Source organism: Leptopilina boulardi, unplaced genomic scaffold (assembly GCF_019393585.1).
Source record: "Leptopilina boulardi isolate dan_hultmark-lab unplaced genomic scaffold, ZJU_Lbou_2.1 LbouV2_362, whole genome shotgun sequence".
Taxonomy (NCBI): domain Eukaryota; kingdom Metazoa; phylum Arthropoda; class Insecta; order Hymenoptera; family Figitidae; genus Leptopilina; species Leptopilina boulardi.
The window spans coordinates 3,070,827-3,142,915 of record NW_026137932.1 but is presented as its reverse complement, the minus strand read 5'-3'; the positions used below and the strand labels follow the sequence as shown (position 1 = coordinate 3,142,915).

Below are 72,089 nucleotides of genomic sequence, written 5' to 3'. Positions count from 1 at the left end.
TTGCTTCGTGTGAAAAAAATAAATCCACTGCTCTATTGTATAAACTCTATCACAATGAATATAATTTTTTCACAACCTCTTTGATAATACCTTCTGGTTGTAAAGACTACGTCAATACATTTGCCTTTGAAAATGAAAATCTTCGTTACCTAATGCTTGTACCCATTACGAGATCATCAAATAAACTTCTTTCAGTAACGTCTCTTATTATGGGATCATTAACATTATGTCTGATAATTTTCATTTGGTTAACTGTTCGTTCTCTACGACTAGATAGAAAATTTTGGCAAAATTTCAACATTTTTCAAATGCTATTGGGAATTTCTGTCTCACAAGATTTGACTACCAATGCTGATCGAATATTTGCGCCATTTATTCTTTTTGGCTTTATGCTCCTATCATCCGAGGTTTATTCACTTTTAACCGATGTTGAAATAATGGTACAAAAAGAAAATGTACTCTCAACACTAGTCGATGTAAATAAATCAAATCTTGCAATAATGTTCAGTCGAAATGGTATTGATCTTTCAGTTGCACTCGATAATGATATGATTATTAAGGATTTATTAAAAAAAACACATGTTTTCTCCAATGAACAAAATTGTATTAAAACACTTGTTAATTATCGTAATGTCACTTGTATATTAAAGGAATTAATTGCACAACTTGCTGTTGCAAAATATGTGACAAAAGATGGTTATCCAATGGTGAAAATTATACCGGAATTATTTATGGAAACACCAAAGACAATAATGATGGAACCAAATTTTTCAAGTGCTTTTTATTTTGAAAAAAATATGAATCGTATAACACAATATGGTCTTAAAATAAAATGGATGAGAGATTTATTTTTCTCTGGTACAACGAAAACATCAGAAATCAGTCTTATGCAAGATCAATCAACATTGTTGGAGATTTTAATATGGATTCTTTGTTTAGGCAATGCTACTGCAATTATTGTATTTTTCATAGAGCTGTGCATTAAATTTTTTAAATATTGAAATTTGAAAATAATTTATTTGTTTTCAGGATGTCTAACAACTGCTAGGGAAAAAGTTCCCTGGGGGTCAATTGCGTAACTTTTTTAGGATCCGATATTCCGTATTCCACTGGTATTTCACATTTCGGATTCCATATTCCGGTTTCTACATTCCGGATTCCACTTTCAAAATTCCACATTCCGCTTGTTCCCGATCCTACATTCAAAATTCCGTTTTTCAGATTTCACATTCCGGATCTCATTTTCGGAAACCAGAATATGGAATCCGAAATGTGAAATCTGGAATACGGAATGTGAAAAGTGTCCCTAATAATACAAGATATCTTGGGATATATTGATAATATCCCGCAGATATCCTATAGGGATGTCCTATGGATATCAAAAGGATCTCTTAAGGATATCAAAAAAATCGTCGGTTTGGGTATCCCATGGATATCTGAGGATATCCACAGGATATCTTTTGGATATCTCTATAGACTGTCATAAATGTCCTCCAGATATCCCATAGATATCGTCAGGATATCCCACAGATATTTTCACGATATTCTCAGTATATCTTCTGGATGTTAAGAAGATATTCTCAGGATACTGTTTTTAAAGTCATTATATGAGACTACGAGTGAGAATATTCTGTGAATTAAATTTTATATAAATAAAATAAAATGCAACTTGTTTTTCGAGAAAGTTGTTTAATTTGAAAAATTATAAATTAGAAAATTTTGAAGAATCTTGATAATTTTTTATTATCATGACTAGAATTTTATAATATTTAAAACCATTAGTAACGAGAATTATGATTTTAAAATATTTTCGAATATTTGGTCCTTTTATAGGCTTATGTATTGCAAATTTGAATTCTCTATCGGATAGAATTGCTTATTTTTTTATTTAATGTTGTTTTTACCTTTTTTTTAAAAAAACTGCCAAATTCTCATTCGTCTGGCATTTTTGAAACAGATATACATTAAGCACTAAAAACAGCGTAAAACTAATAATTTTTTAACAATTTTCGATTTTCTTGACTTAAAATAATCCTCACTAAATTTTCAAGATATTGCTAAACCACAATCTTTAATATTCATTTTGTATATATAATTATATTAATATAAATAAATAAATAAATAAAAAGTACCTTCTTCCTGTGAATCGTATGAATATCACAACAAAATCGAAATATTTTTTATTATTAGACACTTAAAGTACTCCTACAGATTCGTGATTTGTAAAATTATGTTCCAGTAGAACACACGTAATTTGTTATAAACAAATTATTTAAACAAATTACTAATTAAAGCGATACCATTTATTGATCCTTGTAAAATTCGTTACTCGGGGGGTTTTCGGGGTCGCTGATTACGAATCCGACGTCAATTTTTCAAAATTCAAAATGGCGGATCCAAGATGGCGGACGACTTTTGAAAAAACTTAATATATTTGTCTGGAAATAATTACTCGGGGGTTTTTGGGATCGCTGATTAAGAATCCGACGTCAATTTTTCAAAATTCAATATGGCGGATCCAATATGGCGGACGACTTTTGAAAAAACTTATTAATTTAAATTAACCTATTTATCAAAATTATACGTGCAAAAAATGTTTCATTCCATACTTTTTCTTTTTAGAATTACCAGATTACGAGTTTGAAGCCAGATTTTCAAAATTTGACTACTTTAAAGAAATAGGTATCTTAAAAATTGTGGAATTTTAAAAATTTGACTTTAGATTAGTTTTCAATAATTCAAAAACTTCTGGATTTAAAATTTAATAAAAATCGAACAATTTTTTAAAAATTCGTTTATTAGATTAGATTCGCACATTTTAAATATGAAAAACTGACGTCGGAATCGTTATCAGCGACCCTACAAAGTTACCAAGTAAGAAGTTTCCAGTGATTTTAAATATTTGTCCGCCATATTGGATTCGCAATTTTGAATTTTGAAAAACTGACCTCTGATTCGTAATCAGCGACCCCGAAAACCCCCGAGTTCAAGCAAATCCAAACGATTTTTTAAAAAAAGTGCGCCATATTGGATCCGCCATTTTGAATTTTGAAAAACTGACCTCTGATTCGTAATCAGCGACCCCAAAAACCCCCGAGTAGAGAGTTTCAAGCAAATCCGAACGATTTTTTAAAAAAAGTGCGCCATATTGGATCCGCCATTTTGAATTTTGAAAAACTGACCTCTGATTCGTAATCAGCGACTCCGAAAACCCCCGAGTAATAAATTTTGTATAAATTCATCCATTATTTTTGTGTTTTAATGTGAATTTTCTATACACGATCTTAATTTCCTGGATAAATTGTTTATAAACAACCATAACTTTTGTAATTTTTAATATTTTGTCTGGCCACTTTCCGATATCTTTTTTAGTGTAATTAACTTGAAGTTAAAGTATTTTTCAGACTTTAAATGAGAAAAAAAAATATATATATATATATATTTTCTTCATTTTCGTCCTTCGTTTGTAGAATCACCCATATATGCGTATATTACCATCAGCGGCAGCTGTGATACGCGCGTTAAACACTAGATGGCGTTAAGGATGACATTGTGAATGAATTTCTAAAATTAAACCCTTGAGTGTCAAATGTGTAAGTGAATATATAAGTTTTAAAAAAATAGATCAATATTATTAAAACAACTTTTTTAATTTGTACAAATATAAAAAAAAAAAATTTTATAACGAACAAAAATTTCATTAATGAGAAAAAGTTTTTTTTGTGTCAAAATTAATCTTTCTTATTTCATTGAGAAAAAAAATTTTTTTATTCAGAAAAAAAAAATTTTTTAAGGAAAAAAAGTTTTTTTATGTCAAAATTAATGTTTCTCATTTCAATGAGGAAAAAAATTTTTTTTAAGAATAAAAAATTTTTTTGGAAAAAAGTTTTTTTTAAAATTAATCTTTCTCATTTTATTGATGAAAAAAAAATTTTTTAAGAAAAAAAATGTTTATTTTTGTTGTTTGTTTAATTATTATTATTATTATTATTATATTATTTAATCAATTAAATATACTAAATTATTCATTATAAGAATCTATTTTTATCGTCGGTACACAAGCATACAGTTGTTGAGTAACCAACCATATATATGTATTACCATTAGCGCACTGCTTTACCATATCTTGTCGTCGAGCTTTAAAAAATATTTGTATATGAAGAGTCTCTTCAGAGAGATTAATTATGAAAAAAAATTTTTTCCTCAATGAAATGAGAAACATTAATTTTGACATAAAAAAACTTTTTTTCCCTAAAAAATTTTTTTTTCTCAATAAAATAAGAAAGATTAATTTTGACACAAAAAAAACTTTTTTTCATTAAAAAAATTTTTGTTCGTTATAAAATTTTTTTTTATATTTGTACAAATCAAAAAAGTTGTTTTAATAAATTGATCTATTTTTTTAAAACTTATATATTCACTTACACATTTGACACTCAAGGGCTTAATTTTAGAAATTCATTCACAAAGTCATCCTTATAACGCCATCTAGTGTTTAACGCACGTATCACAGCTGTCGCTGATGGTAATATACATATATATGGTAATTCAACAACTCTATGCACTGTACACTTAAAACACTTATTATTAATTAATTATATCTTAATTTATTATTATTATTATTATTTCATAAATAAGCACTCTAAATGTATATTAACCATTCCTAATAGTTATTTACTACATATTTCGTCGATTAACGATAATATTTCACAATGAACCGAAACGTAACCGAATCGTAACCCAATTCGGTTACAACTCGGTTTTTCCAATCAGTATTTTGGTATTTTCATTGTATCAGTACTGTTGCAGTACCACCCTCCCAGTACTGGCAAACCAGTACTGAGCCGATATTAAGCCAGTACTGGCTCAAATAGATTTTCTTTTTGATTAGTACTAGTTTAAAAAAAATTCTAGAGTGAACCTGATGAATCTTTCTGTTTAAATATTTTGTTTATAAAAATTTTTTCACCTTGATTTTATTTTTCAAAATTAAAATGTATTTTATTTTGCTTTTCTGTGGGTAAAATTATTTAAACAAAAAGTTTCCTGAGACCAATTTCGTAAACATTTTCCAAGATTTTCTTATTGTTCTCAGATATGCAATAAACCAAAAAAAAAAAATTTTAAACGATCAAACTAAAAATAAATAAATTTGTTTATAAAAAATTTATATTTTTTTAAATTAAAATTTAAAACAATTTTCTTGACTACACTTGTTGAAAATCAAGAAACAACTTTTATTTTCTTAAAAAAGTTTTTCAAAAATTCATTTTGATGCAAATATATATATGTGATTAAAAATAGATTGAAAAAAACTTAAATTTAAAAATTTTTATCCAAAAATTTATAAACTTACAAAAAATTACGTATATATACTATTTTTTTCTCAGAACTTTGGTTTTATAATAAACATATTTTTATATTTATTTTTTTGATTTTTTAAAATAATAATTTGCAATATATATTATAAGAAGGAATGAAAATTCTTTGTGTTTTCGATTTTATATAATAAAATATTAATTAGTTAGTTGACTAATTTAATTAATATTTAATTTGTGTTGGGTTACTAAAAATTTCAGACACTTTTCCCTAAGTATACCAAAAAAGTATTACCTGGAGCAGAGATTTCACTATTTCAGTGAAACTTATCTCTGTTACAGTCAAAGCTGTCTTTTCGTATACAAGAAATTACAAAACTGCCAGTACTGAACCAGCAGCAGCAATACTGGTAAAATGTTATCATCTTAAAGTTACGCCAATATTGGGTGCCAGTACTGCGCCATTACTTGTCAGTACTGCGCCAGTAGTAAATTTTTGATTGGGAATTTGTTAATTTGTTTTGAAAAATTGACATGCCATGATTTTGCACTGCGCAAACTCATATCGAGTGCGTACTCAAGTAATGTTGGGAGTCCCCTTCGTATGTCATGTTGGCGCGAAATTATCCATTTTCAAAAAAGAATACTCAGTAGTTTATAATTTATTGAATATATTTTGCACATAAAATTTCTAACAATCCAGTTAGTGAAGTACAATAAACTTGGAAAAAATATGAAATATTTAATTAATCATTAATAACTATTTGTTATTACAAGAAATGAGCGCTTTTAAAAATGTCGAAAAATATAATTGAATCTCTTAGATAATATAAATAATATATAAAGACATTGTTCATACGACAATATGTAGTTGCCTGTCGCATTCGCATCGATGTGAGTACGCGAATATTTCTTGGAAACCCGAAATACGAACCACGAGCCCTCGTCCCACGACCAAACGACGCGACTAGGCGGCTCGTGTGACATTGGAGATTACCGCCATTTCTCGGTGGCCCAGGACTTCTCTTTTTGCCTCCCTTTCCCTCCTATTCTTCTTTCTCACTCGCGCACCATTTTCGATCATTTTCTGCGTATGTTGTGTGCAATTTTTACATTTATCCACTTAATTACTTCAACATTATTTTTACCTTCTTATCGCATTTATAAGAAAGTATTTTTAAAGTTATTATTATTACAGTTTGTTAAGTTATTTGGAAATCTTTATTGTGAAATATGGAATATGCAAATTGTTAAATATCAATTTCTTTGGTAACTTCATTTTTTTGAAATTCAAAACTTGAAGTTAAAATCTTTCTCTTTCATATGTGTAAAAGAAGAGTCCAGAGTTTGGAAACACGAGATTTTAAAAGATTTCAGATATGCTTTGATGTCTTAATCGGTTTGACGAACATATATGTATAAAATTAGAATTAAGTTGTTTTACACAAAAGGTAAAAATATCTGTTATGAAACGTTAATATTCATTTCAAGAGAAGTAAAATAATTTTTTTATTAGGACACGTATTTTTCAAAATGACTTATTTATCGAAAATAATTTTGAAACGTCACAAATTTATTAATCGACTGAGCGCGCGGACTCTCAAATGTTTATATTATTCTGGTAGGGTCGTCTCTCTCTCTCTTACTAGAGTTACGAACGGTTTCAAGTCGCGAAATTCCAAAGTGTGCGCGCCAGACAGGTCTGCCTCCCGCATCGAGAGATCCCAGATAAATCCTTCACGAGGCCCAAACTATATCCTCGTCCTTCGGCACTTCACAAGGGATCGTCCAGTTATCGCCAGGTAATCCCGCCGTGTGCCCTTTAACCGCAATCCTCTTGGTCGAAATTACGGTGGTTAAAACCGATCTTCACTCTCAGATCAAATGGTAACATCTTCCGCGCCCATATCGAATCAGTGTGTTCGCCATTTTTTTTCGCGCCTCCACCTCTCTCGCGGGGCCGCCATACACCCCAAAGTCTAATATCAGTAATTCAAGTCGATTCACCTTCACTTTCAAAAACCATCGCGCCAACCATATATATATAATGTTGTTTAACCAACTGATGGTAAATCTACCTTACTAACAATCGGTCAAACAGTTTTTATTATAATTTTTCGTTCATTTACATGAAAATTTTTTTCAATTCTTCCTCTCTTTTTAAAGAAGAAATAAACGATTTATTATTTTAGTTTAGGATACCTTTTTTAGGACGAAGGTTTTCTCTAATTCTGAGAGTATTCTCTTCAATTGATAAAGAAATAAATTTTAATATTCTATTGATATATAAAGAAATGAAGAATTCTTTTTCTCGGTGATTATCAAGTATCGCTAAGAACAAAAAACTTAATAATAATAGTGAGTGTGATAACAATTTCATATTGATTTACGAAGCAGGTGGCCTCGAGTTGGCAAATAATTTAACCAGCCGATCAAATAAAGCTTTAGCGGGTGGCAGGAGACTTCCCACGAGTACGCGTGAAGGGCAACTTCACTAAACTCTAAAGTACACTAACAAGAGTCTTCTGACTGGAATTATGTTGTGTATACTCATTGCAAACGTCGTTAAAGCCACGTCTCTTGACTATAATTAAAAGTCCTTTACATAATGTGAACCGACAAAGCATCACAAGTGCCACGCGTGCTAGAAGCAGTGTACTTTTTCCATGGTAAAAATAGAGATGTTTTTGAATAACAATTTTGACATTGAAGGAGTTTGCGCAAATAACTTGCTGGAAAAAAGTATATATAGGTAAACTTTCCAAAGGATAAGAATTATATGCCGCTTTAAGTTTTAATGTAGAAATTATTACCACGCAATTTATATGACTCGCGAATCCCTTAATATGTCCGCTCCTGGCTTTTGATATGACTGCGTAATATGTTTTTTTTTGCGAAGTCAACGATTTTTATCATAATATATGCCAAATTTTACATAAAAATGATCATTGGGTATCACAGAAAAAAACTGAATTCAAATTAAGTATAGATTCTATACTCAATTTGATTCGCAACAAAAATGAAACTGGTTGTCTCATTTCGAGTTCTAAGGTAAAAGTATCAAAATGAAACAGGCAAGTTTCATTTTGAGAAAAAGAAAAATGGAAAAATATTGTGAAATAACGAATAATTTTGCACAAAAACATGAAATATAATAATTACAAAGAAGTAAATAACACGCTAGACTTAATATATTTGATTAAAAATTGCTTGTAATCGCGTAATAAAATAATAAAGGAAATATGTTTTTAGGTTAGAAAAATGAAAACATGTGTTTTGACAACAGGAACGGTACTGCCAACTTAAATAATAGCGGTAAATTTAAAAACTTATGAAATTAATTATTATCTACGTAAATAATAATAAATAATTTTTATTTAAAAACTTTTAAATATTCGTACTGGTCAAAATAATCTTTCTGGTGTTGTTGAAATATTAGAAACAATAATTGAAATACAAAATTACTCTGCTTATGATGCCAACTTAGAAATCTGAAATTCCAGCCAATATCATTTTGAATAACATGAAGTTTGTCCTATACTCATTTCGATACCCAAAAGAAAATGAGTTGCAACAAAAATGAGTCCAAGTTTTTTCTGTGATTACAATTTTATGGAAACTTATATTTACAATACTGGATCAAAAGGTAATGCTTCAGTCGCTTCGTTACATATAAACTTGTCAAATTTAAAACTTTAAGAAAAAATTCTTATAATATTTTTTGTAACTTATATTTCAAACGTTTGTATTCTTAATTCTTAATAAACATAAAAAGGTTTAATTTGTAAAAAATGACTTATTTTTTATACAAAATTAAAAGAAAATCACATACAGTTTCTCACTATAATGAAACCAGCGAATAGTCACTGATTCAATCAGCGAAATCAGGATTTCACTGATTTAATTAGTGACTATTCGCTAATTCCCAGCTGCATACTCTGGGCTGATTAAAATAGCGACTATTCGCTGATAATTAGCGAATTTTCACTGATTCAAATTTAGAGAGTATAAAACTTATATTGATTCAAAAGCATTATGCTATATAGAATCTATAAAATATTTTACAAATTTTATAGCATATACTTTTGAATCAATAACTTTTATACCTTTGGCAGAAATGCTGTTGATTCAATAGCATACTTTTATCAGTGAGAACCTATAGAAGTAAATAAATATTAGCATAGAAATGAATTTTTAAAAATATAAAAAAATTTTTCATTTTAAAAAATATATTTGAAAATGATTCAGAAAGATTTTTAGACTGCTATTTAGCTTTCTATATATCATATTCAAATATGAGAAGATGATCAGGCAACAATACTTTCATATTCACTGCGAAAAAAAATTGTTTCTTTTTTTAAAGATCCCTGTTAAGCGTTAGTTTCCGCAACACGCTCATCACTAATGTAGTACCATTATAAAGACCGCTGGTTCATTAATACTCTCGCTTTCTTTCTTTCTCCCTCCATCTTTCTCTTCCAACTGATTCCCCCCTACTCTTTCTTTCTCAGTTCATTGAGAACGTCTGGTATGCGAGGCCGGATTACATCAAGTGGTCCATCTTTGCTGAAACCAAACTTCTACAGTATTATATCACATTAAAATAACATTTTCAATTATTTTTTTTAAATAACATTGATATTTATCTGTTTTTTTTTTATTCAATGTTTTGAAGACAACAAATTTTCTAAAATGATTTCTTTTGCAAAATTTCGTCTAGTTTCGACAGATGGCGCGCTGCGTCTCGACATTCTCACAAGTGAAGTACTTTTTATTTCAAAAATTTCACAAAATATCGAGAAAAACATCAATTCAATTCACGATTTTCTGGTTGGAAGTTTTTTTTTTTATCAAAAAATAAATAATTATTGAAAATAAAAAAGATAAAACATTACCTCTTTTTGATGAAAATAAGAAAACAAAAAACCAATATGAATGTGCTGATATCAAGAAAGAATGAATTTTAATTATCACAAAAATCGTATTGAGAAGAATCTGTCCAGTGTAAAGTGGCCTTACGCGAACGAATGTGGCCTTCAACTTCCAGCCAAGGTTTTGAAGCTTGCGAACCGACTGGACCCTCATATCAACAGGATGCACGCCGCGGAGGAAGCATTTTACCAGATTGGCATACAATAAACATCACCGATAAAAGGATCTCGAATAATGGGTTTCTACGCAACTCGACAAGAGGGTCCTGCGGGTAGGATTATTTGTTCAGATCTTCGATGTTCTTGTATAATTCACGACATAAAATGTTTTCCCGCTCAAAAATTTTAATAAACATTCTTAACCAATTGCATTGTTTTAGAGTTCATTTTTTTTTGGGAAAAATGTGGTTAGGTTGGACTTAATATAATTTGAAAAGCTTCCCTCACAACAAAAGGATATCCTCAGGATATCCTGAAAACGTCCATAGGATATCCTCAGAACATCCAAACCGCCGTTACGTAGGATATTTTTGGGATATCCTGAGGATATTCTAGGGATATCCTATCTTGGAAATACATTATAAATACATCCAAAAAATATGTTTTCCATTTTTATTTAATTAATAATTTGTATGTTAGGATCGTTTTATGGATATCTTAGGGACATTTTTAGAACGACTCAAGGATATTCTAACCCTTAAGATAATATAGACATACTGTGGATATCCTTAGGACGTCCTAAGGACATCTCTAATTATTTCAGGGATATCCTTGGGATATCCTTAGGACGTCCTGAGGATATCCTAATAATATCCGGGGAAATAATTAGGATATCCCTGGGACGTCCTAGGGACATCCTTAGATATCCCTGGGATATCCTAACCGCCGCTACTTGGGATATCCTTAAAGTATCTTTAGGATATCCCTGGGGTATCCCTAGGATATCCAAGGGATGTTTTTAGAATATCCTAGGATATCTGGTGCTGTGAGGGTTTATTCTTTTAAATATAACATATATATGATATTTATAAATTATTATTGTTATGAATAATGCAAAACAAAATTGAAAAATATATCCTGTGCCTAATCAGTGAGGCGGCATAACATCAGAAGAATATTTGCTTATCTTGATAATATATATATATTATCCTTTTCCAAAACTCTCTAAATCTGAATCAGTAACAAACAACGAAATATTCCTCTGAATTATATGTGATTCATTTTCACAGACTTTTTTATTGATTCAGATTTCGAGAGTAGTTCCAAGGTGGTGTCGAAGTAGAGACTATTTGTCTTTAGTTTTTTTATATAGCAGCACAAATTCCTTCGACGTAAACGCTCAACGCATACTTCTCGTATATTGCGTAGATATTTTTTATACTCAATGTAAATAAAAGAAAAACGCTGTTAACATTTTCATCCCTATACATGGCCTCAAAGTAAAATCTTAAATTTAGATGCTAGCTAGTTGCTGATAAATTATTGTTGAATCTCTTAAGGCTTGCTTGAGAGGCATATATACGTTTTTCCTTTAAAGATTTATGCACATTGTGGTTATATGTTTAAAAAAAAGAATTTTTAAATTATTTTGTTGTTTTTTTATTAAATAAATTTGAATAATTATACAGAATTTCTAAAAATAAATTTTTAATCTAAAATATTAAATTAAAAAAATTAGGCAGGTAAACTGAAATAATTGTATTTTAATTATATACATTATCAAAGTGATGTGACTTAGAGAACGACATGGACGAATCCAATTTAATTTTATTTTAAGTAGTTTTTTACGAGGCATTTAACGGATTCGTTAAAGTCCTCGTAAAAGTTTTTATAATTTTCTCTTTTATCAATAATAATGGGTAACAACTTCTTTATTATCACGCAAATTCGGATCAATTTTATTTAAGATATGCAAATAATTGAATTAAACAAATTAACTTGAGTCATAACTAAAGCTTTTGTAATTAATTATTTCCTTGTTATCGACAATAAAGTTTTGTTTGTATTTAACTAAAAAATTTGATTTACGAATCAAATTGTTATTCCTTTGATCAAAAAATCTTGAAAGTTTTACCAAACATTTACAACAGAAAAAAACTGAACTCAGAATGAGTCGTGTAGGCGGCTCATTTTGATGTGCAACAAAAATGAGTTAGGGTTGGTGGCTCCACTTTCTATGTCGTTAAGACTCATTTTGAGTTGCAACGAAAATGAGATTAGATTTTTTTGTATTTGAAGCGCAATACTTATAAAAAAGTATCATATGTAATTGACACAAATAAATAATTATATTTGTCAAGTAACTGATTATTTAAAAGAAATAATTTTTTTCAAAGTAGGATTAAACTAATGTCTTGATTATATGATTTAATTACTTAATAAAAATATAAATATTTCTTTTCTTAATATAAAAGAAAAGTCCTTATTGTCTTTAATCTCTTTTTAAACTTAAGTTTTAAGGGTAAAGTATATTGAATTATGTTATAATTGAGATGTAGGGAATTGAAACTCAAAACAGGTGCAGTGCTTTCGTATATATATCATCGTTGCTTGTCGAAATTAACAGGCAACAAAGCACGCTTCCTATGTGACAGCACTTCCCAACGAAGTTAAAATTAGTAATATCAGGATGGACGAAAAATAGGGCTAACCGCAAGATGGTAAGGAAGTCGTCTTAAATCAAAAGAACAAGACATGGTCACTCTGGTGTAACCCCTTCCTCAATCCCACATAAAAGACCAAGTTATAATCAAATTATCTATATCTACTTCCTTACAAAAAGAAACGAGTAGCGAAAGTAGCCGACTTGAGTGATTTAGCCGAATTATACTTTTCCTGTTTTATTTCTTAGACATGAAGGAAACAATATGCAGAAGAAATTCCTCAAGTGAAACCATATCTTGAAACATTTTTATTACATTTGCACAAAAATTACCTATACCTACATCTCAAAAATCGTTTCTTTAAATTTTTTTTATTTTTTTTTCATGAAACTGAGTAAGTGGAAAAAATTTCAACCTGATGGTATTTCATTTTGAAAAAGTGCCAACTCCGTTAGTTGCGTCTAAATTGTCCACCTTTCATATAGTTATTGTATAAAACTTCTGTTTTGCCGTTTTTTCATTTAACGAGACGACCGTAGTATAGATAAGAAACAAAGATTTACAAAACCGAACGTTTTGAAACGATGTTTATATGTTTTTCTTAGTCACGTATTTTCCATTAGTAGAGACAAAGTCTTTTTCAAACCAATGGAAGTCGCAAAATTTAAATAAATGACAATTGCATTGAAAATAATTCTTATAGAAAATGTTTTTTAAAAAAATTATTGTACTCTATGGATTTTTTTTTGCAAGAAAAATAAGCGTTCTTTAATAATATTATATTTTCTATTTTTAAAATTTGTGACCTCTATACATTATTTATTATTAAATTATAATTTATTGCATAATTATAACAATTTTTAGTGAAAAATAATGTTTTTGAATATACAATAATAACTATATATATCATATTTAAATAATGTATGTAATCAAGTTATTCTTTTTAGTAAAAACATAATTTTATGTGGGCGCCATATGGTTGTTTTTGTTCCAGAGAGAAAGAGGAAATGCTCAAGGGTGGCACAACTTATTATATGCTACATCAAGTAACTTGAAAATCATTATCTAGTGGAAGTCACTATCATGCTTTCCATCTAAGTATAACTGACTTTAAAAGTTACCCCAAAAACAACTTAAAGGTATTTTATTCCATCATTTTTTTTTTTATTTGAAATAAGATCTAAATTAAATAATTATCCTTTGAACTTCTTTTCTTTATGTATATATACGGAAAAGAATGTAGAGTAACTTTTACTATACTTATACTAAATAAAATCTAAATCGTCCGAAACTTCTGTGCATCCTCTGTCAATACTTTTGATTCAGAAAAATTACTCCTGAGATGGTAAAGTTACTTCGGAGGAAAAGTTTCCAGAAATTTCAAACAATTTCACAGAAAATTAAAAGGCATTAAAATAAGCTGCAACGCTTTTTATTTTAATCTAATTTTACTTATTTTAATCCATTTTGGTATTAAAATAAGCAAAATTAGATTAAAATAAGAAGCGTTGCAGCTTATTTTAATGCCTTTTAATTTTCTGTGTTAGGATTTACTTTGGAAGTAGTAAAAATTATTTTATTTTTTCCATTTTTCATCTGTGTATGAATAAAGATATGAAATAAATTTTTAGTATTTAAAATAAAAAAGGTTCCAATATAAAATTATCTGAAAAGAAATGTCACGCTATTATATATATTGTACAAGTTTTCCGTTATATTCGGCGAAAAATCCTAATCTTTGACATATTGAGTTTCTCCTGAGAATCGCCTTTTCACGCGTAGCTGTGTGACAAAAATGCGGGATATACCATATGTCGCGCAAATACGAAATTCCCACACTATATAAGAGCTCGCATATACTTTAAAAGTCTTCTCTCGATAAAATTCAAATGAATATATGCGATTATTTAGTAAGGGTGATTCCCAGGTAATACGGATTCCAGGATAACCCTTTTACAAAAACTTGATGATTCAGTTATATGACCTACTAGTTAAGGTGTTGGTACATATATATAACCAAACTACGAGTGCGTGGGAGAATCCTTGAAGAATGTGTGTGTAAAGGCCATTGAAAGTTCTTCCGGTTTCCATTGCAACAGGTAACACCCCGTAAAAGGATCATCGCGTCTTTATCGGGATTCATTTTGCTCTCATCGCGCTAAGAAATTAGTCTAACGTTACAGTGATTTTAATTTTTAAGGTTTTCTTCTTTGGGAATATCAATAAGGCAATGATTGCATTATGTAAACAAATTATTGTATTGCTGAAAATTTTCAAATTTTTATTTTACCATTTATTAGGAATTATAAATCGCTCTCTCATTTAATAAGTATAGTAAAATATGTGAAATTATACTATTACTCAGATTTAGAAAGTATATACAATCCTACTTTTGTAAATCAGTTGTAAAGTGCGAATATATTCACAAAAGGAAGTTTCATGCAATCTTTTGTTTGAAATAAAAATAAATATACTTATATATACTTATAAGAAAGGAAGAATTTTTGAATTAGTTCGCCACATGACAAGTTGTATTTGTAATATTATAATAATAGGAGGGTGCTGATTAGACCGGATGTGGCGATTCAAAGGATTCACACGGATTATAAATTGTATAATGTACGAGAATTTTCATTCACGAACGATCACGCATTTCTCAGACAACTGAGAAGTCTTCAATCAGTGGTTTATTAAGAAAGTGAAAAGGAGAGACTGAAATAATGATAATATAGGTATATATCGATTTTAGTCAGACCACAAAGTCTCTTCCTAAATATATTTTTATTTTCTTTCAATATTCCCTTAGAAGAGTATTTTTTTATAAGCATAACATTAAAATAATTATATTTTCTAAATACTGCAAATATTTTTATACAATATCTAATATTATTATTATTTTTTTTTTTTTGAAACTCTGGCATAGGACTATTTTTGAAAGGTTAAATAAAATTTTGGTGCCTTGCCGTTTGCCTAATTTAAAATTGTATGAGTTTTCAATGCTAAATTTTTTTTTATTTTTAAATTATCTCAGCAGGCTGCCAATGCAGATTGAATATTCTTTATTGGATCTGATTTTAAAATTAAATATGTAGAGGAATCATTCAAGAGGTCATTGATCTTTTTATATTCTAATCATCTTCTATAAACGACTGTGTGTTACATTTCCTTTTGTCCACGTTATTTACTGTAAATTTGTGAAAAATTTCTTTGTATTCCGCTATACAGATATATATAAAGAAAATTTCAAACTTTGAAACCAAAATAAGAATCATTTTTGGGTAATTATTATTCTCTCAGTGGTGGGAACTTATTGAATTTTTTTTAATTATATATTTTCATTCAACTGCAGCTTTGTAAAAAATGGTTTTTGTCGAGTTGAACTATCATTTAATCGGGGTCTTGTTGATCCGGTGTTTACTATAACTCTGAAGAGATTCTGGAGGCTTTACTCGCTTCCGAGAAGGGATCTGAAGCATCAAGGCGGCATTGGCTATGGTATATCTGAGGTCCTCTCTCTACGACAAGTAAAGCTTCTTCTGTTGGCGCACAATAAGAATTGAGTTCTATTGAGACAATTGGCAATTTTCGACGCCGAATATCCGTCGGAAGCAGTGTAGCGCCCACTCACATGCTGAATTACTCCTCAGACAATGAAATTCAAACAATATAGGTACTTCTACAGGGTGTTTACCTAAAAGATACAGTTTTCATCAAAATATTTACCTTCCTCACACACATATTACAACCAGCAGTACTGATTTTTAAAAAATTATTGTGATCAGTACTTATGTATGTCGTGCTAAAAACTAGAAAATATTTTATTTTATAATGAAACATTTCATTTTTGGTAAAGCATAATCCTAAAAGGTTCCATAAAATTATCAAGTAATAAAAACCAAAAACTCATAATTTATCATCAGTAACTGATAATTTTAACATAATTTGGAAAAACTTTTTATTTGTTACCAAAAAACATAACATAATCTAGTAGTTGTATAATAAAAGAATGATGAGAATAATTTTATATTTATGTCCACGAATCACCCTGTATGCAAAAGTTGGTGTGCAGAGACACACTTCGTTGCGGCATAAGGACCGCACGCAGTAACATTACACTCGGTCGCAGACGAATTTATTGAGAATGCCAGGGCGTCTTCCGTTCACAGGCAGAACAGTTGCTGCTGTTAACCTACTAGAAAGGACCGAGTCCAAAGACCCATTGGATTACAAGTGACCTTCCTTTTATGACCCCAATTTATCTCGATTCTTCAAGAAATGCTTTTAATTTCGTATAATTTTCAGTGCAACAATATAATATTCAATTATTGTGTATACATATAAAAAGAAATTTATCAATATATTTTTGTAAACAATTTTTGCACAGAAAAATTCAAAGCTTTTTTAATCTTTTGATAGTAATGAACAAAAGTTTGTAGGGTCACTGATGATTACAATTTTCAAGTCAGATTTCAAAAATTTTACAATATAATTGGATGTATTTTGCGAAAAATTGGTTGGACTTTTATAAAATTTGCTATTATAGTAAAATCTTCTATTATATTAAGTTAACAAATCCGTCCTTGAAAAATCTATTTTCAATTATTTTCAAATAAATCAAAATACTTTGCATATATGCTTTTAGAAAATCTTACAAACTATTTTTATGTAACATCTTTTTTCAATTTTAACCCGAAAAAGGGTTATTTTTCAATTTTAACCCGAAAAAGGGTTATTTTGCAATTTTATCCCGAAAAAGGGCTATTTTGCAATTTTTTAAGAATTTTTTGATTTTTTCAATTTTTTATTATTTATTGTTGTTTTTTCAATTTTTAGTTAGTAACCTATAATATTGTGTCTAATTTTAAGTGTCATTAAAATCAAATGTTTTTAACTTAATAATTTTAACATTTCTTAATTAAAAAAGAAACATCTTCTATTATATTAAGTTAACAAATTTCGAAAAACGACACCAACCCCGTGACCTCGACATCGTCCTTGAAAAATCTATTTTCAATTATTTTCAAATAAATCAAAATACTTTGCATATATGCTGTTAGAAAATCTTACAAACTATTTTTATGTAACATCTTTTTGCAATTTTATCCCAAAAAAGGGTTATTTTGCAATTTTTAAAGAATTTTTTGATTTTTTCAATTTTTTATTATTTATTGTTGTTTTTTCAATTTTTAGTTAGTAACCTATAATATTGTGTCTAATTTTAAGTGTCATTAAAATCAAATGTTTTTAACTTAATAATTTTAACATTTCTTAATTAAAAAAGAAACATCTTCTATTATATTAAGTTAACAAATTTCGAAAAACGACACCAACCCCGTGACCTCGACATCGTCCTTGAAAAATCTATTTTCAATTATTTTCAAATAAATCAAAATACTTTGCATATATGCTGTTAGAAAATCTTACAAACTATTTTTATGTAACATCTTTTTGCAATTTTATCCCAAAAAAGGGTTATTTTGCAATTTTTAAAGAATTTTTTGATTTTTTCAATTTTTTATTATTTATTGTTGTTTTTTCAATTTTTAGTTAGTAACCTATAATATTGTGTCTAATTTTAAGTGTCATTAAAATCAAATGTTTTTAACTTAATAATTTTAACATTTCTTAATTTAAAACGAAACATCTTCTATTATATTAAGTTAACAAATTTCGAAAAACGACACCGACCCCCTGACCTCGACACCGTCCTTGAAAAATCTATTTTCAATTATTTTCAAATAAGCGAGGAATACATTGCTAGTTATAATATTAAAATTATAGTTTTAGATCATTCGAAATGTCAAATCCATTCCTATGAACTTTAGATTCGTAATTTTTACTCTATAACTTCTAGAAGCTTCACTGTAAAACGAGAGGTATTAATTTAATACCAACTTTAGGTACTAAATTGGCTTTTGATTCTATTTTAATACCTAAAATCAGTACTATTTTAGTACCTTCTTTTTACAGTGTTATAATTTCAACTGTGATTAACAACCCCAAAAATTCAGGAGTTAAAAGTTTTATGAAAATCCAACAATTATTAACATTTTTGTAAACCGCCTCCCTGGACAATAAGTTTTACAAACTTATATTGAAAAAATTTGAAAAATATACCACAATTTTTTTTTTATCAAAAATATGAAAAAATATTGTTATTTTAAGCTTACAACCGCGTACTTTGATCACAATCATAATTCAAATTCTAAATTTCAGTGTTGACATAATTTTCTACAGTAGAGTCTCAATGTTAGTGACATTATTATTAATGTTCCAAAAATAAAATTTATCAAAAATTTTCGTGAGAACAAGAATAAGGGTAGTGTAATTTTCTATAAGAAGCAAATATATCGATACATTGTCATAGTTCTTATATATACATATATAGTATATACGGGCATTTGATGACATTGGTCTTATGATATTAAGGGCGTTTATAGGAGGCACATCTGCTCACCTGAATCGTGCAATTATCGAGATGCTATCCCCATCAAGTCTATATGTCGTTTCTCGTCTGCGACCTGGGGGTTCACGAGGTTGTACATCTTGTGGGAATCGAGTTCATGTATATATATATATGCACAAGTTGGAAGCATCCAGATGTCATTCCCAAGGAGGCGTGAAAACAAAACGTCGACCTTGTAATTAGCAGGGTGTCATCTGTTCTCAGAAATGAACCCTTCGAAATTCATGACTTTTTTTTAGTGCACTAATTAATAAAAACAAGTTAATGTCATCCCTGAAAGTGTCGTCTGTAACGACTAATTCAATAGATAAAAATTTGGGAACATTTTCAATTTTCACGTAATTGTCGTGTAGACAACCGTTTTTTCCCGCACGAGTCGGTTAAAAGTACCTTTTCCGCCCGAGTACCCATAGGTCATAAAAAGTTGTTTTAGGTTAAATGTGAAAAAGGGGGGAAAAATTGGTTATAAGCGAAGTGAGTTTGTCCGCGTGTACTTGCAGTGAAGATCAATTTCCCACAAGTCTCTTTAAAGCTTCCCTTCACTTGGCGAGATTCTGTATGGACTTTTCTTCGAATTTTTACGTCTTCCCGCCAGCAGCAGCATCGCATATGAGCATGAGAATAATAAAGCTGAAAGAGTGTGTGAGGAACCTATATAAGAAAGGTTGTAGTTCCGTGGGAGTTCTTCTGATCCCAATCCCAAATGGTTTATCAAATTGAATAGAAGGTATGCAGACACACAAAACTTTGTTGGGGACGAGAGAACCGCCAATGTAGCTTCTTTTATCGACTGGTATCGCGGATATCGAGTTTTTTCTTTCTACATGAAAGAATTCCACGAAGGGCGCACAGCGCATCCACGCTCACTATATATATGTACTACACCACTTTGCAAAAGAAATCGGAGCTCCTCTTAGCAACCTTGTGAATTCATGAAGCAGAGGCGACATGCCAGGAATCAAATTGATACTTTGTTGCAGCTGACAGCGGACGATGCTTCACTTCCTATATGTTATCTCCCGTAAGACAACACCCTTCAACTATGAAAATATACCAAAAGAAGAAACCGAAATTTTTACCTTGTTATGTTTTACGCTTCGAGGATTTTGATTTTACGCCACAAAGTAGATTCGAAGAATTGACTTGAACAATTTTTTAAGGCTCTTAGAAACATAACCTCAGAGTCCTGTGTCGGCGTCTCTCTACTTAAGTTATACAAGATTTCAGGTACAACAACTAGTTGACAAAAAATAATTTTAAGCAAATAATGAAAAGAAGAGAAGAGAAATTCATAATGTGGTACGTTAAGAAAAGTCATTTATAGCAAACCACAATTTTGAAATATTAAATTCTTTCTTCATATATTCAAACGATTAATCACACGCGCCCGATGACGTGACTTTTGCCCCAAACCATATTACTTAAAATTTTCTTGAATTTTTCTATAGCAGGATTTCAAACAAATGGAAGATATTTGGATTTATATTCCTATAAAGAGTCGCATAACTGTAATTTGGCTATAGAATAATTTTTCAAAATTATACATAAATATATATATTTCTAAAATATTATCAAGTGATCGCTTTGCTTTTAAAAAAGTTACCCTCATCAAATTTCTTTCCTGGTTTTCAAACATATATATTGTTCCCTTCTCATCGCTTTAAACCCTTCACTGCAACCCCTTTTAACTCTCTGGACATCAGATTTTGCTGCCCCATTGCTTTTTATGGCTTTGGTCTCTTACAATATGTGCGGGCATGAGAATTTGTGTGGATCGTGAACGATTCGCGACTCGAACGATAATAATAATAATTAATGCATTCAACCGGTTTTACGTGCAACAATGTAGATGAAAAAAAATGTCGTTTTATGTCAGTTAATGATTTTGACCAGAGTCAAACCGACTTTGACCACATTCAAGAAAAACCTTATATTCTCAAATTTAAGAATGTAATCTTGGTTCTTATTTAACAATAAGTAATCTTTATGTATTTCATTTTTTACAGAATATATAGAATTTTTAAAATAAAACTACTGCTAAGTTGAAGTATATCACGGAGAGAAATAGATGGTACGGGGTGTACTATTTAGATAGTACGAGATACCATATTTGATCTTACATATACGGACAGCAATCTAGATTCTATCAGTTACTATCCAGATTGTACGAAGTAACATCTTGATTGCAGTGGGTAACATAACCATACTTTTTGTAACATCTTTGATAGTACCGAGTAGCATAATGATAGTACTGGATAACATCTACTTTTTACCATCTTAAGATCATAAGTTCTTACCATCTATTTCTCTCCGTGTATGAATTTTTGTGTTGATGAAATTAACACAACAATTTTTGTTTCTTTATAGGGTTGTTTAATTTTCTAATATCAAAAAAAAAAAAAAAAACCTGAACTCAAAACGAGTTGAATCAGACTCAATTTGAAGTGCAACAAAAATGAACCAATGCTAAATGACATATAACGAGAATATATACATGTGTACCAAATTTCAGCTCTCTAGGTTAAAATGGCTGAGAAATGAGTTGGGGAGTCATATAAATTGGGAAGAATCCGTTAAGTAAGGGACCCCGAGGAGAATATTATTCTTCCAGGGGGTCGATTACGTACCTTTCCCACTTCCCACATCCCACTTCCCATCTTTCACATCCCACTTCCCATATTTCACACCCCACTTCCCACATCCCGTATTTCACATCTCACTTCCCATATTTCATATCCCACTTCCCATATTTCACACCCCACTTCCCATATTTCACATCTCACTTCCCATATTTCATATCCCACTTCCCATATTTCACATCCCACTTCTCACTTCCCATATTTCATATCCCACTTCCCATCTTTCACATCCCACTTCTCACTTCCCATATTTCATATCCCACTTCCCATCTTTCACATACCACATCCCATATTTCACATTCCACATCTCACTTCCCACATTTCACATCCCACTTCTTACATTTCACTTTTCACACTTCACATCTCACATTGTACATGACACTTTTCTTATCACGTTTCCCACCTTTTATATCCCACTTCCCATAATTCAATTCCCAATTTTCACATATCACTTTCTATTTCCGCACATCTCACATTCCACTTCCCGCATCTTATATCCCATTTCTCAATGTTCACTCATTACCGTACATCTCACTTTCAAATTTTTACTCTTTATTCCGTTTATAAGTCTTTCGATTAAACTTTTGTATCATAAATAATCAGCATAAATTAATGTATTAAATGGGTGAGATGTGAAATGTGAGAAGTGAGATGTGGTATGTGAAAGATGCGTAGTGAGATCTGAGAAGTGGGATGTAAAATGTGGGAAGTGGCATGTGATTTATGGCAAGTGGGATATGGGAAGTGGGATGTGGGATGTGAAATATGGGAAGTGAGATGTGGGATGTGAAATGTGGGAAGTGAGATGTAGGAAGTGCGATGTGAGATGTTGGATGTGGGAAGTGGTATGTAAAATGTGGGAAGTGAGAAGTGGGATGTAAAATGTGGGAAGTGAGATGTAGGAAGTGAGATGTTGGATGTGGGAAGTGGTATGTAAAATGTGGGAAGTGAGAAGTGGGATGTAAAATGTGGGAAGTGAGATGTGGGAAGTGGGAAAGTTACGTAATCGACCCCCAGTAAGAATATTTCGGAATTTAAAAATGATTGTTTCTTAATTTAAGAATATAATACCCTCAAATATACTGACGAAAAAAATGACTTTATCATTTCGTGAAAAGTTTCTCAGAATATCGCAATAAATAATATTGTCCCATCGCCGTAAATTTCCCTCATTTCTCTGCAGGATATATATATATATATATATAATTTTCATGAAAATTATTTGGGTCTAATTTTAATCTCCCATCTATTGAGAATGTTAAATTGAGCCTTCTCTAAATTGAAGGTTCATTGAAAGCGTATATAAACGAAAAGTGTAGAAAAAGTAAAATAAATATTGATTAATCGTAGTTATACCTATAACGAATGTCAGAAACCGTTATCAATATCTTTTGAAAAGGTGGAACAATTCTCTATTAGGCGAAGGTTGGCCAAATACAAATTTCAAGGGTACATATATATAAGAAAGCTGTGATTATAATGTGAGGAACGTATACACATATAATCCAGGTGTCGCTGAGTGTGACGGAGGTTATGGTCGTCTGCACTTAAGAAACGATTTAATGACTCGAGATCGGGACACATATGCCATTACTCTTTTCTTCTCGATGACCGTTCAACCACCGCACCGCTTGCGTTTGGCCTTCTTTCAATTTCCTTCCCTTCTCTCTGGCTCCCTTTCTTTACTCCCCTCGACGCAGTCCTTCGCTTACGTAAGACGTGCTAACGTGCCATTTCTATGTGTCCTCTCTATGCACATTTAATGTTAGTAGAAGACGACCGAAGGAAATAACCAGGTGGCTGTTCTACAACCCCCTGAAAATGCAGGTGTGCCTCTGGCACGCGCTCCCTCTTCTTTTTTAATAGTAATTCTAGCCATACGTGTGTATAAAATGTTCACTATTCTGCATTTAATTTTTCAATTCAAAACGTACATTTAAATTCTTATATGAAGAAGACCTTTAAATTAAATTATATCGAAACCCAGACATACATATATATGAAGGAATTTTTATTACACTTCTTATGCAATCTCAGAGGTTATTATTTAGAGAAAAAACTCATTTGTATATTTTGAGTTTGCATAGAAAAAAAATTAGAAAATCTCTTAATTTGTAGGTTAAATTCTAGATTGTATTATTCTTATATTGAGGAAAATTACATTTAAAGAATCTGTGTCCCCATTCTTGTGTATAATAATATTTCTATAAATATTAAAAAAAATTTTCATATTAATATTAATTACTCGATTGGCAGTTGTACTTGTCAATTCACAAGTTTCGTAAATAAACAGTTGCTTCAGATTTTTAAAAAAAATTTACAACAATATTTGTTTAAATAAATTTTTTAGATAAAAAAAAAATATTTTGTTTCAATAACCCGTATGGGAAGTTGCCTCTATCTGCATATAGGTATATACTATAGCAATTCTTTATGGGGCGCTTTTATATTGTCTTCTAACGTATTTCATATATGCAATCGAAGAATTCCGTTGGTTCTCTAACTGTTAGATTCCCTCAGGTGAATAACCGTCTTGAACATAAGGCGTTTGGTCACTATCCTGACATATTCAACAAGTAACAGGGTGCATATACCTTTATACATATATATATGTAACTTCGCATATAAAGGCACGTGTGGAACGCGTGCCACATCTCTCGTCTTGGTCAGATAACTTCTATATATCATATGGGGTGACTAATTCAATTACTTTAATAATTATTCAAAGAAATTCACTGGTTCCTCTATAATTTATGGGAACCAAAGGCTGCCCTCACACAAATAAACACATTTTACATATGTAGTTGCATTACTACTTTGATTTTCTATTAAATACTATATTATCCCTGCTTGATATAAAAATTGAATCTACTTTTCTCTGAAAAAAATTATTTTTATCTATTTCATCTCTAAAAAGTAATTAGGGTCAACTGGGGTAAATCCGAACGCTTTTAGTAAGTTTCAACAATAACATAAGTTTTTTCTTTAAAAAAAAAATACTTCCGGTATTCTGGTGCATGAAGTTGTTACTTTACTTCCATAGAACAATTTTATGGGGTAGAAAAAATTTTTGATAAATTACAATCGCAGGAAACTTAGCGTTCGTATTTACCTCGATACTTTGCAACATTCCTAAAATACCGGGGTAAATACGAACGCCACTGTATTTCAGAAAAATCTTAGGGAAAATAAATTTAAAGTATTGCAATTGTTAAACTTATATAAAAACTCAAAAAAAATACGATAATAAACCTATTATGTAATAATGCATCATATATAAATACAAAAATCAAACAGGTTAAAACTTAAAATGCATTACACAATTAAAACCTTCAATAACTTTATCAAATCATAACGGATTTTTGCAAAACTTGGTACAGAGAGTATTTTGGAGTGATTGAATGTAAATACAAAAATAAAAGTCAAATTTTTTAAATTCAAAATGGCGTACTTTCTTAAAACTTATTTTTAAAAATGATGAAATTTGCTAACCCTGAAACCCCCCGAGTAACAATTTTCGAGCGAATCCAATGAATTTTTTAATTCTCGTCCGCCATTTTGAATTTTGAAAAACTGACTTCAAATTGGTAATTAGCGACCCCAAAAACCGTAGAATACCAAATTTTATTAAGATCCTGAAAAACTTTTTTCAACAAACCATTTGGCAAAAAAATTGAAACACTCCTTCGAGAGAACAGAGATTAAGTTTCTGCTTATTAATTACTAACGAGGATACGTATAGAAAGAAAAACTTTTTTCTATGTACTTTTATAATGTTAAAATAATAGTGTAATGAAATAAAAAGAATTTTGTGTGGCTCTGATGTAAAAAAAAATTATTGAAAATACCGTTCGGATTTACCCCGGTTTTCCAATTTTCCTGGGTAAATACGAACGGTCTGATATTATTAATAAAATTTTACAGAAGGCAAAAATCAAATATAGTTTCTGTTCTAGTATTCATAACAAACAATTATAAATAATAAAATGAATTTTTAGCTTCTTTTTCTTCAAATACGAGACAAAATACTGAAAGAGTGTCATCTTTGATTTTCAATCTTCTTTGCAATACTTGTTATCTTTGTTTATGCTGTTGCTAATTAACAAACAAAAAATGGGATAATACTTAGAATCTCTATAAGAGGATCTGAGGTAAAAATTCTCATATCGAACTTATTTTTAAAAATTTTAATTAAGCTGAAATAATTAGCGTTCGGATTTACCCCCCGTTCGGATTTACCCCGACTGACCCTATACCTTGTAATTTGTTAAAATTGCATTTTATTTATCTTTTTTCATTTAATTCTTTATATATAACCACAGAATTTATACCCAATTTAAAAATTCGACTAAATAATAATTTTAAAAAATAAAATTCACCTATCATAAAAATAGTATCAGGGGTGCGTTCACGTAACTCTCACTCTCACCCTCACTCAAAAATTTTTCTCTCTCACTCTCACTTTCACTCAAAAATTTTTCACTCTCACTCTGACTCAGAAATTTTTCTCTCTCAATTTCACTCTCACTTAAAAATTTTTCTCTCTCACTCTCACACTCACTCTCACTCAAAATTTTTTCACTATCATTCTTACTCTCATTCAAAAATTCGTCACTTTCACTTCCCACTTCCACTCAATAATTTTTCATTATCACTTTCACTCTAACTCTAACTCAAAAATTTTTCAATCTCACTTTCATTCTCACTCGAATATTTTTCTCTCTCACTCTTACTCTTTTCCAAAAATTTTCCACTCTCACTCTCACTCACTCAAAAATTTTTCACTAAAACTTTCACTTTCACTCAAAAATTATTCCCTCTTACTCTCACTTAAAAATATTTACTCTTACTTTCACTCAAAAAGTTTTCACTCTCATTTTCAATAAAAAATTTTCCCTGTCACATTCATTGTAAATAGAAATTTTTTTCTCTCACTCTCACATTAAAATTTGTCTCTCTCACTTTCACTCAAAAATTCTTCCCTTTCACTTACAATTATCAGCTTAACTAAAAAATTGCTTTTCATTTCAATTCAGAAAAATTTCACTCGGACTCCCACACATAATTTCATTTTCACTTTCACTTTCGAACAAAAATTTTCACCATTACTCCAATATTCACTATAATTTTTTTTCGCACTTTCAATTACACTTTGAAAAAATTTTCAATTTCATGAAATTGTTTTTGTTTTCACACTCACTTTATCACTTTCAATTTTATTACACAGAAAAAACTTGGACTCATTTTTGTTGCAACTCATTTTCTTTTGGGTATCGAAATGAGTATGGGACAAACTTCATGTTATTCAAAATGATATTGGCTGGAATTTCAGATTTCTAAGTTGGCATCATAAGCAGAGTAATTTTGTATTTCAATTATTGTTTCTAATATTTCAACAACACCAGAAAGATTATTTTGATCAGTACGAATATTTAGTTTTTAAATAAAAATTATTTACATATTATTATTTACGTAGATAATAATTAATTTCATAAGTTTTTAAATTTACCGCTATTATTTAAGTTGGCAGTACCGTTCCTGTTGTCAAAACACATGTTTTCATTTTTCTAACCTAAAAAAATATTTCCTTTATTATTTTATTACGCGATTACAAGCAATTTTTAATCAAATATATTAAGTCTAGCGTGTTATTTACTTCTTTGTAATTATTATATTTCATGTTTTTGTGCAAAATTATTCGTTATTTCACAATATTTTTCCATTTTTCTTTTTCTCAAAATGAAACTTGCCTGTTTCATTTTGATACTTTTACCTTAGAACTCGAAATGAAACAACCAGTTTCATTTTTGTTGCGAATCAAATTGAGTATAGAATCTATACTCAATTTGAATTCAGGTTTTTTCTGTGTAAAAAAAATTTTTTTCTTACATAATCTTACACTCTTACTTTACCTTTTACTAAAGTTTGATACTCTGATACTCTCTTTCAATTTTACTATTTAATCTGAAAATACGTACCTTTTTTGTCTTCGTATAATGTAACAGTATATACTTATATAAACAATAGAATTTAACACCATTAAAAAATAACAATTTTTAGTTCAAATAAAATTGAATTGATTCGCAGTTATGTGACGAATTATTAATTTTAATATTAATCGTAATTAATAATAATATTAATTTTAATAATACAATAAAAAATTAAATAAAAAAATACTTAAATAATAATAAATAAATTTATAATAAACTTGTGATTACTGAAAATGAGTGACAGAAAGAGTGAAACTTGTTTGAGAGAAAGTGAGAGTGAAAAATTTTTGAAAGAAAGTGAGAGTCAAAAATTTTTGAGCTAAAGTGAGAGTGAAAATTTATTGAGTCAAAGTAAGAGTGTGAGTGAAAATTTTTAGAGTAAAAGTAAGGGTAAGAGTTAAAATCTTTTAAAGTGAGAGTAAAAATTTTTTCAGTGACAGTGAGAGTGAAATTTTTTTTAAAGAACGTGAAAGTGAGAGAGAAAATTTATTGAGTGAATGTGAAAGTTAGAGTGAAAAATATTTGAATGCGAGTGAGAATGATAGTGAAAAATTTTTGAGTTAGAGTGAGAGAAAAAAATTTTTGAGTGAAAGAGAATGATAGTGAAATATTTTTGAGTGAGAGTGAGTGCGAGAGAGAAAAATTTTTGAATGAGAGTGAGAATGACAGAAAAATTTTTAAGTGAGAGTGAGAATGAGAGAGGAAAATTTTTGAGTGAGAGTGAGAAAGAAAAATTTTTGAGTGAGAGTGAGAGAGAAAAATTTTTGAGTGAGAGTGAAGGTGAGAGTGAGGGTGCGAGTTACGTGAACGCACCCCAGGTATATGGTACATGTCATTTTTATGTAATAAATTGAATTTTTTAAAATACTAAGAGATACGCACTCGACAATAAGAAGTCTGTCAATCGCCAAAATGGACAAAAGTTTTTGGCAAATTCAAATTAAAAAAAAAAATCTTTGGAGAATACCCCAATAGGTCTTCACAGAGAGTTCCTTACATATAAAATGTGTGAGGCACTTTTTGGAACGATCATTAGAAAAGAAATTTCTTAATTTTAAATTTTCAAAATATTCGTATATATTTATATAATATGTATACGTAGGATAGTGGGGTTATTAAGGAAACGGGCCCTTTTTTCAGTTCCCTCGAACCGCATTTATGTAACCGTCATGATGGGGGTATAACAAAAATTACATCATATTTATTTTTTGGAGATTCACATGTCATAATATTTTCAACGCAATACTAAACAGTAGTGGAATTTTTATAAGTACATTAAAAAAATAAAATTATAAGCCAAAAGTTTTGAAAGTTCAAATAAACGAAATTTTATTACAAAATATTGTTTTAATTATATAAAAAGAAGTTATTAATTTATTAATTGTTTAATTTTCTGTTTTATTTTACATTGACATTATAATTTTTAATAATTTATAGATTGAAAAAAATATTTCATTCATTTTGAACGTTCAGAATACTTTTAGCTCATTAAAATTTTGTTTGATTTTACCAATTGTAGATAATAAAATAATCTAGTTAAAATTAAAATAATGTATTTCATTGGTATAATATAAATTGTAGGTTTACTTTCTATTAAAAAAGAACCTTTTTTTATTGACAAGGAAATGTCTATTTTAAAATCTTACGTTTCACGCGCATACAAAATTATTGTATAATATATATTCAAGATCTGAATTTGTATTGAAAATATGTGTAAGTTTAAAAATATAATTTTATTTGCTGGATTTAAGGTGGCAAATATATTTCAATAAGAAGACGGCAATATTATTCAATTTGTTAAAAAAAGGTGTCAAGGATTTTTGACACACTATTTCCTATATAAACATATATATATATAATATATACGGAAAGTAAATGTAAATTTTCACCCACAGGAAGTCCCCAGGATTGTGGGTTCTGAACAAATATTTTACTGACCGTGACAAACAGTTGCTAATCTGAGTTTTAAGACCATCTTAACGGTTTGAGTATATTATTGACTCAGGGGTAATAAAAATTATAGGTTTCATTGGTAGGATCGATCTCGTTCGTCTTCTACACATACCTATATATATATATATATATAGGAGGGGGTTTTGATTTTTCTTTTCAACTCCGTGGAGATGGTGACTGTGAATAAAAATCCACAGCTGGCGTCTTCGTCTCCCATCGTCAGCCCTAGTTTTTCGGGGGTATTGTACTTTGAGCACGGGCTAGACTTTTGTTCCTTACGATGCTATTGTCCCGCAGAATCGTCTGGTGCAGCGGGTGACTTACGATAAAAAGGGAAGAAAAAATTAATAGTCGAGTTAAGCCGTATAGGGTTTTGCTGTGAGAAGAAACACTGATAAGTTGCCAAAAGACGATTTTACTGATCTTCTCTCCTATATATTAAGAGGATTTAAGCAATTTATGTAAAACTGTGACTTCTAAATATCTGTATTTTATAATCTTTGACACCTTCAAAATTTCACACCAAGCTCTCTTTCCTGTTTTTTACGAATTCAACTGTTTTATTTCATAAAATCAACCCGAATCTCCAAAGGATTAAACAAATAACTATATCTATAATATCAGTTTAATTTTGGGATAATTAATCAACGTTCGAATTCAGCATAATTTCTATAACTGATTGCATCAGTACACTACTGTTTAGTCAAGAAAAACTTATCTAAAATTCTGAACAGTATACTGTATCACTAAAGGGTTAAATGATATGATAAATTAAAGTGAAGAAAATGTCGAATCGGTTAAGTTCGAATATATAATACACTGAAAATGAAAAGGAATTACATGTACAGGAGTAGAGCGGCGTTATGGATCGATGCCTTATTCTTTCGTATATATATACTATATAAAACAATTTTAGACGAGACTCGCGTAGCAAGGTTATGATGAAAGACGTTAAGCTTTGCCTCGGGGAGATCCCCTTAGCATGACAAAAAGACATCTGCTTGGCACGAGCTTGCTTTACGGAGTTCCTTTCAGCAAAACTAGCTTCATCCTTGACGAAAAACTCTCTTCCCGTTTTCTGTACTATAGGGCGGGAGCATAAGCTCATGCTCGAGTAATCTTGAACGATACATATCTGTGTGGCATTTAATGGGAAAAAAATGATACACCAACTGTAATCAACGAGCATACTGTTTTAAAAGAGAGACGACAATGAACACCTGGTATAGATCTATATCATTCATTATAACTTTCTGAAGGCGCATGAATATTTCTCAACACAGAAAAAAATCCAGGATCATTTTGATCCGCAGCAAAAATGAGCCCAGGTTTTAAATGAATACTTGATTTCTCCAAAAAAATTTTCATTTTGAAAAGAAACTTAAATTTAATTCCTATATTAAAATTTTGAAATTGATTACAATAGTCTATAAGAAATAATTGGATAACTGGAGCTGCGCCACTAATATAAAATATTACTGTATTACTTCCTATGGATAGAGATTTAATGACGATCATTGGACAATATTCTTTTGGTTCGTGATTTTGGCGAAGCATATCAGGAGCATAACCATCATCGAAATGCCGACCTCTAATCACACACTGGATTTACAGCCTATATGTGCCTCGGCCTAAACAGAGGAGAACAGAACCAATAGCCCCTGAAGTGCAGAAATGGGTCCTATGAATGCTCACCTCACGTTACACTATAATCACCGCGGCATTATTCAAGCGTTTCGTATATAAGGGTACGTGCTTCACTGCCCCCTATATATATATATACAACAGACTTAAATCAATTTTATGGTAAGCTTCAGGAAATAAAACGTCGTCTGATATACACTCAAGACAATCAAGTGAATTTTAAAGTTCATTAACAACTCCTAAACTATACTCGCCTTTAAAACTTATTATACCTCATTGAAATTGTTGTCAAAAAGTTGAATGCATCAAAGTAATGGAAAAATTTACGTATTATATCACTTTCACTTGGTTAGGTGTAAAAAAATTTTGTTTTCGTTTCCTTCCAAGACGCATACAGGTGAAGGGTCAATGTTCACAGTCTGTTTTACATCCGGTTGATCAGTATGACAGAGGACGAATATCTGTGAGCATTTTGTGAATTTTGAATTACGATAGGACAAAATGAAGATATCAAAGAGAAGGCCCAAAGAGAGGACAGAGTTATACTATGGGAGTGGAATGTGTGGTCGCCTCATCTCTACAGGGCTGGACCCTTTCATAAAAATGCAAATCACTCTCTTCCAAGACTGCAATTTTAAAATAAGGCATTTTTTTATTATCTTTAATCCATAACAATTTATATAACAAGCATTAAAGTTAAATTTTCAAAAATCACACATTTTCACTCTATTAATTCTTAACACTGTACATGTAAAATACATTATGTACAGTAATGACAATAAAAATTCTTCCATTTAGAAAAGCAACATTTTGTGCATACTTTAGGGTAACAATTAAAGATTTTTTAATTATGCGTAATATTATTTATCAAGTATTAAAACATTCGATAAAACAAATGCTTAAAGCGGCCCTGGAACCCAGATATTTTACTGTCCTATACTCTCTGGCACTCATTCCTCTAGTCCTTCCAAAACGATTTATCTTATGAAACAGCGCCACAAAAATAATTAATTGCTGTTTTGGCTTTAAGCGAATTTATAAATTACAAAGTATATGCGTATGTGTCAGTATAAAAAGGGATCGTATTTTCAATATTGAATGAATATTAAAAATTCATTTCAAAATAGCGTATAGACGATAGTAGATTACAAAAAATTTACAACAAATTTTCGAATGGCAAAAATTTTTCAAAATTTGATATAATTTTTAAAGAGAAAAAAATGCCATATGAAAGCATGCATAAACACACCTGTAAATGAAAAAAGTCAATTTTTATTTATAAAATTATTTTCTCTTTAATATTATAAAAAAAGTAAAAGTTTTCTTATTACCATAATTAACAAGCTATTGTTCAATGTGAAATATCCGTATAGCTTGCATGACAATCTCTGCAATTTCACATCCTTGAAACCAGAAGGTGAATCCATCAGGAAGAGCGGTGTTGTTTTCAATTTAGCTTCTTCAGACATTATTCCTCTTTTGCAACTCTAAAAGAAAATTTATTTTTTCCATTATAATTATTCTCATTGTTTTACGTCTAAAATATCTTTTACACAATTAATACTTCTTTTACTCTGGAACTCAAAAGTTTTATATAAACTCAAAGTCAAACAACTTTTGGATAAGTTTCACTAAATAAACCTTTCTCCCACAGCACCGAAACTTTCCTAAAGATTTCCTAAAGATTTATTTGAAATGTTCGGAATATTAAATATACCGAACATTTCAAATAAATCTTTAGGAAATCTTTAGGAAAGTTTCGATGCTGTGTGGGTTGGGATTTTCAAATAATTAAAATTTTCTCAAGTAAAATATTTAAAAATTAAAATTCTCTTCTTTTAAAAAATATTGTTTTTCGAAACTTACCTCATTCACAATGGAATCGCAAAGTTTGCAAATGATGATAATCTCATAGATGGCTTGAAAGATCAGAAAAATTTCCCTCAATGGCAGAATATCGTTTGTCATTAATTTCTCCGGAGTGAAGTAACTGTAAAGATAATATAAACTGCCAAGTGTTGCCGCTGTCACTGAAATCATTTCGAAGAACAAGTATGACTCATAAATGTCAATCAGCTGATTCCAAACTTTCGTCACGATGCAGTGGCGCCAAACTGCTACTTTTAAACCCCAAATTCTGTGAGCGAGAGAAAGATGCGAATTTCTCAATCTCTTGTACTGGTTGTTCGTCTCAATCAATTGAAGATAAATGATCACTCCAAACGTGCAAAAGGACGAGTGCATAACCACAAGTCCAACATGATTGATAATCTGAAATATTTTTCCAATGCGAATTTCTTCATTTCCAAACAAATTGATCACAAAAATCGCAAAGATCATCATTGGAAACCATATATTCACAAAACATAATCCTCTATAGAGAGAATTGTTTCGATCATATTTCCTTCTTTTAATCTCGCGGATATTTTTCTCCAATTTGACAATATCCGAAATTAAATATTGCACTGCATTCGGTCGAAAAATACTCCGAAAACAGGTGCACATAATTTTCATCAAATTTGACCAGTGGAAAATAAATGTCACTAGTTTGTAGACTACGCCATTGGTACTTTCCATATAGGCGGGAAATTCAAACAGAAAATTATAGAAAACAATTATCACATGAAATAATTGTAAAATTAATGTCATTTTTGTATAATGATTGTCCTTTCGAATAATTTTACCAATACCAAAAAATGAATAACCAAAAGAAAGTGATTTTAAGTATTTTTCTAGTTCCTTCATTTTCGTTTGCAATTTTATTAATCTTTATATAATTTCTAATATAATTGTAACAATTTATATAAGGATCCTGTAAACATGTTTTTTTTTGAATTTTTAAAAATTTATTTTAATTTTCAAAAAATGTTCTCTTTTTATTGTTTTTACAATTTTTCGAATTTCATATAAGTAATTTTTAAATTTAAAGTTCAATAAAATTTTTAATTTACACTTTTTAAAATTTAGTTTTTTCTATTTTGCAAATTTGTTTTTTTTTATTTTTCAAAGTGTTACAAATTTCTACTTCACCATTTTTCATTTAGTTGAGTAATTTTTCAACAATTTCAGTTTAAGAAATTAATAATAACAAAGTATTAATATACTATTTTAAAATTAATTTAATTAATATAAATGTATTGTTAAAATGTTAATTAGACTTTGCAAATGTAATTTAAAACTGCATACTTTTTGAATGCACTTGTTTAATTAGCTACGATATTTTGAGTGCAGTGTTTAATGAATACAAGATTAGAGGTGGTATTCCGTCCGGTGTTAGTGATTTACTAACGTTTGAACTATAAACAAATGTACGTGGCCAAAGGACGCGGAAAATGTTACTGTAAAGCCACGTATGTCATGTGTATATCGATTTCTTCTACAAGGATATGAAAATTACACCACAACTGACATTGACTCTCAAAATAAGTGGTTTCTTTAAACACGTCATAATATATATATTTTTTTTTGCTAATACCGCAAAAAGTTTACAATTTCCCAGGTAGAAAAATTAACATTACTAACGTTACTAATATTACTAATGTTACTAACGTTAGTACCTATAAAAAAAAAGAAAATGTTTCTAAATTGTGTTTTTGCAGAAACTTGTCGAAAATCGACCACCAGGAAGTATTTAATGTTCTTATCCGCACTTTTTATAATTTTCATTTCTATTATCACTTCCACTTTTTTATTTTCATTACCGTTTCCACTTTCACTTTTTCTAATTTTCATTCGCACTTCCATTCCCACTTCCACTCTTTCTAATTCTCATTTCCACTTTCACTTCCACTTTTTAATTTTCATTACCACTTCCACTTTTTCTAATTTTTATTCCCACTTCCCTTTTTCTAATTTTCATTCCAACTTCTACTCCCATTTTCTCCACTTCTAATTTTCATTAGCTGTTGCCATTTCGACTAAAACTTTTTCTAATTTCCATTTACACAACCATTTCCACTGTTTTTAATTACCATGGATGGAAATTAGAAAAAGTGAAAGTGATAATGAAAATTTAAAAAATTAGGAATGAAAGTGGGAGTGAAAATATAAAAAAGTTGTAATGAAAATAAAAAAGTGGAAGATGAAATGTGGAATGAAAATTGGAACAAGTGGAAGTGAAAGTGTGAATGAGAATTAGAAAAAGTGGAAGTGGCAATGAATATAAAAAAGTGGAAGTGGAAATAGGAATGGGAATGAAAATTAGAAAAAGTGGAAGTGGGAATGAATATAAAAAAGTGGAAGTGGAAATGGGAATGAAAATTAGAAAAAGTGGAAGTGAAGTGGGAATGAGAATTAGAAAGAGTAGAAGTGAGAATGGAAGTGCGAATGAAAATTAGAAAAAGTAAAAGTGGAAATGAAAATGAAAATTATAAAAAGTTTAAGTGGAAGTGATAGTGAAAGTGGTAATGGGAAAGTAGTGGCAAAGTTTCTGTGAAAATATATTTTAGAAACTCTTAATTTTTTTATAGGTACTAACGTTAGTAACATTAGTAATATTAGTAACATAAGTAACGTTAGTAACGTTAATTTTTTCACCTGGGTTACTTCTTTGAAAAAAAAGAGAAAGAATTTTTCGCCTTCATTTAAAAGAAAAGCTGATTGAAAGATGACAAGTTTGATTTCTTTAAACTTCTTTTTAAATTTTCTTTTTAAAATGAAAATTTTCATTTACTTCAAAAAAAACATTTTTCTTAATTATTTGAGAGAAAGTTTATTAAAATATGACCTTTTATGTTTTTCATTTCTGAATTCCACTTCTATTTTCTTCTATAAAACAGAGAATATTCAAAATGTCGGACAAATTTTAAAAAAAAATCATTTTTAATAGCAAACAAGTTTGTAAAAATTAGTTTGATGTATAATGTTAAATTAATTTTTTAAAATACAATTTTTCTCTACCATCATTTGATCGAGTTATTATTTTAATTAATAACTTGTGTAGAACCATATTGAAAAAAGAGAAATTAAAATGTGAGAACAATAAGATGGGCATTTATACTCCTGCAGGCATTCCATCAAGTTAGATATTGAGAGTAGGGACGCAAAGGAAGAGAAAAGGATATTAAAGGATGCGGCGCCGCCGTCGAAAATCTTGAAGGGTGTGGGACGAATCTTCCTTTATCTCATGCTATATGGCTGTTCCTAAAACTTTAGTTCGAAAATCGATTCAAGATCTTCTTTCTTGACAATCATCCGCTAAAAATTGCGAAAGTACCTTTAAAATTCAATATCACTATTAAAACACTTGTGATAACAATTAAATATAATAATTATTAAATATTTGTAAAAAGTTGTTAAAAAAGTTTTCAATTTAAAGAATCTATAAAATTTAATATAACTTTCGAATGACAAACGATTCTGTAAAATGATAAGGAATGAAACAAAGAAAGAAACTTAGATTGCGATTTCCCGCGCTTTTTAAAGGCAACAAACCACTTGTTCTGTTGCTTCACGAGGGTCGGTTTAAAGACCCAGAAGTAGAGACTAAAGTGGGGATGGCATTTTAAGACCAGACAAGTAGAGAATGCTGTGCGAAGAATATGTATGTGTATATACACACAAACAGGTGTGTAACTACGGCATGGACTCACGTGGGCCTTTTTGGGTCTGTCACAACCCAACCCACTTTCGTAAGTTGATTCACTGGCATCCAAAGTACAGCGCGCACAAACTGCGAACTCACTTATATTAGTCCCTCTAACAAGTTATATACTTATGCACAGAAAAAACCTGAATTCAAATTGAGTATAGATTCTATACTCAATTTGATTCGCAACAAAAATGAAACTGGTTGTCTCATTTCGAGTTCTAAGGTAAAAGTATCAAAATGAAACAGGCAAGTTTCATTTTGAGAAAAAGAAAAATGGAAAAATATTGTGAAATAACGAATAATTTTGCACAAAAACATGAAATATAATAATTACAAAGAAGTAAATAACACGCTAGACTTAATATATTTGATTAAAAATTGCTTGTAATCGCGTAATAAAATAATAAAGGAAATATGTTTTTAGGTTAGAAAAATGAAAACATGTGTTTTGACAACAGGAACGGTACTGCCAACTTAAATAATAGCGGTAAATTTAAAAACTTATGAAATTAATTATATCTACGTAAATAATAATAAATAATTTTTATTTAAAAACTTCTAAATATTCGTACTGGTCAAAATAATCTTTCTGGTGTTGTTGAAATATTAGAAACAATAATTGAAATACAAAATTACTCTGCTTATGATGCCAACTTAGAAATCTGAAATTCCAGCCAATATCATTTTGAATAACATGAAGTTTGTCCCATACTCATTTCGATACCCAAAAGAAAATGAGTTGCAACAAAAATGAGTCCAAGTTTTTTCTGTGTGTATATCCCCATTTAATAGTCTCTTTGATAATTGAATTTATTTTATTGGAAGTGTAGGAAATTTTCATTTCTGGGAGGAATGAAGACGAATCTTGCTTCCAAGGGCGCGATAAATTCAATAACTTTTGACATGATGAAATTGGAATAGAATCTGAATATTCTGCCATTGGAGACAATCTCTTTATAAGGCTGCTAGGGAATTTTCCTTCTTTTTGCTCTTCCACCAATCAGATTGCTATCAACGGTTGGACTTTCTGATTGGTTATTGTAATTTAAAACAAACGATTTTATTTCTCTAAAATACGACTATACACTAAATCTGAATCAGTGAAAATTTTACTGAATTCAAATCAGTGGCTCAGTTTTCTTTATAATTCACCAGTGGAATTTCACTGAGAATCAGTGGTTTTTACTGATTCCCAGTGAAATTCCATTGGTTATTTAAAGAAAACTGAGCCACTGATTTGAATTCAGTGAAATTTTCACTGATTCAGATTTAGAGTGTATACGGAAAAACTTTGTTCAAGAATCATTCCTAAATTTGTTCAGGAACTGCTCTCTAAATTTGAATCAGCGATAAGTATACCACTGGTACCAATCAGCGGATATACGCTGAAAAATCAGTGAAATTCCACTAATTCATCAGTACATATAAGCTGATTAGAATCAGCGAGATTCCTCTGATTCAAATTTAGAGAGTGAGGATATGAGAAAAATTCTGCAAAATTTACAGAAAAATACAAAAATCTATGAAGAAAATACTTGTATTTTTATTATGACATTGGAAGACTTCTTGTTAATGCCGCGATCGGAATATCTCAGTCACTGGGCGTTGAAAGTTTCTTGAACTGTTTTAGAAGACACAGTACAGTAACCAAGCACTAGGCAGGGATTGGTTGCGTCAAATACGTTTCCAATGCATAATACCATAAGCTGCTAAGGTAGCTGAGAGATGTAAAGCGGAGTTTTTGGACTCTCGAGGACGTGGGATCGAGTCCTCCCAGAGTAAATTTTTTTTCTCGCAAACGTAAAAATTTATTCTAAAACAAGTTCAAGACTTTCTGTATAAGAGTTTAGGAAGTTGTCTTGAATTTCTCTACAATTCTTATATTACTGCTTAGAATTTTTCAAAGAAAATATAAATAAGATTTCTTAAATTATTCTCATATCCTCAGTTCCTGAACAAATTTAGGAATGATTCTTGCACAAAGTTTTTCCGTGTAGATTTATTTCTAATTTTTTTTTACCGCGTGAAATATAAAAATATTATATAGTGCAATTTAAAAAAAAATTAATTTTTTTTTACTAACAGTCAGAAATGAGAGATGAGATATGAAATGTACGTTTTTTGACACTTTAGACATTTATGACGCACGTCACGGTCGGTACTCGCAATTAAATTTTAAAATGATGTTTATATCGTCCCGAACGCATATATAGTGGATTGGGTTGCGACGCCGGTGGGTGGGTTATGTTTTGATTGTTGTGCCGAGCAATGCAATCTTACGAAGCAGAAGAAGAAGAAGAATAAGAAAGGGGAGGTGGAAGAGGAACGAAGTGTTGGCGTCTGAAACGGCCAAGGTAATGGGAACCGCCCGGAGCGCATTAGTGCAAATTTTTTACCATGCGCAAGAAAAATTTCGGGAAAATGCTCAAAGGTTTTTGATATAAAGAAAATTTTACAAAATCAATGATTTTTTATTTAACTAACATTTCTGTTTGAAAATATTTATTATTGTATTCATTTGTTAATATTCGGTATTTGGCGCTAAAAAGTAGTTATACGGTATATACATTCGGTTACCATAGCAACCTGCAAGAGAAAGAGAGATGGGATATACTTTTGCCCTGTGTTATAATGGTAACACTGTAAAGTGGCATCAGTTTACAGACTTAGCTAATATTACGTTACAAAAATTAAACTAATGTATAATAAATAAATCAGTTTCGCTTGTTATTTTCGGGGCAAAAAAATAAATGGAGAAATTAATCAGATACTGCAAGGCGCAGCATTATCAACAGTAACAGAACCTCTTTATCGGTCAGTTGACTCGGGGGATAATTAAAAGCCATTAGGCGAACGAGGCGTCACGTGACCTATCGTGTCGGGCGCAAATGTGTGACATGAAAGGAGAACGTTTTCTCTGGTGTGAGTTTAGTCACGTGTGGGTGTGTAGACGAGTCGAGTAGGTATCCTCTCTCTCTCTCTTTCTCTGCGGTCGTTAGTGGATTCTTGGTAAGGATTTAATTTATTCAGAACAATTGGATAGCACATTGTCCCTCTACCTTCCTCATCCAACTGACCCTTTTTTTTTAAAGCCACTTTATACTCGTATATGAACATTATTTATAGTTCATTTATAGCATAACTTATTTATTCAAATGGAAAATAATTGAAAATTCGCCTAGAAAATTATATCCTGACATTCATAAAAATTTAGCGAATAGAAAAAAATTATTTGAAAAGTTAATTTGCGGAGGTACATATTGACATTTGAAAACCAGCGAGAAAAGATTTTTATGTCGAAAAATAAAGGATCCACTTGTTATCTGTGAGACTGGTGTTGGTCAAATCGAATATAATCTTTAAATGGCTTTCAAAGACGCGCAGTGATAATTATCACCGTGAGAAACGTCATCGTGTATCAGCCCAAGGTTATATATGTTTCATATATGAAGAGTTCGCACGTTTGGTGGTGCTGCATGTAAAAAGGTCCCGTGAAAAGCAATAGAAGAAAAAAAAAGGGAGTTCATCTTTTGCGGCACGGTGTGAGGTTATAAAGAGATGGAGGGAGGGAGATGGGGCGGAAAGGGGCATTGGCGCCGACCCCCAAACTCATCTATCGGCGACCTCCATACACGAAAAAGGTGGGCCAAATGAACGACTCACGATAATGGACCAAAACTTTGAAAATATTACATTGCTAAAGCGAGGTTATACGCAATATGCGATAAAAAAAAAAGTTTGCAAACAATTTAAAAATAAAAAATTTAATTCCGAAATGAAAAAATGGAGTTGTCATCTATTTTTTCTAAAATATTTAATTTCAATTTGATGTGAAAGTTTTTCTTAAATGTTACTAAACAAAATTTAGATTTTTCGATTATGTATACCAAAAAAAAAAAATTACACGTAAAAATCGATTTTTTTAAATAGAAATTTATTAAAAAGCATATTATTTTAAAGAAACTGGTGAAATGTATATATGGGAAAATGATAAAAAAAAAAAATTGAAGCAGTGAAGAAAATTGTCTTTGAGGGCCCAATTTTGTTTGTACGGGGTTGGAAAGGACCTCCAGCGAGAGAGGTCCAGGGAGGTCCAAATCCTGTGAGCCTCTGAACGAAACGGAGCCAGGGAGAGAAGAGAAAGGAGTGCGCAACTCGAAAGGATCAAAGAATATTGTTCTCTCTTTAAAGTTTTTTCTTTTTCTTCTCTACTCTGTTTATACCTCCTCTTTCTCTTTTTGGAGACCCAACTGTGTTTTGCTTCGCACTCTCTTCATCTCTTCTTCTCTTCGATCCACTTTGCCTCGCGGCATGCAGGTCGAATTTCTAACCACATCACCCCCGCTCTTCCTCCCCCTCCCCCCCTCTGTCTCAACCCCATCTCTTTTTATTTCGGGATAGAGCTTTTATCAATCGATCGCTTATGGAGTCTTATTTTAGCAAAAGGCGACGCGACGATTCGCACATACTTTGTGTGTTCGCCCCTCCTTCCGCAGAAATGGACCGATTTCAAAATTTAAAAACTGGCACTGCATTCTGAAAGATTATGCAGTTACAGTGTTATCAAAACTTATGAAAATTCTTCCATATACGAATAGTACAAAACAAATATTAACTTTGATACGCTTTTTAATGAATTTCTCGATCTATTATTTATTTTATAAATCACGTAAATTCAACATAGATTTTTAAAAACTTGTCCAATTTTTTATGATCGATTTCTAAATAAATTCCTGAATAATATGTTTTATATTCCGAAATACATATATAATGGATATAAAGAATATATCAATGAAAAATGTACTAATTATATAATTCATGCATAATCCTTTCTTGAGAAAGAAACATTTAAAAAAAAAAAAATTAAGTGTTGTAATTCAAGACCGCAACAAGGTTTTTTCGTGAAATTTTTTTTTAAGATTCCATAATTTTTCAGTAATGTTCAAAAATAAAACAAAAAAAATGGTATATGGAAATACACGAAGATTCTCATGGAGTTTAGATAAAGAGATTCAGTTTTATAGCGACCTTGAAAAAACATGTTTGGAGACCGCCTGGTGAATTTATTTTTGAAAGTTGTCGTATATGCAATTATTAAGATCTTATTAAACTGTTGTCGTAAGTCATTCACACCGAAAGGCACACTCTTTACGTATATATAGGTATATGTATATATATATTGCACAATGCATTCGTTTAATGACCTGATGCATAAATCAAACTTCCCCCTTGGTTTTGCTTCTCTGCCTATTCGTTCAAACTTACATTTCAATAGTGAATAATCTGCTTTATCAACATTCCAGAAGAATTTGACTATACTTTTTTTTTTATTACTTTTAACCAACTTTGTACTAGAAAGATTAAAGTTAAAAAGTTCCAATTTCAAAAAGTGCGACTATTCACTCAGTACCCGTGTGGAAATTGAAAAATGGTCCTAACTTGGTCCTATCTAGTTTGCCGTTTTATTATCTAGGTCCTATCTTGGCAGTCTAACTTGATCCTAAAATGGTTGGTGATGCGATTTTAGCCTGGTCCTAATTTGGGTGCCTATTTAGGACCAATATAAGGGTCCTTTTTAGGTCCTAGATAGGACCAGCTTTTTTAAAATTCACATAATTTTAATAGGATTAATTATTTGTTAATAAATTTTGATAACATAATTTTGTATTTTATATTGAAATTAATATATTTGCTTACTTTTAGTACATACATATATACAAAAACTTACTTATAAAATCTTTTTTTTTTAATTATAGAAAGTTTCTTTGAAAAAAATTATCTTTGTTTTAGAAAATTTTTAATTTTTTTAATCAAAGAAATTTTTTTTGATTTTATATTAGTATTGAAACTTCTTTGATTGAAATTTTTATTCTTTTAAATTTTTCAACTTATTTTAATCAAAGAAACTTTATGTAAATTTTAGAAAAACTTTTTGTTTAAAAGGAAATTTGTTTCGAATGATACAAAACAAATCAAAGCAACTGACTTTTTCAAATAAACAATCCCTTTTTTCTGGGTGTATATAATAAAAATAAAAAAATGTAATCAATAATAATAAATAATAATAATAATAATAATAATAAATCAATAAACAAGCAGAATTATATTGCACTTTTTACACAAGAACTTAACCTCTAAATAACTTCTGCTTATAGTTTCGTCCGTTTCGTCTGCTAGGGTTGAAAAAGTAGGGGCAAAAAAATTCAAATGAAATGTAACCCTTCTCATTTTGTTTAATATAAATTTAATTAATAATTAATTAAAATTTTTAAAAAACTATGGTACATTTTTATTTTTTTTATTATTTTTATTATTGTATTTATATATTTTTTTTATTATTTTATTATTATAATTATATTATTATAATATTATTATTAATTATAATTAATAATGCCAAAATACTCCGATATTACTAAAATGGCTTGTAAAAGCAGGACCAAGTTAGGACCAAATTAGGAAATATTAACATTTTCTGCCAAGTTAGGACCAGCTTAGGGCCAATTATCATTTTAGGTATACCTTGGGGATTTCTACTCGGATAAAAGAAAGGTATTAATTTAATACCGACTTCAGGTACTAAATTGTCATTTGGTTCTATTTTAATACCTAAAATCAGTACTGTTTTAGTATTTTCTTTTTACAGTGTTTGCACTTGATTGAATTAATGTTTTTAATCAGACGAATAAAATGGAAGCAATATACACTTATCCAGACTGATGAAACTGTAATCTTTCTTATATGTAAAGTTTTAGTCCGAATCCGTAGAGTGTTTTAAAAAAGTTTACTTCCTCTCAAACGAAGAATATTTTTTGATGATCCTTTGAAATGGAATGTTTGTGTAAATATATGTGAAAATATGACATAAAGAAAACTATCATGAGATTATCTTCTTTGTACATTTATTGTTGACTAAAAAATATATATATAGGTAACAAGAAACTTAGTACACGCTTATATATGAAGATTATAATACATTTATTATAATTGTAATATTGTTGCTAGTCTGAAAGAGTCGGCTCCTTTCATTAAGTTTGGTCCAGAACCGTAAATCTACTCTCTTACCCCTTGACTCCCGCCACTGATTAGGCACGAGGTTAATTGCAGCTACATGCAGGCAACAAACTTACTGCTGTCCGGTACGTGCGCGATTGCACCTCAGAGCTGAGCGGTTCACCTTTTAAAACAGTGTGTGTGCCCAAAATCATGGCCAAAGGCGTAGCTCAAAATCTAAGTAACATATATAGGCAAACCGAAGGAACTCAGGATTTAATAATTCCGTATTGGATTTTTTTAATTCAGAAAAATACTCTTCTATTTTTACAAATATATTTAATTTGAAAAGTTGACAAGGGTTGAAGGAACTGATACAGTCCCTATCTTCGTTGGGCCAAAGAAAGAAATTTCGGTACTACGCCCCTGTTTTTGCACATCCATGCAACCCCATGGGCTCGTAGGACCGCATTCCTTGCTGCCTCTCTCTCTCTATCTCTCTGCGGATGTGCGCCAAGAGAAAACCCAAAAGGTAGAGTAAAATTGCGTGGAAGGGTGGGGACAGACGAATACCTCGATAACGCCAAGGACCCCTTCTAATTAAAATGAGTTCCGCCAGGGAGAGCGGAAACGAGGTGCGAAAGTACTTCTCTTTCTCCTTTTGCTACGAAACAGGAAAATGTTTCATAATGTGTGTCAAAACGTTTTTTTCTTATAAAACGCGTCAAAAAAATGTTTGATTTTGGATTTGAACATTTAAAATTGTTCACCAATGAAATTACATAATTTAAGTTCGTACAGCTTAAAAGTATATCTTCTTGCTAATGCATGTCGTACATATAATAATTCCTAAATACTTGATATCTTGAATTGTTCAATTTGTGGGGCTGTTATGATTTATTGCCGAAGAATGACAGTATGATTTTCAGTATAAATAAAGATCTGTTGCTGGGCGATAATAATGATTGTCCATTGCTCGTTAATGTTGAGAAGGGGGAGACGAAGAAGATGAAGAAGAAGAAGAAGAAGTGGCATACAGTGTGGCGTCACTAAGCACGTAGAAAACGAGTTACATACCGTGCGAAATAAACGCCACGGATGAAAGAGGACCAGGCGAAAGGGCGCGGCACGGTCAGGCCCAAACTGGCTGGTGGTCCTAGCCGCTCTGCAAAAAATCGCCACGGGCTCACACGCGATTCCCGGGCCTCGCCTTTCATGCCGAAGCCAAGACCCAGCGCCAGCGTAGCATAATCTCCTCATTCTGTCTTTTCCTTTGTCGATTTGGGTTTTTGGCAGGGCGTGCAAGACATCGCAGTATCGCTTAGGCTTCTAGCGCCCCAAACATCGAGATTACGGATTTGCAAATAAAGGCGGACTAGCCTCTTTAAAGAAACAGGGCCTGAGAAACTTTTACCAATATCCAATTCTTCGACAAAACTTTTCTCCAATCACGATATATATATATATATATATATATGTATGTATATGCTTCTAACCACAAAATCCTTGCCACACCATTGTTATGCCCTTTTCTTCTTTTCTTTCTGCATTCACTTTTAACTTGAAGGAATGCAACTTGAAATTTTGACTTATTCAATGCTTTGATATGACGCCGCCTTCTACTGACACATATATAAAATTATTTTTACTTCTCCAAACATTATATTACCTTAAGAGGGAGAATATGTCACGCTAGAATTTTTAAAAATCCCCCATTTTTGTTTCATGAAATTATTTCTTTTTGTGGGTTTTCAAAGTAGAATCTCCTTTTGTTAAAAAAAAAAAAACACTAAAAAAGAAAATATCATTATAGTGGACTAAAAATCAAATTTTTTGTAACTTATTACCTAAGAGTTTTAAGGGTTGTTGCGATCAATTTTCAAAAACTTTAAATGTCCTTTAAAATTTACTTTTTTAAAGGTTATTCGTGTCATCACTGTTTAAAAAAAATTCTCTATGTTTTTTCAACTTTTTAATCTTAGACTAAATAAAAGAAATTGTCATTAAAAAAACAAAAGAAGGATATATTAAAACAATTGATTTTGTAATTTGAAAGAGATTTTTTTTCTGATTGCAACAATATTTAAACACGAGTGCTTTTGGCGATATTATCTGTTTGTTGAATGAAGTACCGCGTATACTCTTCTTTTCGCGCGCAAAGCTCTCGCACTCGATCACGTGACGCCTTTCATTATATATATATATACCACATTGCAATCGCATCGTATCGGCGCGAAATCGATTTTCAAGCTATACGCTCCAAGGGATTCTCTCAAGAAATCGACAACTCCATTTAGTTTTTTATTTCTCCTCTGTATATTGCCTCTTTACAATGTGGGAAAATTAATGTTCCCGAGTTCACTAACAGAAAAGTAAATGTGACAATGAACAAATTTATGAGATTCCATCTCATACGAAAAAAGTATATGATATAGATTTTTGTGGCTTTTATAATTTGATTTAAAGATGGTTCAGAACAAAATACAAATAGTACTTAGTAAAATATTAAGTTCAAAATATAAAATATAATAAAAATTTAGAAATTAATTTGAAAATTATAAAAAAGATGAATTTATATGACTAAAGATATATATGTATTTATCTATAAAACATTGTTCTCTAAATCTAATCTGATAAGAAAAATCTATACTAATCCCAATCTGTAAATTCAAATCAGAAAACCGACTGAATAAAAACGCAGTACAATATTATATAGATATATGTTATATGCATTTATAAACTTCCGCGTACAAAGCATATTCTTTGTTGAATGTTCCAGAAGAAAACTGAAAATTATTGAGATAACTTTCAACTTTGGTTATTTGGTTGTTCTACGTCCCAAGTAGAAATGTGCCACTGGCATAGTACTGACCCAACACTGCCAGTCAGTATAATAGTACTGACTGCCGTACTGGGCCAGTAGTGGACCAACCCTGGCTGGTAACGCTGTCCAGTACTGATTTTGTCCCGCTCACCAGTACTAACGTAGTACTAGAATAATACTGGCATAATACTGGCAAAGTACTCATCCGGACTTAAAATCTCACTTTTTTACAAAATGCTAAAACACGCTTTCCAATGCAAATTTCATCCTTATTAGCTTATTACTCCCATTTTTACCACGAACAGGTAATGTGAAGCCAATAATAGTTAATGTTATTTAGAATATATAAAATATTATTAACAATAAATAATTAAAATAATAATTATCATTTATATTAATTAAATTATTTTATTTTTAATAAATTATTTTACAAAAAATAATTTGTGTTATAAATTTTTTTATTTTTTTAAATTCATAATATTCAATTTTTTTTACTTTGCACTTATACTTAATTTAATAATTATTTAATAATTGATATTACAAATGAACAAATATTGTACTTATAACACTTAAAACTAAGAACGAAAAATCTCGCACGCATGGGGGATCGAACCCTAAACCCTTAGAACGCAAGTCAGATACGCATACCGCACAGCCGCGCTGGCTTGAAGTGCTGACTTGAAGTAGTTCGCCTAATACAAAAGTTTTGATTTCAAAGTTTGTATTATCTATCACGAAAATAAAATGAATTTATTCTTAAATTTTTTAAACTCACAAAATTTTTTCAATTTTTACAAAGATTTAATGAAATAAAACTGGATATCAATTTCAGTTAAATATTTTTAATAAATTATTTTTACCGTAAATAATATTAAAACAGACAAAAATGATTGATGAATTACATAATTAAAAATAAGTTAATAAAAGACGACTGTAAAATATGAATGGTAAAAATTTTTTTAAATTTAATATTTAATTATTAATAATATTTAAAAATTACAGAGAAAAAATTACATTTGCTTTATTTTTAAAACTATTAGAAAAAAATTCTCAACTTATTGTTATTGTATGCATGATAAATAACTTAATGCACATATTTCAATGAGTACTAAAATAACTAAAAAAACATAAATATATTTTATATAGGTATATAATAATACATTACAATTACATCCAAAATTTTGAGGGAAAGTATTCGAAAGAAATTAATATACATTTTTTAAAATAAAAAATCATCGTTTTCTATCTATTGGAATAATTTAAAGACTTTTTCATTTAATGTTTTTTATTACCGACATAGTACTGATTCGGTGTATTAGTCAGTACACTGCCAGTACTGAAAGTCAATACCGACAGCCAGTATTGGATCAGTACCATGCCGGTGTTTAATTACGGCGAGCTACGGATATTTCTACTTGGGGTATATAGTATTTATGAGAGTAAAAAATCCCTAAAATCAGAATTTATAAAGAGGCTTTAGATTTTTATTTATTAAGTGCTTCAGTTATTTTCAAATCACTATGATTTCTTTCAAAAACTGATGTTTACATGTATATTTTAAATATACTATTTTTAATTAGAGCCAGAATTTTTCAAATCAAATTAAAATTTGAAATCAAACATAAGATTTAAAAAATTCATTTCCAATAAAAAATTATTTTTTCACTTCACGTGTATAATAAAAATAAGTTTTTAAAATAATTAGGGCAAACATTTTTTTTTTTTTTATTAAAGTTAGGTATGAAGAATTAAAATTTTCGATTTTAATTGCATATGCATTTATTCTCCCTGTTCAATTGTGGAACGTTTGACAAAGAATGACCCATAGGTTGTGTGTCTGACTCATTACGTCTTTATCTACTTCAGCTGCTAGCATATATTCTATATAAGCAAAGCACGCCCACGCCACGTTTGTAGATCGAGACCCATATTATATTTACTAGTAATTTGTTAAATAATTGTTTATAATTGCAATAAACAGTAACAATGTCTAAAGAAATAAATATTGTTTAATTTAACAAATTAGTGTTTCGAATCAATTAAAAACGAAATTTTTTGTAAAAAATAGTTATCTGATGACAAACGGATGGACCAGCTGGACACACTAAAAATTTAAAATAAATATTTAAACAGTTTCCCAGGCAACAATTTCTGACAAAATAAATATAAATTAATTATTGGAAACATTGTTTAAATATTAATTTTTAAGGACCAATTTAGAAGAAAATGAATTAAAAAAAAAAAAAAAAACAATTAATAATAAGTATACACATTTGTCGACACGGGTAATATCTTCGATAACTCAGATTTTTGTGAACCTCCTATTCTTGCATATGACTATCATTATATTCGCCGAATCATAAATTGGGCGAGTGCGATAAACCTAAAATAAGTTTCAACCACATACATTCTTTATTCATGAGAGCCGCGCCAGTCAGTAATAAAATGTTTGTCGGGGCCTTCTACTAATTATTATCAAGGGGTAGGATCGTATCTGCTACAGAATTTGGCTCTAACAAAACTGCGGTGAGTAATCGCTCAAAATAAGCAGTAACTACTTAATCCAATGCGAGAGGGGAGTGTCGGTAAAGCGTAACGCACCCAGTATATGGAACTATCGATATAATAATTTTTATTTATGTTTATGAAATATCACATATATGTATATGAATGAGTGCGTGTATACTAAAAAAAAAAATTCATTTCATTAAACTTGTTATTACTTTTATTTATGATAAAGAATCTGTCCGCACCAGAAAAAGGACAGCTATAGCGATATATGTTTTTTGGTCAAGAAGTTTTTTTAATTATAAAATTTCTCAATCGAATTTTAAAAATTTAACATTCAAAAATGTCGTTTTGCTAGGTGAAAAAGAACTTGGCTCAATTATGTCAAGATTCGTAAATTTTTGTCATAGTTATAAAAATTTGAAAATAAGTAACATACTTAAAAAGTATGAAAAATTCAACCACCTCTAAATTCTACAAATTTTTTTTTATGAATGAGCTAAGATTTTAGGTACTTCTTAAAATTTTACCAAAAAATTCAAGCCAATTCAAAAATTAAAAATTTTTCAATATGAAAATCGAATATACCGATAGAGTAGTGGAAACGGAAATAATTTATTTGAGGTATACACATGTAAAAGAAAAAAAAACGTATCATCAACTATTTAAAATGACAATGGGGACCTTCGCGCCAAATTGGTCCGGAGTCAATGAATCTGTTGGCCTTTTCCCATGGTCCGCGCACGAGCGGCTTCTCTAATTTTTTATGAAATGAGTCACACTTCCATTGTCTCAACAAATCCAAGAGACGTATTTTCCTTTTTTTTTTTAAGTGACAGCTATTATTTTATATCGCAATGCAACAAATCTTCCAATTATTTCTATGATTATGTTTTCTCACAGAAAACCATTCAATAATAACAGTAGGTAAAAATAATTAATTTTTTTAAAATTTTTTTAGAAAATGAAAATTTTGAAAATAGTAACAATACTCTTTTTTCTAATATTTAATTTTAAATAAACAATTTTCATTTTAATTTCACAACTGAAATCCAATTGTAGATACTTACTTTCAATTTCCATTAACAAAATACCATATTATATATATACAAGAACTTGGAAAATGACATTTTTTCAATATTTATATGTTTATGAATATGATGTCTCAGAACAAATCCCTCATGAGTGAAAATAAAGTGGCTAAAAAAACGTGCCTTTTTCAATATTTTAAGCACATTTTGAGATATCATGACGAGTGGATGGTCAATATTTAACTTCATGCATAAACATATAGCATGACAATTTAAGAACGAAAAGAATTGCTTGGAAATCAGACAAACTACTCTTTCTGCGAGTACCATTTTTTAAAGAATAAGAACTTTTCTCAAATTACAATTTAAAAAATTAATTTTCTTTAATATCATCAGAAAAAAGGTTACATGCATATCTATTTCGTCTATTGAAGCATTTTTTGATATGGAGGTAGCACAAATCTCACTATGGATGTCACAACCATTTTTAATTGTTGCTGCAACCATTGACCTGTGTACTATATTAATATAGTTAACGTATCTATTTTATATGGTTATACTTAATATTTATTTTATTTTCTTAATTATATTATTAATAAGGTTATTTTTAATTCATTTAAAACATTGCGTATCATATTAACATATTTATTTTTTCCAATAAAACGTAAATGTTTAATTTGTGATAAACCCATTAAATAATATATTGAAATATAATATTATAATATTATTTATATATAAATAATTATTATATAATTATTAATTATATATAAATATATATAAGTATAATTTGTTCAATGGAATGTTTATTACAATAAAATATAATAATTCGCGCGAACAACTTAAAATAATATCGCGATATACTTTTAATAATATTATAATTATAATTTATGGCGTAAAGTTGCAAACATGGAACCATTTCCCCATTTGCAAATTATGACTGGGAAAGGAGAATGCAAATCATTTACAAGAACACAATCAAATTCGTCAGTTTCGTAGACATCGTAGACATAATTCTAGAACACTTGCCACACATCATAAAAAAGCTCTTCTAGAGAAGTAGAAAAAAAAATTGGAATTAATACATACACAGAAAAAACTTGGACTCATTTTTGTTGCAACTCATTTTCTTTTGGGTATCGAAATGAGTATGGGACAAACTTCATGTTATTCAAAATGATATTGGCTGGAATTTCAGATTTCTAAGTTGGCATCATAAGCAGAGTAATTTTGTATTTCAATTATTGTTTCTAATATTTCAACAACACCAGAAAGATTATTTTGACCAGTACGAATATTTAGAAGTTTTTAAATAAAAATTATTTATTATTATTTACGTAGATAATAATTAATTTCATAAGTTTTTAAATTTACCGCTATTATTTAAGTTGGCAGTACCGTTCCTGTTGTCAAAACACATGTTTTCATTTTTCTAACCTAAAAACATATTTCCTTTATTATTTTATTACGCGATTACAAGCAATTTTTAATCAAATATATTAAGTCTAGCGTGTTATTTACTTCTTTGTAATTATTATATTTCATGTTTTTGTGCAAAATTATTCGTTATTTCACAATATTTTTCCATTTTTCTTTTTCTCAAAATGAAACTTGCCTGTTTCATTTTGATACTTTTACCTTAGAACTCGAAATGAGACAACCAGTTTCATTTTTGTTGCGAATCAAATTGAGTATAGAATCTATACTCAATTTGAATTCAGTATAGAATCTATACTCAATTTGAATTCAGGTTTTTTCTGTGTATAATAATCGTTATTTTTGAAAATTAAAAAAAGGTAAAATTATCATGTGAAAAACATGTGAAAACATTATTATATTTAACTTAAAAAAAGCAATTAAAAATCCAACAAAGATTTGAGCACGTGGAAACATAACCTATAATTTACTGATATTATTGCTTACCTTGAAAATGCGGTATGTATTTCTCGAATCCATCTTTTTTAAAAAATTGAAAGCACTCAGCTTCCATGTTGTTTATATCCAACCCGAACCATTTAGAGCCAATTTTAAATAATTTAATTTATGCCAAAATTGCTTTTTTTCTTTCAAATACGCTTTTAGGACGCGAAATAGAATGACACAATATGTGACCAGCTGATCGAGTCTGATTACCGCGCAAACGCGTACATCTATTTAGATCAACGAGCGTAACCATTTAAAAATGGATAGGAGATCCAAACTAGTAAAATCCATAGCGGTATTGAAAACACAACCAAACATATGGTTGGTAGATCCATATCAAATTTACAAATATTATATGGTTCCCACAACCATTTTTTTGTAAATTCTTCCATACTTGAAGTTGCGCCAGCCATATGAATGGATACCCCAACAATATTATGAATAACAATATTTTTATGGTTATGATATCCATTAATTTTTTTTTCCGTGTGTATCCGCTGATTTGCAGTGAAAACTTTATTCGTTGATTCAAACAGTGAAATTTTAGCTATAATTCAAATTTAGAGAGTAAAGAAAGAAGTACCAAAATATTGAAAATTAGAATTTGCAGTTATGTTGTTAACTGATAAAAAACATAAAATTACAATAATACAGACATTCTTTTTTTTTGTTTATAAAAGGTTTTTAAACTGTACCCACATTATTTACCAAATAAAAAACATTTTTTTTAAATAAACATAATTTATTATAATTTATTACTTATTAAATTGATAATTTGGTTTCGTTTCTTTCATTATCCAATCGTAAAAATGTGAAATACTGATAAAGACATTTGGAAAATTGTTAAAACAACGATCTTCAATTATTAAAAGTCCAACCAATCTTCCGTCGACTACCGCTGGACTGCCAGAGTCGCCATAGCATGTTCGTATCGTTCTATAAGCGGCTATAAAAATATGATCTCTGAAATCGACCACAGCAGTATTGACAGGAATAACATCTTCTTTCAAAACACCATATGATGACTCGTTCTGAAAAAATATATTTTTCAAAAATTCTTCATTTGTCATATATATATATTAAATTATATTATTCAATTTTTAAAAGGGATTCAAAAAATCTAAAAATAATCCTAAGTTAAAACTTGATTTGTATAATAATATGTAAACTAAAACTTACAAAACTTCCATAGTTATAAACAGTCAAATTCTTCATTGGGTTATAATGCATGTGAAGAGAAAGCTCATTTTGAGAAATTAGAACAATGCGCGTCTGCCACTGATTAAAATCAATCGGTCTTTGTACCTGAAATTTAAAGTGAAGAATTTGTTAATAATAATAATATTTTTTAAGCCCGCATACTATTCTGCACACCCTTTGGATAAATATTTTTTCTTAATTTCAACAAAAATGTTACTTTACTTGTAGAGTTTATATACCTTAACAAGTCCAATGTCATAATACACCTCCTCTGGTCTATAGTTTGGATGTGGAACGACACGAGTAACAAAGTTAGCATAACGTTCGTCAATAGAAGAAAAATTATGCACACCAGTAAAAACTTTCAATCGTTTTCCTTCTCTAAAAATGTTTAAATATTTTTAATAACAAAGTGAAAAACACATATAGAATATTTTTTCTCTAAATCTGAATTGCGAGTATACATATTTAGACAAGTCAAATAACAATTTTCGTTAAATATAACAAATAAAAATTTGGTATGTTAAAAAAAATTCAAAATAATCTTACTTTTATTCTATTATTTTTATCAACTTACTGAATTGCGAGAGTCTTTGCAGTCGTTAAAATCCAATAATTATTAATGATTACTCCAGTCATAAATGGATATTCTTCAAATGAATGATCGGCAAATATTAAAGCCTGGAATCAAATTTTTCCTTAACTTAAATTATTATCAAATGAATTATTCGATAAAATAAAAATAAATGCAATTTAGGTAATAATTCGATTAAATTGAAATTCTAAAAAATTGTAAAAAAAATTACTAATGTAGATTTTTTTACATAGACAAATAATGTAAATTATTCTTCATTAGAATTTACTGTAATTTAAATTAATAATATATAAATTAAAAATTTCATACCATAAAGGGAGCATCAATTAAAGGCCTGTCATATTCTTTATTTCTGTGATGAATGTCATAATTGTTAACATTAAAATTATTATAATTATTTCTGTTATCATTCCAAGGTCTTGGGTAATAATTTTGCGGACTTTGAGTATATCCTGGATAGTAAAAATCTAAAACGATGTTAAAAATACAATTATCTATTTAAAGTTTTTTAAAATTAATTAATTATTATTAAATTAAACTTTAAGGAAGAAATTGAATTAACAAAAAAAAAATAATAAATTTTTTTATAAAAAATAAAAAGAAACTTTTAGAAGTCGGTATAAAGTAAGAAATTCGACTTTTAATTTTTAAAGTACAAAAATATAATAAAAACATGAAGAATACATACTTTGGGCGCGAACATTGAAAACAGCAGAAGAAAAAAAAACGAAGACACAGTGAAACTTCATGATGAGTGTAAATCAAGAACTGAGACATTGTTGTGAATATTTTCATCTACTTATATGAAGAAGGGAACCGGAAGTTGTAGCCTCTATCAAGAATATTAACGGATATAAAATTCTGTTTTAATTTTCTCTCCTCTCATTCTTTTATCGCATTAGAATGTGTTGACAAGGACGCAAAGATATATTCTTATCTTCAATTTCATAATAAAAACATTAGGATATTTTTTTATTGACGTGAAGCGTGAAATCAGTTACCGTCAAAAATAAGGAAAAAATGACAAGTCATTTTACGATTCACTCCTAAGAAGGAATGATTATATTATTATTGCTGACTCTTCGTTTCAATGTGTGAAAAGTCAGCGACCGCGAATAAAAAAAATTTCCAAACAAATTATACTATACCCAAATTATATACTTCAAATTTACACTAATTTCTACTTTGCATTTAATATATTATGTATATTTTAAAAATTATCTACTTAAATTCTATAAGAAAATTTTTCATAGAAAACATTAATTATTTTTGCTATGCAAACAAATTATTCTATTTGACAAAATTTTAAATTACTTGCACTTCATTTAATTTATATTTCATTAAAAATTTCCATTTAGTCGAATTTTAGTTTTTTTGCTTTTTATTAAACCACATTCGAATTTAACCAAATCAAGTAAAAATTTGGATAATTAAAAAATTTTTCATCAAATACAAATTCGGATTGTTTAAATAAAAAGTAGGTCGCAAAAAATTTCAGTTTAATCATGAAAATTCAATCACTTGCGGAAATTATAGTTTATACTTTAGTGAAATATAGAAAGTAGTTTAAATTAAAATTTGATTTATTTAAAATTTTGCCTTAAAATTAAAATTATTATTATAGAATCTAGTTGTTTAAAAAAATTCTATTAATTGCAAATAGGAATTTTAGGGAATTTATATGCCCACCTCCCTTGAAAATGTGAAGGAGAGAAAACAATTTTTTTTTAAATAATTAAATCTATAAACTAAACAGACATTTTTTCTATATACAACTGAAAATGTTTACTTAAATATTTTTACGCCGTTAAAACATTTTATCAAAGTGGTAGAATATTAGATTGTTGAACAGTGTGCAATCAACTTTTATTGGAGATACCTGCGCTTAAATATGTAAGTTTTCTATCAAAGTACATTCTCATAAGTTAACTTTTATGAAAATTTATTATTTTTGACTTTTAATATTTTTGCTTCCTCATATCCTATAATTGTATTATTAAAGATATTTATAAATTAAATTATTCTCCAATTACTTTAATGATATTTATATATATAAATTGTAAATAATAAAAAGAAATAGAAAAAATGTAAATTATTATCTATAGGATGTAAGCTATTACCCCCAAGGTCCTGACCTCATATAGAAATACTCTCTAAATCTATGAGAACGAATAATTTCCTAAATTTCGTGTTTATTTCACACTGAATTGATATCTGTTGTTCCTGTTATGCGACTGTTGACAGCAATAAGTATAAAGTCTTTTTCATTGTTCAATATTTAATTGTTTTTTATTTACTGTGACGACAAAAATATTATAAATCCATAAAAAAGTAATCTCCATTTTTAAGCTGATTCTTTTCATTTTTTATATGCAACGTTTTCTTTAAAATATAGTTTCAAAAAAAGTACTCTCAAATTGAGAAAACTAACTTTTACTAATATAGAATACTATAAAAATACGAAAGAATACATTTTTTATAATGTTGTTAATGTTATTAATAATAGGTAATTAACTTGCATAATAATATAGCATATATATTCTAGTTGTTGACGTCACAAGTGATAACTCCTTATTGCATATACTATAAAATGTCCTAAGTTTATTTATTTCAATGTTTTTTTCTAATGAAAGACACATTTTTGTGTGTCTAACAAAATTTTATTTCATTAAAAAAAATAATACATTTTACTTTTTTTTCAGTGTATATAAAATTAAAAAAAATTAGAAGGGTAAGTCCACGTCAGAAATATCAGAATCTGCAAGTGGTTCTTCGATTTTAATGATACTTGGTAAAATTATAGCTTTATATAAGAGCAATGTGTGAGTAAAAGGAATTTTTAAAATATCTAAAATTGTAGGAGTTATATCACTTTTAATTTTGATACTGCATTTTTTTCTTTCCTTTCTCGATCAATTTTCAACCGATTTTGATGAATCAAAAACGATTTTTTTCAGAATATTACGTATTTTCAGAAAATTTTAAAATAAAAATAAAATTTTGTTATTTAAATAGAAAAAAGTAAAAAACAAAATTTCTTTTAGATTTTTTTTTCAATTTCGACCTCTTTTTTTTAATTTTTAATTTTTTAATAATATTCCTTTTTATTTTATCTTTAATTTTAAAAAAAATTCATCCTGGAGACTTTTTTAGATCTCGTGATATCGTCCTTTAAGTATTATAAGTCTTCATCAATTTGAAAACCGCAGGACTTGCTTCTATCATTACTTTCATTTGTTTGTTGAAATTTTTTATGATTATGAATAACTATTTGTTTTAGAATCCTCTAAAAGAAAGCGCTAAAAACTTCAGCTACAATTTCAGGTTGCATTGTTAAGGTTTCATTACAATTTTTTTTAAATTATAAATATTACAAAAAATAAAAACTTTGCTTCAAATCTATTAATAAAATATTGATTTGCTTGTTTTTTCACTTGTTTTAGTCAAGTAATTTAAAAATAAAAACATTATTACGCGAATGTTTCTAGTTTGTAACAATAATATTATAAAACAAATGAAAGTAGAAACACAAATCTGGATCCTAGTTTTCTTGAGATGTGGATATTTAAAGAACGATATCACGAGATCTAAAAAAGTCTCCAGGATGATTTTTTTTTTAAATTAAAGATAAAATAAAAAGGAATATTATTAAAAAATTAAAAATTAAAAAAAAGAGGTCGAAATTGAAAAAAAATCTAAAAGAAATTTTGTTTTTTACTTTTTTCTATTTAAATAACAAAATTTTATTTTTATTTTAAAATTTTCTGAAAATACGTAATTTTCTGGAAAAAATCGTTTTTGATTCATCAAAATCGGTTGAAAATTGACCGAGATATAAAGGAAAGAAAAAAATGCAGTATCAAAATTAAAAGTGATATAACTCCTACAATTTTAGATATTTTAAAAATTCCTTTTACTCACACATTGCTCTTATATAAAGCTATAATTTTACCAAGTATCATTAAAATCGAAGAACCACTTGCAGATTCTGATATTTCTGACGTGGACTTACCCAGAAGAAATAATTTTTTTTATTTAAACACTACGATACATTTTATTTGTTTTTTTTTTTTTTGTAAATAAAATGTTTCTATGCTGTTTAGATAAAGTACAGAAACAACAAATTTTTGTTTAGTATTTTTTAAGGAAATATATAAGTAAAGTGTAATTTTAAAATTATTACAATCAATAAATTAGTTTAAACAACGTATTATTTCTATTCTATACAGGGTGTCCCATTTTAATCTATCAGGCGAAATAACTTTTAATCAGTTGATTTTACAAAAAAAATGTTTCAGAAAAAAGTTGTTGTGCTCAGAGGGGGACATCCAGTGACAAACTTGAATTTGACCTAAATGACCTAAATTAGGACATTTCAAGGTCAAGTCTTTTTTTTAAAATGGAACCACCTACTTTTTATGCCGGAAATCGATCGAGCAGGAAATTCCACGTCGAAATCGTTGATGCACTTTTTTTCGATAGGTCGACCTATTTAGGACAAATAGGTCATTTAATTTTTATTGTATCAGATGGAATAACTTTAAACTAATTAATTTCACAAAAACATGTTTCAGTCAAAAGTGGTTGTGGTTAAAGGAGAATATTCAGTGATGACCTTGAATTTGTCCTAAATGACCTTAATTAGGTCATTTCAATATCAACTCAATTTTTTTTAATGGAACCATCTACTTTTCCTGTTATAAATTGGAAGAGCAGGAAATTCCACGTTAAAATCATCAAAGTACTTTTTTCGACAGGTCAACCTATTCAAGTTAAATAGGTCATAATCAATTTGACCTACAAGGCCTTGGTTAGGTCTAGTCTAGGTCAAATAATTTTTCATGAAGAAAGATCAACTTTTTATGCAAGGAATCGTCAGGGCAAGAATTTTTATGTAAAAAACACTAATGTCATGTTTTTAGGTCATTTAGGTCAAATTCAAGTTTGTCACTGGATGTCCCCCTCTGAGCACAACAACTTTTGTCTGAAACATTTTTTTGTAAAATCAACTGATTAAAAGTTATTTCGCCTGATAGATTAAAATGAGACACCCTGTATAATATCTAATAAAAAAATTAGTCTAGCTGAAAAACCAAAGCACTACTATGTCAAAAAATTCGTATAAGTACCAGGTATTTGTTTATTTAGTTTCTTTAAACAATATCATTATTATCCCAACAAATTTCCATTAAAATTATAGAAAATTTTCATCAAAACAGCACTCAATAAAACTTTTTTTTCGCAATAAAATTCACCATATTCTTAAAACTTGACAAGATTTAAAAATTCAAAATTGGGGACAATCGACTTTTAAAAATCTTTACCTAATAAATTACCATAAAAATTTTTTAAATTTATGTCGCGTACCACTTTTCGTGCAACTAATTAGAATATAAGTGTGCGTTTTTTCTCCGATAACGCTATTTAAATAAAAGTCAATGACTTTTTTCAATGAACTAAACAATTACTATTTCATTCAGTAAACTTTGTATAGCTATGTTTTTCAATGTTATATAGTGGAGAAAGGCACAAGTTTTAAATTTAGAAGAAATTGAATGTATATAGGTATATAATTTATCTAAATCAGCAGAACTACACCTCTGAAGTGTTTTTTTCCATTCGAATTTAAGAGATGAATGCGACAAGTTGTCTCTTGAGAATAATTCCCACAATTTTTCTTACATTGTTCGAACGAAGAAAAATACACTACAAAGGGCAATATATAGTAACTAATTCGATTTATTTTGTTTAGACTTCAATTTAAGAATGGAGGAAAATATATAAAGTGTGTAAAAATCAAGTATATTTCTTCAGTCGTTACTCGATCGTCACAAAAGAAAGAGGTCATGGATTTTAAATTAGTGAAAAATTTTATTTTTTTCATCATGTGTACAAATGTTTCATTGACAAAAAGAATTCAAACTTTTCAATCACAAGAGTTGGGTGAGTTAAAGTGCGTCTACTCAAAAAATTTATACATGGAAAATATAAACCACAATATTTTGATAAAGTATATAGTCAATGTTACGGGTTTTATTAAGTGTTTTGTTCTTAAAAATTAAAAACTGAATTTCTCTAAACATGATTTTTAATTCTGATCAAATCTCAGACACTAATAAAAATGAGTTCTTTCTGCTTCAGAAAAAATACTCTTCGTTTGAGAGGATTCCTCTCATTTCATATGCAAATTATTCAATAAACAATATCGTGTCTATCCTGAATTAGTATTTTTCTTAATCAAAGTGGATACTCTATTGAATTAAAAGGAAACAACAAAGTTTCCACTATGAAACAAAATTTGTATTCTACTCACATATCCCAAAGTAAGAATTCTAAAATTTAATAAAAATTAATATTTTTTATTCTGTAAACTTTTTTCACACTCTGAGAGGAAAGTTTCAAATGAGACGAAAGTATAGTATCCATTGAAAAAAATACACTCATTCCAAGCATTTTCCTCTCAAACGAGTATTTTTTCAAATTAATAAATTATGTAGGGGAGAGTGACAAACAGTGGGACACACTTTTTTTTCAATGACATATTAATATGTCACTTTTATATATTTTTGAACACTTTTTGGTATTACCATAAAGTTTCAACACTTTTCTACACAATGCACATATTCTATTAAGATTATATTGTGATTAAATAAAAAATTTCAAGTTTTTGAAACTTGGTATACATTTTTCTTGTTTTGAAAGTTTGTGTTTAACAGTGCACTGAAAAAAAAGTCTGGTTAAAATAACCAGAATTCTGGTTAATCTAACCAGAATAAAAAGTTATATATACCCTTACTACTTTTTCTGGTTAAAAGTACTAGAAAATTTGGTTAAAAAATTCTGGTTAATTTTACCAGAATTTCAAGTTAATCTTACTAGAATTTCAAGTTAATCTTACTAGAATTTTTCTAGTTAAAAATTTTTGGTAAAAAAATTTCTGGTTTATCTTACCAGAAATTCTAGTTAATCAGAGAATTAATTAAATTTATTATTATTATATTATATTATAAAATATTATAAAATATGAATTAAAAAAATTTGTATTATGTACATATAAATGCAATCAAACAATAACACCTTTACACTGCAATTCTCTTAATAATGTTTATTTAAATATGATTATTCAGAATTAAAATTCTGATAAAACGTGTCGAGCACGTTTTCAACATAACCTTCAAACTATTTTCTACACGAGTTTGCCGTTCGTCAACAATTTTTTCACTTATATTATAAAATTAATTATATAACCAACCTTTAAACAGATCTTTTAATTCTCCCAAACCCCAATTTTCCAGAGCTTGGTTAACTTTTTCATCCATTCTTGCGATCCGCACGATAAACTATTCGAAAAAGAACAACAGACGCTATGCAGTGTCCGCGAACGCGCGTTTTTAACCAGAATTATTTTAACCAGAATAATTTAACCATACTTATTTAACTAGAACTGTTTAGTCTTTTTAACTATATTTTCTTGTTAAAATAACTAGAAATTTTTTAACCAAACGCATCTAGTAACTTTAACCAGAACTTTTTTTTCAGTGTGGGACATCTATTATTAAGTACCGAATAATTATTTCAATAATAATATTGCACTTGTTAAAAATCGATTTTCATTACCGAATTTATTTGGAACTTGTTACTTGGAAGTTTTCAACGTTTCTATTGACGTTTCGAAAGTTGGATTTAAAAAATTCAAAATGGCGGATTAAAAATGGCGTTCAAAAATTTCAAAAATGGAGTTAATTTTTTCGCAGTTTTTTCCTCGGGGTTTTTTGAAATATTTGAACGCCATTTTTAATTCGCCATTTTGAATTTTTTAAATCCAACTTTCGAAACGTCAGTAGAAACGTTAAAAACTTCCAAGTAACAAGTTCCAAATAAATTCGGTTATGAAAATCGAATTTTAACAAGTGCTCTCTATCCCAGCTATTTTGACTATTTGAGATATTCATTTCTTGTTATATAAATTTTCTGCGCAATTATCATTCACTTTTCAGTTTTGGGACTCAAAGTTGAAGGTTTAAGCTTTCATTCAAGCCCTCGTGAAGGTTTTTATCTTGTTGCGTTTTCATTTTACAACGCTTCAAAAAGTGCTAAAAAGGCGATTTTTTGACATACTTTAATCTCGTTTTCTACGGAACTGACAGAATGAAAAATTTTTTTTTGGGTATATTCTTGTTCAGTGATTAATCTTTCAATAAACACAAAAAATTTTAAAGAAACACGACTTGACCATTTTTTTGTAACCCAGTGTTATTTAATAATATTTTACATTTTTATAATACGATGTCAAATTTTATATAAAAAATTGCTATTAGTTTTATTCACGTTTACAGTACTGCTGATCAGACGTCATAATTTGGTCATAACCTAAAAACAATTTGGAGGAAAATTTGAATATAGTCGTTCTCTTATCAAGTGTTACATTTTAAATTACGAACAATAATTGTAATAATTATTCATTAAAAATTTTGAATTTTTTATTGTTTTTTAGCATTAAAAAATCACATTTTTAGTCGCTGTGTAAGTATAAATACGCATGCGTATAGCTGACACAACTTATAATCAATGTTGCCAAAATCCACATTTCATAAACTTAAATTTTTGCCTGTCCCACTGTTTACATTAAGCAATCGCAAGAAATTATTTAAATAAAAATTGTTTGTGAAATTTTAAAATATTTTAAATTATTGGATATTATACTTAAAAACATGAGTAAACGAAGTAACAATTACACTTTTGTTTAAAACTGTCCTATCTATGAGGCAAAATTCCTGAAATGTCCGAACAAAAAATTAAAAGTTCTCGAATTTAATCCATACTTTTCTAAAATGTTGTTATTGTTGGTGAAAGTCTAAAAATCAATTATTATTGAATTTAATAAAATAGTTTTTGAATTACAACGTTTTTAATTTTTGACTTTTGAAAAAAAAAATTTTTTTCAATGTACAATATTTATAAGTAGAATGCATAAAAGTTAACATATATATAATGATTTTTAAAGCATTTTTGACGAGATAGACGCTGTTAATAAAATTTTTTTTTTAAATAACATTTGACCTTGACATTCAAGGTCAAAATGTTAATTTACATTTATCTCAAAATCGAATTTTTTAAAATTATTTTTAACTATCTCAATGGAAAGCTTGACTAATTTCCTACAAAACATGTAATTTTCAGAGTGGGATCTTTTAATGTTTTTGAGATATTAATTAATTAATTAATTAATGTTTATAACAAATGAAATATTTTACAAACGAATAAAGTTACCGTAATTCTGAAGTTAGTAATTAAAAGTTAACGTAATTCCGCATCCAACGAGCCCTATATGAAGTATTTTGGATAAGTAGATTGTTAATAAACAATTAGTTAACATTGCAATTGTTTATTAACAATCTACTTATTCAAAATACTTCATATAGGGCTCGTTGGATGCGGAATTACGTTAATTTCAATTACTAACTTCAGAATTACGGTAACTTTATTCGTTTGTAAAATATTTCATTTGTTATAAACATTAATTAATTAATTAATTAATATCTCAAAAACTTTAAAAGATCCCACTCTGAAAATTACATGTTTTGTAGGAAATTAGTCAAGCTTTCCATTGAGATAGTTAAAAATAATTTTAAAAAATCCGATTTTGAGATAAACGTAAATTAACATTTTGACCTTGAATTTCAAGGTCAAATGTTATTTAAAAAAAAAAATTTTATTAACAGCGTGTATCTCGTCAAAAATGCTTTAAAAATCATTATATATATGTTAACTTTTATGCATTCTACTTATAAATATTGTACATTGAAAAAAATTTTTTTTCAAAAGTCAAAAATTAAAAACGGTGTAATTCAAAAACTATTTTATTAAATTTAATAATAATTGATTTTTAGACTTTCACCAACAATAACAACATTTTAGAAAAGTATGGATTAAATTCGAGAACTTTTAATTATTTGTTCGGACATTTCAGGAATTTTGCCTCCTATATAAAAATCATCATTATATTTCAAGAAAAAATTTACTCTGGTACGTCAAAAACTGTTTTTGTTTCAATTTTCTTTGAAAATAATGAATCAATGTGGCTAAAATTTTTGGAGATAGTGTGTTTTCATAAACATGGTTTACATTTAAATTTTGGTTGAGTTTCTTTAAGTAGGTTTTCAGGAAATTAAAGTGTCCTACTGTTTGTCATTCTCCCCTATATGTTAAAATTTTTTGAAAAATTTAATTCTAAACTTTTATGTGATAAATAAAAGTTTGACAGTAAAAAACAAAAAAACCCAAGTAGAAATGTGCCACTGGCATAGTACTGACCCAACACTGCCAGTCAGTATAATAGTACTGACTGCCGTACTGGGCCAGTAGTGGACCAACCCTGGCTGGTAACGCTGTCCAGTACTGATTTTGTCCCGCTCACCAGTACTAACGTAGTACTAGAATAATACTGGCATAATACTGGCAAAGTACTCATCCGGACTTAAAATCTCACTTTTTTACAAAATGCTAAAACACGCTTTCCAATGCAAATTTCATCCTTATTAGCTTATTACTCCCATTTTTACCACCAACAGGTAATGTGAAGCCAATAATAGTTAATGTTATTTAGAATATATAAAATATTATTAACAATAAATAATTAAAATAATAATTATCATTGATATTAATTAAATTATTTTATTTTTAATAAATTATTTTACAAAAAATAATTTGTGTTGTAAATTTTTTTATTTTTTTAAATTCATAATATTTAATTTTTTTTACTTTGCACTTATACTTAATTTAATAATTATTTAATAATTGATATTACACATGAACAAATATTGTACTTATAACACTTAAAACTAAGAACGAAAAATCTCGCACGCATGGGGGATCGAACCCTAAACCCTTAGAACGCAAGTCAGATACGCATACCGCACAGCCGCGCTGGCTTGAAGTGCTGACTTGAAGTAGTTCACCTAATACAAAAGTTTTGATTTCAAAGTTTGTATTATCTATTGATCACGAAAATAAAATGAATTTATTCTTAAATTTTTTAAACTCACAAAATTTTTTCAATTTTTACAAAGATTTAATGAAATAAAACTGGGTATCAATTTCAGTGAAATATTTTTAATAAATTATTTTTACCGTAAATAATATTAAAACAGACAAAAATGATTGATGAATTACATAATTAAAAATAAGTTAATAAAAGACGACTGTAAAATATGAATGGTAAAAAATTTTTTAAATTTAATATTTAATTATTAATAATATTTAAAAATTACAGTGAAAAAATTACATTTGCTTTATTTTTAAAACTATTAGAAAAAAATTCTCAACTTATTGTTATTGTATGCATGATAAATAACTTAATGCACATATTTCAATGAGTACTAAAATAACTAAAAAAAACATAAATATATTTTATATATAGGTATATAATAATACATTACAATTACATCCAAAATTTTGAGGGAAAGTATTCGAAAGAAATTAATATACATTTTTTTAAATAAAAAATCATCGTTTTCTACCTATTGAAATAATTTAAAGACTTTTTCATTTAATGTTTTTTATCACCGACATAGTACTGATTCGGTGTGAATGACAGTGTACTGCCAGTACTGGTTTTAATATTTTTTTACCTCCGACATAGTACTGATTCGGTGTATTAGTCAGTACACTGCCAGTACTGAAAGTCAATACCGACAGCCAGTATTGGATCAGTACCATGCCGGTGTTTAATTACGGCGAGCTACGGATATTTCTACTTGGGAAGTTTGAATTTTTAGATCGACAACTGAAAGCATTACAAAGGGTTATTGACTTTATGGCTGACAGACCCGAGGAAATGAATATAGATGCTATTTTTGGTTTAACTTTAGGCGAAGGTACGCTTTTCTCTTTTCTAGCGAACAGTATAGAAATATTTTTATATCAGATGATATTATGATTACATCTTTTTTCATAACTGTCAACAAAACTTTTTGATACTTAATAATCAATATATGTCAGATGTTTTATAATTTAATTGTTCTTGAATTTTTAAAGAAAATAAAATGATGAAAAAAAGAAAATTTCTTTTATAAATATCCGTTTAGCTCACTTGATAAGTGCATCATCTCATTCTAACGTGCGTTTATTAACTTGGGAACAAAAAAATAATTTAAAGAAACTTTTAAAAAAGTGCAAAAAAATAAGAAATCAAATGAAGAAAATCCTTTCTATTAAAAGCGAAATAGACTCCATTGGTAAGTATATATTATTGCTGTAAAAAAATTATATAATTCCTATTAAAATTTTTGAAAAACAAATTCGTTATCAAGTAAAAATTCTAGCCAAAAAGAATTTGGAGACAATTTATTTATTTTTAACATCATTATATTGTTGCCGTAAATATTTAATTCTATTTATATAAATATAAACGTTTGATTTATCAGGATACAGTAATCTGACTGACCCAATATATTGGACAGGTCCAATCGATTGGAAAAGTGATTTTTTAAAATCAACTGTCCCACGAAAATTAATTGCGAATCACGAGACAATTATGAATCTATTATGGAATGGAAGACCTAATGAAGATGAAAGTGACAGCTGTATTGTAGATACATTCAAGGAAGTTGAACAAAACATATGTCAAATAACGGATGATTGTGAAATGATGCTTTCGGAAGATGATAATCCCCAAGGTTTTGCCACAACACATAGACTTCTTCTCATTATGGTGTCAAAAGCCGTGAGTTGAACTGAGAAATAATTTTTTTTTAATTGAATTATACATACGTTCATTTGCTTATTTATTCAGTTTGACTGTGAGGAATTAAAAAAAATTTCGTCAGACAAACTCATTCCAAAATTTTGTTCTTCAATTTTACAAAATCTAATTGACATCGAGAGAGTTGGATTTCCGGCCCCCCTTCCGGATTTAGTTATGGAAGAAGGTACATTTATGAATTTTCATTTTTCATTTACATTCAATCCTCCACAATGACGGATCCTTCAAAATCTCCTCCGCAGTGATGGATATGGCGTGTAACATGATTTAAGCAAATTTCAGTGCCGTATTCTTTGGGAGTTAAGAAATGAAAAATAATCAAAGATGATTATGTGTAACCTGGACAGTGAAAAAATTAATTTTTTATTGGTTTGTGATTCTGATAGAAAGAAATTTTCTCTATTAGAATCAGCAATCAATAAAAAATCGATTTTTTCGCATGTAAGCCCCCTTTTCATTGCCCAGGTCACATATATTATTTAATTCTTATTCTTAAATATATTTTTAATAATTTTATTGATAACTGATTATTTCAACTAATATAAAAATTTTGATAAATAAATAATAGTTAAATTGAATTATTTCATTCATATTCTTATAATATTTAATAATTTAAATAATATTTTTTATTTACTACACTGCAAAAAGAAGTATCTTAATATAAGATGTTTTGGTAGTCATTTTTAAGATGTTTTGGTAGTAAACTTTTTAGTTGTTTGAAATATCTTAGTTTAAAATGTGAATAATATCTTTGCCAAAGTGCTTCACATATTTTTGTTAAAAAAAATTTTGAGGTTAACTATGGCCTCTTATGTAAGATGCTTAATGTATTTTATATTTTAGTAACTTCAAATTCTGACGTATCTTAGAATTTACAAGCATCTTTTTTCTAAACATCTTATGACCCCACAAATATCTTATTTCAAGTTACTTATAGAAACTTACCGAAGTAACTTACATTTTAAGATGGAAGAAATATTTTAATTCTTGTTAAAATGCAAAAAGCATCTTAAATATTAATAAGATACTTTACAAAATATCTTTTTTTAAGATGGAAGATACCATTTTTCCATATTACATCTTATTGTAAGATACCAAATAAGTCACTTATTTTTGCAGTGTAACAATTAATATTATTATTAAGTGAACAATAAAACGGAAAATTTTATAAATTTTTATCAATATTTTAATTTTAATAATAATAAATTATTTAATTAATTATTATAATAATTAATATAATTATTATCTTAATTACATTAACCCTTTAAGGACGAAATGTACAAAAATTTTTCCTAAAGTTTGGCAATTTTTTAAACCAACTAAACGCATTAAGAAAAAATTCGCAATATACGTTTCTTATGGTCCAGGAACTGCTCTTTCAAGTGGTGCATCTAAAAAAAACCGTAAATTTAAAATTAAACAAATTATAGATAATTATTTATAAAAAAACATGAATTTTCAAGGTTTTTTTTTTTACTTAAGAATTTTTTTGGGCAATGTACCATTTTAAAATATCTTCCCGAGGTACAAATATCGCGTCAAAAATGTTCAACCTTTGACATGGTGGCATAGATTTAAAAAAAAAACTAAATGTCTAAATAATATTGTTAATTAAAGTTGAGATTTTAATAACAAATACGCAGCTATTGTCAAATAATTTTAAAACTCGATTTTTAAAAATTCAAAATGGCGGATCCAATATGGCGGACGAAAAATTAAAAATTCATCGGATTCCCTCGTAAAGAGAACCCCCGAGTAACGATTTTCGAGTGAATCTGATGAATTTTTAATTTTTTCGTCCGCCATATTGGATCCGCCATTTTGAATTTTTAAAAATCGACTTCAGATTCGTAATCAGCCAAACTTTAGGCAAAATTTTTGTACATTTGGTCCTTAAAGGGTTAATATGAATATTATTTAAAATTTACACCGGACAAATAATTAATTTAATAATTAGTATGTTTTATTAAAGAACGTTTATTAAATTTTACTATATACGAAAAGTCACCCAGTGTGTGCCAAACAAAATATTTACAGGGACAGCCCTGGAAAAGTAGTGGGGGTATGACGTAGGCTCCCGTCAAAGTAAAGGATGAGAGAAGGGGAAATTTTAGGCAGATCCCTCATTGTGGAGGATTAACTGTATTTTAATATGAACTTTTTTTTATGTTCCTAGTCCTTTTATGTGGAGCACAAGGTTATTTGGAATTTATTAATGATCATTGGCTAAATATAATCTTAAACTGGCAGGAACCAAGTGGCTGTTTTAGTGCGTCTCCAAAGTAAGTATGTATAAATAAATGTAAAGAAACTAAAAACTGAAAATTGGTTTTAAGGAACCATATAATTTATTTTTAATCTCTGTATAATTAAATTATTAATCGCAATTGTTTTTAAAATTTGTTTTATTGATGAGATTTCGTTTGATAATAATATTATTTTAGGACACACAAATCACGAACACGAAGATCGTCGAATGTTATTGATTTTGGATGTGAAAATCATACAACTGGACTTGGTGTTGGTACTATTGCTTTATTCATTAGACATTATATAGAAAACGCCAACATTAATGAAGAAAACTATTATTTTGAATAAATTTTTATAATTTTTGTGTTTTATTCCTTCACATTGATATAGTTTCGCACTGGTGACGACAAACTTCACATTGATTTAATACCTTTAAAACCCATATGTCAATATAGCCTAAAAAATACGAAATTTTTAATTTACTTTATCTTCGAAAATAGCTTCGGGACCAATGCGAAATTTTCAGTGAATGTATATGTAGTGTGTATTTAAATAATTTTCGAAACCCCATATTTTTTCATTTTTCTCCAAGAAAGTTATTGACTTTCAAAAATAGTGAAAATAGACAAAGTAGCTATTTTATTTTTTAAATTTTTCATACTTATGAATAGAAAAGAAGAAAAGTGCAAAGAAATTCTAAAAGTTTATGGCAAGAACTTCATATTTGGTAAGTTTTTATTTAATTTAATGTTTTCTATTTTTTATAATTAATGAATAAAAATCGCAAAATTAGGTTATTTGACAGGTGCACTTGGAAATCATATTTTATATATTACTTCACATCTTTAAATAATTATATCAATTGATAATGATAAATTTATTCATTCTTAGTAAATTCCAATAATTTTTTTTTATTTTTATGGTAAATTCTATGTTTTTTTGCATATTTTCTAATGGCTAAAAAATTGACAGTTTTTAGCACCTCATATACTTTAAATTCATATTTTACAATAAATATTTAAATTTTTAATAAAATTCTTTTCATTTCGTGATCTTGATAACTTCAAAATCATTCCTGCAAAGTATTATAATTTTTAAAAATTAGTCAGCGACCACTTTAGTTGAAATATAATGGTTTGACCCAATAATAAAATTGTGTACATTATTTATTAATGCTGTACAATTTAATCTCAATGGACATTAATTTCTTCGACTGTACATATAAATTTTACATTCTATAACATTATTTATCTTTGCTGTACTTTCCTTGTATAGCAACTTACATTAGTGTTCTTAAAGTATACAATGATTTGCAATTAAATTAAATAAAACAGTAATTAATTTTTAATTTATTTTGTTTATTAATAGGCAGATTATAAATGTCAAAACTCTCTATCTTATTTTATTTTCAATTCCTATTTTTTTTATCACACTAACTCGTTACAAAAAATTAGACGTGTTGTTTCATCTATTTGTAAAATACAATTATATATTTACTTCAATAATAATTGTTTACAAGAAATAATTTAATAATTAATAACACAAAAATGAAAAAAAAATTAAAATAAAATCGGCAATAACAAGAACTATTTTTTTTTTTTGCAATTAACGACCTTAATTCTTTAGTAATAAATAGTTTTTATTATTTTTTTAAATTTCATTATCGATACAAAATTAATGACTATTACAGAAATAAAGAATTTTAAATATATGTATATTAAATTTTTTAAAAAATTTAAAAATATACATAAAAGAGTTTAAATTAAAGAAAAAAAGAAATTTTCAGTTAATGAATAGTCTCGCCTTTAACTCTCGCCATGAAATATTAAATTAAAAAAAAAGACTTGTATATTGAAATGTGTGTATATATTGTGGAAGGAAGTTCTTGTTTCTATGTGGCACAATTCCCGAAATAATTAAAACGAAGCACAAAAGAATGCAGATATTTGGCTGCTTATGGGACTAAATTGATGCAATTTAGTATACATTTTTCTTAGAACCAATTGAAATTTTTTTTCGTATGTATGTGTGTGTTATTTTTACAAATTCATGGAACATATAAAAAAAGCTTCACTGTTTCATACAATGATTTGATTATAAAATTCAATATTATAACTTACGCCAATGATTTTCGACAAATTTTTTATGATTCCAACTTAATCCACTGAATGATATTTTATAATTTAATTTTGATAAGTTATAGAAAATGTTGAACTTTTTATCACTGGCAGTTTATCTCTTGCAGTATATACATATATATAAGGCGGTCACCTTAAAAGAGGAAGATATAATTAAAAAGCTAAAGAAGGCTTGAAAAATGACTCTTAAAACAGGAGAGACCGCATAGTGCAATAAATGCTAAAATTCGAAACCACGATTTCAGCGAAGAAGGCGTCTGTCTACTCACAATGGGCATGATTTCACAGATTTTCGTCTACCTGACTCTTCAAGTCTTCACAGCTTATATAGAGACCAAGCATCAAACTCTGAAGCATTCCTCCTTAGAAACTGTTATTTAAATTATTATTATAAGGCCATAAATTCTAACATAATATTCAATATCCTCATCAATTTTAATTATTTATTTCTATGACCTTGCCTCTTGGAATTCTTTACGATGATATCATTCATTATCATCATCATCATCATCGACAATCGGTTTATATGTATTTTATTTTTTGCGACGATGTAAGGGTCACAACCTTGGATTTAACATGTCAGATTTTTTTTTTAATAGAACACCTTTAAATCAGTTTAAATCTTTAACATTTTAATTCATTAATAATTCACCACCACACTGACAATCCCGTGAAATAAATAAAGTAGAAAATTAAAATTACCACCAGTTTTACATTGGTGATTGGTAATGAAGGT

The 72,089-nt window shown here is 28.7% G+C and overlaps 3 protein-coding genes across 5 annotated transcripts; 1 reads left to right on the top strand and 2 right to left on the bottom strand.

Annotated features, from left to right (window-relative positions):
• Window positions 1–32,392: 32,392 nt before the first annotated feature.
• Window positions 32,393–33,803, bottom strand: LOC127286576 (uncharacterized). Its single transcript, XM_051313058.1, has 3 exons — window positions 33,411–33,803; window positions 32,876–33,031; window positions 32,393–32,793 (listed from the first exon to the last, which is right to left on the bottom strand). The coding sequence occupies exons 1-3, from the start codon at window positions 33,786–33,788 to the stop codon at window positions 32,701–32,703; spliced, it is 627 nt and encodes a 208-aa protein (XP_051169015.1). The 5' UTR covers window positions 33,789–33,803; the 3' UTR covers window positions 32,393–32,700.
• Window positions 33,804–53,128: 19,325 nt separating this feature from the next.
• On the bottom strand, window positions 53,129–55,012 carry LOC127286575 (chymotrypsin-2-like). Its single transcript, XM_051313057.1, has 6 exons — window positions 54,891–55,012; window positions 54,512–54,669; window positions 54,185–54,288; window positions 53,847–53,988; window positions 53,587–53,712; window positions 53,129–53,438 (listed from the first exon to the last, which is right to left on the bottom strand). Exons 1-6 carry the CDS (start codon window positions 54,949–54,951, stop codon window positions 53,163–53,165), a joined length of 867 nt encoding a protein of 288 aa, XP_051169014.1. The 5' UTR covers window positions 54,952–55,012; the 3' UTR covers window positions 53,129–53,162.
• Window positions 55,013–59,927: 4,915 nt separating this feature from the next.
• LOC127286572 (UPF0764 protein C16orf89 homolog) lies at window positions 59,928–69,577 on the top strand. 3 transcript variants are annotated; one of them, XM_051313054.1, is made up of 8 exons: window positions 59,928–60,145; window positions 60,344–60,525; window positions 65,980–66,078; window positions 66,289–66,438; window positions 66,628–66,926; window positions 66,996–67,131; window positions 69,142–69,247; window positions 69,410–69,577. In XM_051313054.1, the coding sequence occupies exons 2-8, from the start codon at window positions 60,489–60,491 to the stop codon at window positions 69,561–69,563; spliced, it is 981 nt and encodes a 326-aa protein (XP_051169011.1). In that variant the 5' UTR covers window positions 59,928–60,145; window positions 60,344–60,488; the 3' UTR covers window positions 69,564–69,577. The 3 variants fall into 3 exon arrangements, with proteins under 3 accessions (XP_051169011.1, XP_051169010.1, XP_051169012.1); XM_051313053.1 differs by lacking the exon at window positions 60,344–60,525 and having other exon boundaries at window positions 59,929–60,145; XM_051313055.1 differs by lacking the exon at window positions 60,344–60,525 and having other exon boundaries at window positions 59,929–60,145; window positions 69,142–69,251.
• The last annotated feature ends 2,512 nt before the right edge of the window (window positions 69,578–72,089 follow it).

Excerpts from the sequence above, each read along its gene's own strand:
- LOC127286576 (XM_051313058.1), bottom strand. The coding sequence starts at position 33,788 with ATGCACTCGTCCTTTTGCACGTTTGGAGTGATCATTTATCTTCAATTG. Across the intron at positions 33,032-33,410 it reads GCGATTCCATTGTGAATGAG|AGTTGCAAAAGAGGAATAAT; the intron begins GTAAGTTTCGAA and ends ATTTTCTTTTAG. Across the intron at positions 32,794-32,875 it reads ACAATAGCTTGTTAATTATG|GTGTGTTTATGCATGCTTTC; the intron begins GTAATAAGAAAA and ends TTTCATTTACAG.
- LOC127286572 (XM_051313053.1), top strand. The coding sequence starts at position 60,049 with ATGGATTTTAAATTAGTGAAAAATTTTATTTTTTTCATCATGTGTACA. Across the intron at positions 66,927-66,995 it reads TCATTATGGTGTCAAAAGCC|TTTGACTGTGAGGAATTAAA; the intron begins GTGAGTTGAACT and ends TTATTTATTCAG. Across the intron at positions 67,132-69,141 it reads GGATTTAGTTATGGAAGAAG|TCCTTTTATGTGGAGCACAA; the intron begins GTACATTTATGA and ends TTATGTTCCTAG.
- LOC127286575 (XM_051313057.1), bottom strand. The coding sequence starts at position 54,951 with ATGAAGTTTCACTGTGTCTTCGTTTTTTTTTCTTCTGCTGTTTTCAAT. Across the intron at positions 54,670-54,890 it reads TTTCAATGTTCGCGCCCAAA|ATTTTTACTATCCAGGATAT; the intron begins GTATGTATTCTT and ends ACATCGTTTTAG. Across the intron at positions 53,713-53,846 it reads ATGACATTGGACTTGTTAAG|GTACAAAGACCGATTGATTT; the intron begins GTATATAAACTC and ends TTTAAATTTCAG.